Genomic DNA, 71,591 nt, shown 5'->3' on the forward strand with positions numbered 1-71,591 from the left:
GAGACCACCATCCTCACACAGCAACGCATGCACTGATTGATCTTTTTTGGGGACTAATTTACTTTGCTGCTGACAGCCACTGTGCTCTCACCCAAATTTTTATGAATTATCTGCATGTTTGCAAATCTTGAGATGTGCTAGATGGATGTCAGAATATACATCCTGTTTCTCTCTCTTTTTTTTCTCTTACCCCTTGTGTGGATCATGTGCCAGCTTCGTGTGCTCTCAATCTGAGTCATGGTCTCAGCGACTCTAAGTCATGAGCTTTCATTCTCTGCTTCTAAGGAATTTGGAAAAGCTACTGCAACTGAGCAATAATCTTTGCAATCATATATTTGTTTTCAATATCCTCTTCTATATCCTTCTTTGGTTCTTCTATCCTTCTTTCTTCTTCTTTTTCATGATGTGCTTTGGGTTGTGTTCCTGGTAGCAGAGATTCTTAACTATATGTTTCTGAATAAACGCTGAACCATCTTCATCTCATATGGTGTTTTGTTTTATTTGAAAGCATTTCTGATATGGGATTTACATACGTATCACATACCATAATTATTATCCAATTTGATTCTCAAAACAGATGGTCATCTATTATTACCTTCATTTTTTCACCTGAAAAAAATTTAATATGTGATGTTATGTAGCTAATAAAGGACAGATTCTGATCCAAGCTGAGTTCCTCTCTTTCTGGCCAAGGACACTTACATTTAATTCTCAATATAGTGGAATGACATTGGAAGTCAACACTAGCAAGACATGCACTTGAGTTTGTTTAACAATGAGAGCATTAATCACTTATATTTGCAGATAACATTTTTGTTCACACAAACTTAATTTCCAACTTAGTTTCCCGCACCTCAGTGAGCAACAGCTGCATAATATGGCAGCAGGGACTGCATTTAATGGCTGCCCTGAATGCAGGGATCTTTTTATCTCAGCCTCTGACCAGCCAATCATTCAATTCATCTGCATTGAAAAGATGCTTGAGAATTCACTATATCATCATGAGAGAGAGTCTCATCTGAAGTGACTCATTCTCAGTATCACGTAAATAAAATTCTTATATGGCCTCCGTCTCCTGACTACCTAATGACAAAGTAAATGAAACTAAGTTATTCCTTGTAAAATACAGACCATACCTTATGCCACATTAAAACAATTTGTCCCCTAATCGAAATGTTATGAGGAAAATTAAGTAAGGAATTAAGCTGGGAATTGAGAAAGTATGCAATGGGTATGTAAGACTTGACACAATCCGTAATCTCTGAACCAAGGAAGTGAATGAAATAACCTTCTGCATTTTGTAAGACCAATATGAGGCATTTAAAGAAACTGAAAACTCCCAGCACTTTGGGATGCCAAGGCAGGCAGATCACGAGGTCAGGAGATCAAGATCATCCTGGCTAACACGGTGAAACCTCGTCTCTACTAAAAAAAACCAAAAAATTAGCGGGGTGTGGTGACAGGAGCCTGTAGTCCCAACTACTCGGGAGGCTGAGACAGGAGAATGGTGTGAACCTGGGAGGCGGAGCTTGCAGTGAGCCGAGATGGTGCCACTGTACTCCAGCCTGGGTGACAGAGCGAGATTCTGTCTCAAAAGAAAAAAAAAAAGAAAAAAACAAGAAACTAAAAACTGTGTTTCCAGGGAAATCAGAAGAATGTAAGAAAGGAGCAAAGTAGAACTTGTGCATTCATAGAAGTCATGATAGACAGAGGTTGGTGCTTTTGGTCCTGAACTGATGCAAGTTAAGCATTCACTCATGGAAGGATTGATTGATACTGGCTCTGAGAGAAATATAAAGTTTGGGGACCTGGGTCACCTTCTTGGGACCTCCTACCACCATGGGAGTGGTGGAAATACCTCTGATGAGCTAGCAAAGTAGATTTCCATGACAGATGCCAACTTCTGAGACTGTGAATCTAGATGCTCTGAAGACTTGGCTAAGAGACAACGGCCGCTTACTGTGATCATTGTTCAGGGATGAAGTAAAGGAGATGAAAACTAGGACATTCTCTTTGACCAGCATCAGTTATGAAAGATGAATCAGTTCAGCACGTCTACTGTACAGTAATGTCACTATAGTTATAAACACTTTATCATATACCTGAAATTTGCCAAGAAGGTAGATCTTAAATGTTCACACCACAAAAATAAAAAGGAAATGGTAACTACGTGACCTAATAAATATGCTATTCACAATGAATATATATATCAGAGCTTCGCCTTTCATACCTGAAATAGACACAATTTTTATTTGTTAATTACACCTCAATACAGCTAGAAAAAGTATTTAGTTGATCTAGTTAATTATTACAAAAATATTCTTATCTTCAACATTAAAATTAGGAATTTTCTGAACAAAAAAACACTAATTCTGGGATGCCTGCTATCTGATGGGTATTGGCTAAGTGCTTTGTGTACATTATTATTAACTCTTTTTTTTTGGAGGGGGGAGCGGGATGTAGTCTTGCTCTGTTGCCCAGGCTGGAGTGCAGTGGTGTGATCTCGGCTCACTGCAAGCTCTGCCTCCAGGGTTCACGCCATTCTCCTGCCTCAGCCTCCTGAGTAGCTGGGACTACAGGCACCTGCCACCATGCCCAGCTAATTTTATGTATTTTTAGTAGAGACGGGGTTTCACCGTGTTAGCCAGGATGATCTCGATCTCCTGACCTTGTGATCTACCCACCTAGGCCTCCCAAAGTGCTTGGATTACAGGCGTGAGCCACCGCACCTGGCTATTACTAATTCTTTAACAAACTTTCAAAATAGGTATTAACGTTCCCTTTGTAGAGATGAGAAAATCGAGGCTGAGAGAGTTAGTGTATTGTCATAGATTAGTTTCTCCCAGAAGAGACTCTGAGGAAAATGTTCCAGTGAGACTAGTTTATTGGGAAGTGCAGATCACATTGGTAGGGACTGGGAAAGTGATACAGAAAACGGTACACTATTAAGTCAGTATCACAATGACTAACTAAAGCTTAAGTTAAGGGAAAACTATCAGAAATGATGAAAAACACACAGCTAGAATTATCCTACTTCAGGAATGAGGAAGCTAGTCTTTATACATCAGCTCTCCAGAATCATTGGTTGAGTGTTTTTCTCTGTGTTGCCTTCACAGGTGACATGACTTCTTACAGCAGCAATACAAGAGCCCTTAGGCACAGTGATGCAGAGTCTAACAGATGGAAATTAGTCCAAGCACACTACGATCTAATATATATGGATGCAGTCATGAAAACTTGTCTACAATCCACAATTAGCTCCACTCAGGTCAAATCTTTGCTACTTAAAATGCGGACGGATCGTTCCCAAAATAACAACATGTGACAGAAGACGATGAAAAGAAAAGAAAGAAAGAAAGAAAGAAAGAAAGAAGAAAGAAAGAAAGAAAGAAAGAAAGAAAGAAAGAAAGAAAGAAGAAAGAAAGAAAAGAAAGAAAGAAAGAAAGAAAGAAAGAAAGAAAGAAAGAAAGAAAGAAAGAAAGAAAGAAAGAAGGAAAGAAAGAAGGAAGAAGGAAGGAAGGAAGGAAGGAAGGAAGGAAGGAAGGAAGGAAGGAAGGAAGGAAGGAAGGAAAGGAAGGAAGGAAGGAAGGAAGGAAGGAAGGGGAGGGAGGGAAGGAAAGAAAGAAAGAAAGAAAGAAAGAAAGAAAGAAAGAAAGAAAGAAAAGGGAGGGAGGGAGAGAGAAAGGAAGGAAAGAGAAGAAGTAAAGGAAAAGAAAGGAGAGGAAGTAAGATGTAAAATGAATACCAGTGAAATAGCAACACTTACTGCTGCTGTAATACAGTGCACCTGAGATTCACAATCTCCATTCATTACCACCAGTTCTATTTTCCTTTCATCCCCTGGCTGGTAATTTTGGTCTAGGTAAATCATTACGAAGAATTCATTAGTTTCTGTGAACTTCCTTCCTGAAGGGTCTGAGCCTCTAGTTACTATACCATTGTCCACTGGGATTGCTCATTTGTGGTTATCATTGGGCATGGACACTCTATGAGATTCGCCAGTGTTATGGGTTAATTTGTGTCCACCAAAATTCATACACAAGTAGAAGCATTTGAAATGTTACATGTTAAGACAAAGTCATATTGGAAACAATTGGTCCTCTGATTAAATATGACTGATGTCTGCATAGAAAAGGGAAATTCAGAGACAGTATGCATACAGTAGAAAAATTATGTCAAACACACATGGAAATGATAGACATCAACAAGTCAAGGAGAGAAACGTGGAACAGACACTTCCCTCACAGCCTTCAGATGAAAACATTGCAAACACCTTAATTTTGGAACTGTGAAAAAATAAATTTAAGTCACTTGGTTTACAGTAATTTATCATGGCAGTGCTAGTAAGTTAATATACTTACTAAGTATCCTGAGCTATAAATACATTCTGCTACACTATATGGCTTAAGGATAATTACCCCTCACCAAATAGTAACTCCTTTCTCTGTCTGCTGCTCTGTTGACAGGAAGAGTACAAAATGACTAGGTGATAATGATTCCTTTTGATTATGACAAACAAATAGAGAAGCAAATACTATACTTTTTATTCACATGAAAACTTTAAAAAGCCAAAAGTTACCTACTGGATTACAACTTGATAGAGTGATTAGTTGTCCTTGAGAAAGAGTAAGAGGATATAATTGGGAGAGAATGGGATTAATTTCTATTTCTTAACCTGGTAATGGGGACATAGATGTATTTACAATATAATACTATATCAAGTTGGAAATTAATAATTTGCATTTTTCTCAAATGAATGGTATACCTAGAAAATGGTTTAAACATATTAGAACTCCATGATGAATCAGGTATCATCTCAACTCATCTAATTCTTCATTTTAAAAAATGGAGAGAAGAAATGACGCTTACTGTGCTAGTAATTAGGTTTAAGGCTAGAGCCACAGCACATGCTGGTTGGTCTGAATCTCAACCAGTTATGTGACAGAAAGTCCTACATTCTCATCCTGGTAATCACCACACTCACAGGTAAGTCAGAATGAATGGTCGCCCCGGGGCATACATTGCTTTATGCTCTCTAAATCCCAGTGGAATTCTCTGCATCCACTTGCTCTCAATCTGCTCTGCCACATGGAACACACTCTGCCAGATACTCTCTTCCCAAGTGACCTTCAAAGAGCTGAAAGGCACAGGTGGTCAGGGTTGCACAGAGAGATACCTATTAGTCTTCAATCAGAATTTGGTGGGTGAATAGTCTTGGGCCCAGGAATGGATTCATTTTGTCACCATAAATTTATCAACATCATACTTCTCCCCACAGGCACTTCTCAGACCACATTCAGCCAACCATGAGGCTGGGCAGAGAGAAGTATGTGAGTCTCCCATATTACCAGGACCTATCACATGACCAGATGATTGTCAGAGCAGGAATGATGCTGATGATGAGAGGAGCTTCCTTCTATCTGAAACGAAGTTTCTATGAGTAATTCACAATTAAGAAACAGATTAAACCTTACTTTCAACAGATTCCTAACTTTTAAGAAAGAACTTCCCCTTTGACAATCCCAAAAGGATTGTGGAAAACAATGTAAACAGCAACAAGGAAAAAGTCCTGGCTGATTGCGGAAACTTTGAGGCCAGGTGTATAAAAGGTCCAGATTGCAAGGGGTCATCACATTCTGGGAAATTACCCCTGAACAGAAGCCCACCTCCACCCCCTGACACCATGACCAACTGTTGCTCCTCTTGCTGTCAGCCTACGTGCTGCAGGACCACCTGCTGCAGGACCACCTGCTGGAAGCCCACCTGTGTGACCACCTGCAGCAGCACACCCTGCTGCCAGCCCTCCTGCTGTGTCCAGCTGCTGCCAGCCTTGCTGCCAGCCCCCAACTTGCTGTCAAACATTCCGTTGCCAGCCCACCTGTGTGACCAGCTGCTGCAAGCCCTCCTGCTGCAGCACACCCTGCTGCCAGCCCACCTGCTTTGGGTCCAGCTGCTGTGGCCAAACCAGCTGAGGGTCCAGCTGTGGCCAGATCAGCTCCTGTGCACCTGTCTACTGTAAGAAGAACCTGCTACCACCCCACATGTGTTCAGCCTGCCTGGTTGCCTGGGAAACCAGAGCTATGGATCCAGCTGGCAAGGCCAGCCCTGCTGCCGCCCCAGCCTGCTGTGAGACCCCACCTGCTGTGGACCACTTCCCCTACTCCAGCCCACCTGTGTGACCAACTGCTGCCAGCCTTCTGTTGCTTGATCAACCTCCTTAAGAGAACCACCCGCCCCACAAGAACTTCATCACTTGACTGATCTTTTGGGGACTAATTTACTTGCTGCTGATTAAACACTGTGCTCTCACCCAAATTTTTATGAATTATTCATGTGTCAGCACCTGGAACTGCTTGAGGTGTAGGGCAGAATACTTCATCCTGATTCTCTTTTACCTTCCACCTTGTGGATCATGTGCCAGCTTCGTGTGTTCTCAATTTGGAGTCATGGTCTCAGCTTTCACTTGAAAGTCAAGAGTTTCATTCTCTGCTTCTAAGGAATTTAGGTTTCTGCAACTGATCGATAAACTTTGCAATTATATTTTTGTTTTCAATATCGTCCTCATGGTTCTTGTATCCTTTTTTCTTTTTTCATGATAACTTTGAGTTATGTCCCTGGTAGCAGAAATTCTTTGCTATGTTTCTGAATAAAGTCTGAACCATCCTCATCTCATACGGTGTTTTGTTTTATTTAAAAATATTTCTGATATGGGATTTACACATATATCACATACGATAGGTATTACCCAATTTGATTCTCAAAACAGACAATCATCTGTTATTACCTTTTTTTTGAGTTGAGAACAATTTAATGTGTGATGTTATGTAACTATTAAAGGACAGATTCTGGTCCAAGGTGAGGTCCTCTTTTTCTGGCCGAGAGCATTTACATTTAACTCTCAATATAGTGAAATGACATTGGAAGTCAGCATTAGCAAGACTTGCACTTGAGTTTATTTAACAGTGAGAGAAATAATCTCTCATATTTGCAGATAACGTTTTTAACACACACAAAAAATTACCAGCATAATTTCCCACACCTCAATGAGGAACAGGTGCATGATATGGCAGCAGGAACTGCATTTAATGGCTGCCCTGAGTGCAGGGACTGTGTTTTCTCAGTCTCCAACCAGCCATTCATTCACTTTATCTGCAACAAAAAATGCTTGAGAATGTATTGTGGACTCATGAGAGGGAGTCTATCTGAAGAAACTTTTACTCAGTATCATGTAAATAAAATTTTTATGCAGCCTCTGTCTTCTGAATACCTATTGATGAAGTAAATGAAACTAAGTTATTCCTTGTAAAATACAGACCATACATTATGCCACATTAAGACAATTTTTCCACTACTTGAAATCTTATGAGGAAAATTAACTAAGAACAAAGCTGAGAGCTGAGAAACTGCACACTGGGCGTGTACGACTTGGCACAATCTGTAATCTCTGAGCCGAGGAGGGAATAAAACAACCTTCACATTTTGTGAGGCCAATATGAAGCATCTAAAGAAACAAAAAATTTTTGTTTCCAGGGAAATCAGAAGAAGGCAAGAAAGGAGCAAAGTAGAACTTGTGCCTTCATAGAAGTCATGATAGACAGAGGTTGGTGCTTCGGGTCCTGAACTGATGTAAGATAAGCATTCACTCACGTAAGGATTGATTGATACTGGCTCTGAGAGAAATTGAAAAGTCGGGGACCTGGGTCACCTTCTTGGGACCTCCTACCAGCATGGGAGCAGGAAACACTCCCATGCCAAATGTATTCTAAGGACAGATGCCAATCCCTTTGTGACTGTGAATCTAGATGCTCTGAAGACTTGGCTAAGAGATAACGGCCACTATCAGAGGATCATCGCTCAGGTGAAGTAGCGAGATGAAAATTAGACACTTCTCTGAATAGCACGCTATGAGATGAATGTCTGTACACCACCGCAGCGCAATGTGACTATAGTTAAAAACACTTTATCATATATCTGAAATTAACTGAGAAGTTAGATCTTAAATGTTCACACCACAAAAATTAAAAGGAAATGGTAACTACGTGACCTAGTAAATATGCTATTCACAATGAATATATATATCAGAGCATCACTTTGTATACCTGAAATATACACAATTTTCATTTGTCAATTATACCTCAGTACAGCTAGAAAAAATGTATTCAGTTGTTCTAGTTAATTATTTCAAAAATATTCTTATCTTCAACATGAAAATTAGGAATTTTCTGAACAAAAAAAAACACTTTACCCTGGGATGCCTGCTGCCCGACATGGTATTGGCTAAGTGCTTTGCATACATTATTATTAACTCTTTAACAATTTTTCAACATAAGTATTAATGTTCCCTTTGTAGAGATGAGAAATTTGAGGCTGAGAGAGTGAACGTATTGTCATAGATTAGTTGCTCAAAGAAGAGACTCGGAAGAAAAGATTCCAGTGAAAGTAGTTTACTGGGAAGTGCAGATCACACTGGTAGGGATTGGGGAAGTGATACAGAAAAGGATTCACTATTAAGTCAGTATCACAGTCACCAACTAAAGCTTAAACTAAAGGGAAAATTATCAGAAATGATGAAAACACACAGCTAGAATTATCCTTCTTCAGGAATGAGGAAGCTAGAGTCTTTATAAATCAGCTCTCCAGAATCACTGGTTGAGTTTCTTTTTCCTCTGTAAGTTATATTCACAGGTGGCATGACTTTCTTACAGCTGCAATGGCTAAGAGCCCTTAGGGCACAGAGATGCAGATTGGACAGATGGAATAATCCAAGCACATTAATATCCAAGATATATGGTGTAGTCATGAAATCTGTCTATGACCTACAATTAGTCTTAAATTTACCTAAAATATTTAAATACGATGGACAGCCAGAAGCTCTAGGAGAAGGAAGAAGAGAAAGAGAGGAAGTGAGGAAGGGAAGGGACAGAAGACGAGAAGAGGAGGAAAGACGAAAGAAAGAAAAACAGAACAACAGAGGGAAGGAAGGAAAATAAAGGAAGAAAGAAGAGAAAAAAGAAAGAAAGAAAGGAAAGACAGAAAGACAGAAAGACAGAAGAAAGAAAGAAAGAGAAAAGAAAAGAAAGAAAGAAAGAAAGAAAGAAAGAAAAGAAAAGAAAGAAAAGAAAGAAAGAAAGAAAGAAAGAAAGAAAAGAAAAAGACAGAAAAGAAAAGAAAGAAGGAAGAAAGAAAGAGAGAAAGAAAGAAAAAGATAAAGAAAAGTGAGATGTAAAATGAAGGCCAATGACATAAGCTATACCTACTGCTGCTGTAATACAGTGCACCTGAGATTCACAATCTCCATTAATTATGACCTCAGTTTATCTCCCTTCTCACCCCGGACAGTATCTTTCTTGGTCTACTTTAATTGTTGATAGAGTAGCTCAGAAACTCTCACCCTGAAGGGTCTGAGCTCACATTATGCTACCACTGTCCACTGTGATTGCTGTTCTTATTCGTGGTTATCACTGGGCATGGACACACTATGAGATTCTGCAGTGTTATGGGTTAATTCGCGGTTCACCAAAATTCATACATGGGGAATCATTTAAAATGTTATCCGACAAGACAAGTTCATATTGGAAACACTTAGGTCTCTGATTAAATATCACTGATATCTATACATGGGGGAAATTCAGACAGTATGATATACTAGAAAAATTATATGAAACACACATGGAAATGATAGACATCTGCAAGTTAAGGAGAAAGACCGGAAACAGATCCTTCCCTCGCAGCCTTCAGACGAAAACTACATTGCCAACACCTTAATTTCAGACTAATAGCCTTTGGGACCATGAAAAAATAAATTTAAGCCACTTGGTTTGCAGTAATTCATCATAGCAGTGCTAGTAAATCAATATACTAAGTAAATCTTCTGAGGTATAGATATATTCTCCTACACTGTATGGCTTGAGGATACCACACCACATCAAATAGTAACTCCCTTCTTGTGTGCTGCTCTGTTGACAGGGAAGAGGCCAAAATTACCAGGGTGATATGATTACTTTTGTTTATGACAAAGAAAGAAAGCAAATACCACACTTTTTACTCACATGAAAACTTTAAAAGCCAAAAGTTACCTACTGGATTGCTAACTTTAAAGATAGAGTGATTAGCTGTCTTTGGGAATGAGTAAGAGGATATAATTAGGAGAGAATGGGATTAATTTCTCTTCCCTAACCTGGTAATGGAGCCATAAATATATTTACAATATAATACTATATCAATTTGGAAATTAATACTTTACATTCTTCTCAAATGAATGATATACCTAGAAAATGTTTTAAACATGTTAGAACTCCCCGATGAATCAGGTATCATCTCAGCTCATCTAATTCCGTCATTAAAAAGAAACATGTAGAGAGAAGAAATGATGCTTACTTTGCTAGTCAATACTGTTTTAAGGCTAGAAGTATAGCTCATACCTCGTTGGCCTGGAATCTCAACCAAGTTAAGTGTGATAGAAAGTCCTCCATTATCATCCCGGTAATCGCCACACTCACAGACAAGTCAGAATGAATAGTCACGTCCAGGCTTAGATTGCTCGACGCTGTCAAAATCCCAGTGGATTTCCCTGCATCCACCTGCTCTCGATCTGCTCTGCCACATGGAACACACTCTGCCAGACACCCTCTTCCCAAGTGATGTTCAAAGAACTGAAAGACACAAGTGGTGTGGGTGGCACAGAGAGATGCCTGTTAGTCTTGAGTCAGAATTTGGCGGGTGAGTAGTCTTGGGCCCAGGCATGGATTCCTTTGTCACGTGCGATCAGCATCATGCTTCTCCCACAGACACTTCCCAGGCTGGCTACATACAGCCAACCATGAGGCTGGGCAGAGAACTTCCGAGCCTGATCACCAGGAACTATCATATGACCAGATGAGGTCAGAGCAGGAAAGATGCTGATGATGAAATGGGTTTCTTTATCTGAACCAAGTTTCTATGAGAGAGTATCCATACTAAGAAACAGATTAAACCTTAATCTGTTTAACCTTAAGGAAACAACTACCCTTTGAGAATCACAAATGCACTGTGGAAAACAATGTAAACAGCAGCAAGGAAAAGTCCTGATGATTGGTGGAAACTTTGGAGGCCAGGTGTAAAAGGGTCCAGGATTGCAGGTCACTGTTTCATTCTTGGGAAATCCTACGTAAGTTCGAATAGGAATTATCTCCTCACCACACCGAAGCACAACTGTTGCTCCCCTTGCTGTCAGCCTACGTGCTGCAGGGACCACCTGCTGCAGGACCACACCTGCTGGAAGCCCACCTGTGTGATCTCACCTGCAGCACACCCTGCTGCCAGCTCCTCCTGCTGTGTGTGTCCAGCTGCTGCCAGCCTTGCTGCCGCCCAATCCTGCTGTCAAAACACCTGCCAGCCCACCTGTGTGACCAGCTGCTGGTCAGTTTTCCTGCAAGGTAGCATATCAATCTCGCTGCCAGCTCACCTGTTGTGAGTCCAGCTGCTGTGGTCAAACCAGCTGCGGGTCTAGCCAGGCCAGACCAGCTCCCTGTGTACCTGTCTACTGCAGGAGGACCCAAGCACACCCCCACGCGGTGTCTGCCTGCCTGGTTGCTCAAAACCAGAGCTGTGGGATCTGCTGCTGCTGGGCTCCTGCTGCTGCCCAGAAGCTCTGCAGCACTCACCTGCTGCAGGACCACTTGCTTCCAGCCCACCTGTGTGACCAACTGCTGCCAGCCTTCTTGCTGCTGATCAAGTGCCAAGAGAACCACCGCCCTCACACAACAACTTTCTGCTCAACTGATTTATCTTTTGGGGGACTAATTTACTTTGCTGCTGACAGCCACCATGCTCTCACCCAAATTTTTATGAATTCTATGCGAGTATAAATCTTGGGAATCTGTTTCACGGATGGCAAAATAATTCATCCTGATTCTCCTTTTTCTTCCACCTTGTGGATCATGTGCCAGCTTCGTGTGCTCTCAATCTGGAGTCATGGTCTCAGCTGTGACTCTAAAGTCATGAGCTTCATTCTCTGCTTCTAAGGAATTTAGGCTTCTGCAACTGAGCAATAATCTTTGCAATCATATATTTGTTTTCAATATCCTCTTCTTGGTTCTTCTATCCTTCTTTCTTCTTTTCATGATAACTTTGGGTTGTGTTCCTGGTAGCAGAGATTCTTAACTATATGTTTCTGAATAAACGCTGAACCATCTTCATCTCATATGGTGTTTTGTTTTATTTGAAAGCATTTCTGATATGGGATTTACATACGTATCACATACCATAATTATTATCCAATTTGATTCTCAAAACAGATGGTCATCTATTATTACCTTCATTTTTCACCTGAAAAAAATTTAATATGTGATGTTATGTAGCTAATAAAGGACAGATTCTGATCCAAGCTGAGTTCCTCTCTTTCTGGCCAAGGACACTTACATTTAATTCTCAATATAGTGGAATGACATTGGAAGTCAACACTAGCAAGACATGCACTTGAGTTTGTTTAACAATGAGAGCATTAATCACTTATATTTGCAGATAACATTTTTGTTCACACAAACTTAATTTCCAACTTAGTTTCCCGCACCTCAGTGAGCAACAGCTGCATAATATGGCAGCAGGGACTGCATTTAATGGCTGCCCTGAATGCAGGGATCTTTTTATCTCAGCCTCTGACCAGCCAATCATTCAATTCATCTGCATTGAAAAGATGCTTGAGAATTCACTATATCATCATGAGAGAGAGTCTCATCTGAAGTGACTCATTCTCAGTATCACGTAAATAAAATTCTTATATGGCCTCCATCTCCTGACTACCTAATGACAAAGTAAATGAAACTAAGTTATTCCTTGTAAAATACAGACCATACCTTATGCCACATTAAAACAATTTGTCCCCTAATCGAAATGTTATGAGGAAAATTAAGTAAGGAATTAAGCTGGGAATTGAGAAAGTATGCAATGGGTATGTAAGACTTGACACAATCCGTAATCTCTGAACCAAGGAAGTGAATGAAATAACCTTCTGCATTTTGTAAGACCAATATGAGGCATTTAAAGAAACTGAAAACTCCCAGCACTTTGGGATGCCAAGGCAGGCAGATCACGAGGTCAGGAGATCAAGATCATCCTGGCTAACACGGTGAAACCTCGTCTCTACTAAAAAAAACCAAAAAATTAGCGGGGTGTGGTGACAGGAGCCTGTAGTCCCAACTACTCGGGAGGCTGAGACAGGAGAATGGTGTGAACCTGGGAGGCGGAGCTTGCAGTGAGCCGAGATGGTGCCACTGTACTCCAGCCTGGGTGACAGAGCGAGATTCTGTCTCAAAAGAAAAAAAAAAAGAAAAAAACAAGAAACTAAAAACTGTGTTTCCAGGGAAATCAGAAGAATGTAAGAAAGGAGCAAAGTAGAACTTGTGCATTCATAGAAGTCATGATAGACAGAGGTTGGTGCTTTTGGTCCTGAACTGATGCAAGTTAAGCATTCACTCATGGAAGGATTGATTGATATTGGCTCTGAGAGAAATATAAAGTTTGGGGACCTGGGTCACCTTCTTGGGACCTCCTACCACCATGGGAGTGGTGGAAATACCTCTGATGAGCTAGCAAAGTAGATTTCCATGACAGACGCCAACTTCTGAGACTGTGAATCTAGATGCTCTGAAGACTTGGCTAAGAGACAACGGCCGCTTACTGTGATCATTGTTCAGGGATGAAGTAAAGGAGATGAAAACTAGGACATTCTCTTTGACCAGCATCAGTTATGAAAGATGAATCAGTTCAGCACGTCTACTGTACAGTTATGTCACTATAGTTATAAACACTTTATCATATACCTGAAATTTGCCAAGAAGTTAGATCTTGAATGTTCACACCACAAAAATAAAAAGGAAATGGTAACTACATGGGCTAATACATATGTTATTCCCAATGAATATATATATTAGAGCTTCGCCTTTCATACCTGAAATAGACACAATTTTTATTTGTTAATTACACCTCAATACAGCTAGAAAAAGTATTTAGTTGATTTAGTTAATTATTTCAAAAATATTCTTCAACATTAAAATTAGAAATTTTCTGAACAAAAACACTAATTCTGGGCTGCCTACTATAGGATGGGTATTGGCTAAAGGCTTTGTGTACATTATTATTAATTCTTTTTTTTTGGAGGGGGGAGCGGGATGTAGTCTTGCTCTGTTGCCCAGGCTGGAGTGCAGTGGTGTGATCTCGGCTCACTGCAAGCTCTGCCTCCAGGGTTCACGCCATTCTCCTGCCTCAGCCTCCTGAGTAGCTGGGACTACAGGCACCTGCCACCATGCCCAGCTAATTTTATGTATTTTTAGTAGAGACGGGGTTTCACCGTGTTAGCCAGGATGATCTCGATCTCCTGACCTTGTGATCTACCCACCTAGGCCTCCCAAAGTGCTTGGATTACAGGCGTGAGCCACCGCACCTGGCTATTACTAATTCTTTAACAAACTTTCAAAATAGGTATTAACGTTCCCTTTGTAGAGATGAGAAAATCGAGGCTGAGAGAGTTAGTGTATTGTCATAGATAAGTTTCTCCCAGAAGAGACTCTGAAGAAAAGGTTCCAGGGAAACTAGTTTATTGGGAAATGCAGATTACACTGGTAGGAACTGGGGAAGTGATACAGAAGAGGGTTCACTATTAAGTCAGTATCACAATGACTAACTAAAGCTTAAGTTAAGGGAAAACTATCAGAAATGATGAAAACATACAGCTAGAATTATTCTTCAGGAATGCAGCTAGAGTCTTTATAAATCAGCCTCCAGAATCACTGGTTGAGTGCTTCCCTCTGCCACCTGCCAGGTGGCATGACTTCTACAGCTGCAGCAAGCAGACTCCTAGCACACAGAGATGCAGATTTTGACAGATGGGAATTAATCCAAGCACAACCAGAATATCCAAGATATATGGTGAAGCTCTCAAGAAAACTTGTTCACGATTCACAATTAGTCCACCTCAAGTCAAATATTTGCTACTTAACACGATGACAGAGCCAGAAGCCCCAGGAGAAGGAAGAAGAGGAAGAGAGGAAGCTGAAAAAGAGAAGGGAGAGAAGATAAGAGGAGAAGGAAAGAGAAAAGAAAGAAAAATGAATGAGGGAAGGAAGGAAAAGAAGGAAGAGAGAAAGAAGGAAAGAAAGAAAGAAGGCTGAAGGAATGAAGGAAAGAAAGAAAGAAAGAAAAAAGAAAGAAAAGAAAGAAAGAAAGAAAGAAAGAAAAAAAAGAAAGAAAGAAAGAAAGAAAGAAAGAAAGAAAGAAAGAAAGAAAGAAAGAAAGAAAAAAAAGAAAGAAAGAAAGAAAGAAAGAAAGAAAGAAAGAAAGAAAGAAAGAAAGAAAGAAAGAGAGAAAAGAGAGAGAGGGGAGGCGAATGGAGAAAGGAAGGAAGGGAGGAAAGAAGGAAGGGAGGAAAGAAAGAGAAAGAAAGGAAGGAAGGAAAGAAAGAAAGAAAGAAAGAAAGAAAGAAAGAAAGAAAGAAAGAAAGAAAGAAAGAAAGAAAGAAAGAAAGAAAGAAAAGAAGGAAGGAAAGGAAAAGAAAGGAGAGGAAGTGAGATATAAAATGAAGGCCAATTAAATAATCTACACTTACTTCTGCTATAATACAGTGCACCCGAGTTTCATAAACTCCATTAATTATCACCAGTTCTATTCTCCCTTCACCCCTGGCCAGCACTCTTGTTGGTCTAGATAACCGCCTGATAGAGTAGCTCAGAGCTTCCTTCTTGAAGGGTCTGAGCCTCTAGTTTCTAGCCACTGTTCACTGTGATTGTTATTTACCATTTGGTTATCGCTGGGCATGAACATACTATGAGATTCTGCAATGTTATGGGTTAATTTGTGTCCCTCAAAATTCAAATTCAAATAGAATCATTTAAAATGTTATCTGATAAGATAAGTTCACACTGGAAACAACTAGGCCTCTGATTAAATATGATTGTGTCTATTACAAGGGAGAAATTCGGAGACAGTATGCATATAGTAGAAAATTCCGACAAACACACATGGAAATGATAGACATCTACAAGTCAAGGAGAGAAACCTGGAACAGATACATCTCTCACAGCCTTCAGATGAAAACAATATTGCCAACACCTTGGTTTCAGAATAGAGGTCTTCATAACTTTGATAAATAAATTGAAGCCACTATTTTTCAGTAATTCATCAGGGCAGTGCTAGTAAATTAATATATTCAGTAAACCTCCTGAGCTATTGATATATTTTGCTAAACTATATGGCTTGAGGGTAATTATCCCTCCCCAAATAGTAACTCCTTTTTCTCTCTGCTGCTTTGCTTGTATGAAGAGTCCAAAATGACTAGGGGATAAACATTACTTTTGTTTATCCCAAATAAATGTCTTCAGGAATGAGGAAGCTAGAGTCTTTATAAATCAGCTCTCCAGAATCACTGGTTGAGTTTTTCCTCTGTGTTACATTCACAGGTGGCATGACTTTCTACAGCTGCAATACAAGAGCCCTTAGGCACAGAGATGCAGATTTTGACAGATGGAAATTAATCCAAGCACACTAATATCCAAGATATATGGGTGAAGTCATGAAAACTTGTCTACGATCTACAATTAGCTCCACTCAAGTCAAATATTGCTACTTAAATACGATGGACAGCCAGAAGCTCTAGGAGAAGGAAGAAGAGGAAGAGAGAAGTGGAGGAAGGGAAGGGACAGAAGACGAGAAGAGGAGGAAAGACGAAAGAAAGAAACAGAACAGAGGGAAGGAAGGAAAATAAAGGAAGAAAAGAAGAGAAAAGAAAGAAAGAAAGGAAAGACAGAAAGACAGAAAGAGGAAGAAAGAAAGAAAGAGAAAAGAAAAGAAAGAAAGAAAGAAAGAAAGAAAGAAAGAAAGAAAAGAAAGAAAGAAAGAAAGAAAGAAAGAGTAATAAAAGACAGAAAAGAAAGAAAGAAGGAAGAAAGAAGAGAAAGAAAGAAAAGATAAAGAAAAAGGATGTAAAATGAAGGCCAATGACATAAGCTATACCTACTGCTGCTGTAATACAGTGCACCTGAGATTCACAATCTCCATTAATTATCACCAGTTCTATTCTCCCTTCACCCCTGGACAGCATTCTTCTTGGTCTAATTAATTGCTGATAGAGTAGCTCAGAACTTCCTTCCTGAAGGGTCTGAGCCTCTCGTTACTATACCACTGTCCACTGTGATTGCTCTCATCTGTGGTTATCACTGGGCATGGACACACTATGAGATTCTGCAGTGTTATGGGTTAATTCGTGTCCACCAAAATTCATACACAAATAGAATCATTTAAAATGTTATCCGGACAAGACAAGTTCATATTGGAAACACTTAGGTCTCTGATTAAATATCACTGATATCTATACATGGGGGAAATTCAGACAGTATGATATACTAGAAAAATTATATGAAACACACATGGAAATGATAGACATCTGCAAGTTCAGGAGAAAGACCGGAAACAGATCCTTCCCCTCGCAGTCTTCAGACGAAAACAACATTGCCAACACCTTAATTTCAGACTAATAGCCTTTGGGACCATGAAAAAATAAATTTAGGCCACTTGGTTTGCAGTAATTCATCATAGCAGTGCTAGTAAATCAATATACTAAGTAAATCTTCTGAGGTATAGATATATTCTCCTACACTGTATGGCTTGAGGATAATTACCCGACATCAAATAGTAACTCCTTTCTCTTGTGTGCTGCTCTGCTGACAGGAAGAGGCCAAAATTACTAGGTGATAAGGATTACTTTTGTTTATGACAAAGAAATAGAGAAGTAAATACCACACTTTTACTCACATGAAGACTTTAAAAAGCCAAAAGTTACCTACTGGATTACAACTTGATAGAGAGATTAGCTGTCTTTGGGAATGAGTAAGAGGATATAATTAGGAGAGAATGGGATTAATTTCTCTTCCCTAACCTGGTAATGGAAATGAAATATATTTTACTAACATAATACTATATATCAATTTGAAATTACTTTACATTCTTTCTCAAAATGAATGATATACCTAGAAAATGTTTTAAACATGTTAGAACTCCCCGATGAATCAGGTATCATCTCAGCTCATCTAATTCCGTCATTAAAAAGAAATATGTAGAGAGAAGAAATGATGCTTACTTTGCTAGTCACTAGTTTTAAGGCTAGAAGCATAGCTCATACTCTGGCCTGAATCTCAACCAGTTATGTGATAGAAAGTCCTCCATTATCATCCCGGTAATCGACACACTCACAGACAAGTCAGAATGAATAGCCTGTGCCATGATTGCTCGACGCCGTCAAACTCATGGATTTCCCCTGCATCCACCTGCTCTCGATCTGCTCTGCCACATGGAACACACTCTGCCAGACACCCTCTTCCCAAGTGATGTTCAAAGAACTGAAAGACACAAGTGGTGTGGGTGGCACAGAGATGCCTGTTAGTCTTGGAGCCAACTCTGGTGGGTGAGTAGTTCAGCCCAGGCATGATTCCTTTGTCACGTAGTAGATCAGCACGTTTCTTCCCACAGACACTTCCCAGGCCACATACAGCCAACCATGAGGCTGGGCAGAGAGAACTTCCTGAGCCTCCTGGATCACCAGGAACTATCATATGACCAGACGATGGTCAGAGCAGGAAAGATGCTGATGATGAGATGGGTTTTATCTGAAACGTAAGTTTCTTGGTAATTCACACTAAGAAACAGATTAAACCTAATCTGTTTAACCTAAGGAAACAACTACCTTTGAGAATCACAAATGCACTGTGGAAAAACACGTAAACGGAAAAAGTCCTGATGATTGGTGGAAACTTTGGAGGCCAGGTGTATGCAGCACCACTGCAGCAGTCACATTCTGGGAAACTCACGCCTGAATAGAAGCCCACCTCCACTTGACACCATGACCAACTGTTGTTCCCTTGCTGTCAGGGGCTTCCACGGCTGCAGGACCACCCGCAGGACCACCTGCTGGAAGCCCACCTGTGTGACCACCTGCAGCAGCACACCCTGCTGCCAGCTCCTCCTGCTGTGGTGGTCCAGCTGTTGCCAGCCTTGTTGCCGCCTAACTTGTTGTCATCAAAACACCTGGTTGCCAGCCCACTCCAGTGTGACCAGCTGCTGTCAGTTCTTCCTGCTGCAGCACACCCTGCCAGCCCATCTGTTGTGAGTCCAGCTGTTGTGGTCAAACCAGCTAAGTGGGTCCAGCTGTGGCCAGACCAGCCCTGTGCACCTGTCTACTGCAGGAGGACTCCAGCAACACCCCACGCAGTCTGCCTGCCTGGTTGCCTAAAACCAGAGCTGTGGATCCCAGCTGCTGCCAGCTCCCGCTGCCGCCCCCAGCCTGCTGTGAGACCACCTGCTGCAGGGACCACGAGCCCCAGCCCACCTGTGTGACCAACTGCTGCCAGCCTTCTTGCTGCTGGATCGGCGCCAAGAGAACCACCGTCCTCACACAACAACTTTCTGCTCAACTGATTTATCTTTTGGGGGACTAATTTACTTTGCTGCTGACAGCCACCATGTTTCACCTAAATTTTTTATGTGAATTTATGCGTAGAGCACCTTGGGAATCTGTTTCACGGATGGCAAAATAATTCATCCTGATTCTCTTTTTCCTTCCAACTTGTGGATCATCTGCCAACTTCGTGTATTCTCAATTTGGAGTCATGGTCTCAGCTTTGACTCAATATTCAAGAGCTTCGTTCTCTGCTTCTAAGGAATTTAGCTCTCGCAACCTATCTGTCACCTAACGTATTTTTGTTTTCAATATCCTCCTCATGTTTCTTGTATCCTTCTTTCTTCTTTTCATGATAACTTTGGGTTATGTCCCCGGTAGCAGAAGTTCTTAGCTATATGATTCTGAATAAACTCTGAACTATCCTCATCTCATAAGGTGTTTTGTTTTATTTGAAAGAATTTCTGATATGGGATTTACACACATATCATATACCATAGATATTATCCAAGTTGATTCTCAAAGCAGATGGTCATGTATTGTTACCTTCATTTTTTCAGCTGAGAACAATTTAATGTGTGATGATATGTAGCTAATAAGTACAGATTCTGATCCAAGCTGAGGTCCTCTCTTTCTACCCAAGGACACTTACATTTAACTCTCAATATAGTAGAAATGACATTGGAAGTCAGCACTAGCAAGACATGCACTTGAGTTTCTTTAACAATGAGAGGATTAATAACTTATATTTGCAGATACATTTTTGTTCACACAAACTTAATTTCCTACTTAGTTTCCCACACCTCAGTGAGCAACAGTTGCATGATATGGCAGCAGGGACTGCATTTAATGGCTGCCCTGAATGCAGAGATCTTTTCATCTCAGCCTCTGACCTGCCATTCATTCCATTCATCTGCATAAAAAACTGCTTGAGAATTCATTGTGGACTCATAAGAGGGAGTCTCATTTGAATAAATGTATTCTTGGCATCATATAAATAAAATATTTTTATGGCCCCCTCTCCTGGATACCTATTGACAAATTAAATGAAACTAAGTTATTCCTTGTAAAATACAGACCATACATTATGCCACATTAAGACAATTTGTCCCCTACTTGAAATCTTATGAGGAAAATTAACTAAGAACAAAGCTGAGAACTGAGAAACTGCACACTGGGAGTGTACGACTTGGCAATAATCCATAATCTCTGAGCCGAGGAGGGAATAAAACAACCTTCACATTTTGTGAGGCCAATATGAAGCATCTAAAGAAACAAAAACTTTTGTTTCCAGGGAAATCAGAAGAAGTGCAAGAAAGGAGGCAGGTAGAACTTGTGCCTCATAGAAGTCAAGATAGACAGAGGTTGGTGCTTCAGGCCCTGAACTGATGTAAGATAAGTATTCACTCATGTGAGGATTGATTGATACTGGCTCTGAGAGAAATTGAAAAGTCGGGGACCTGGGTCACCTTCTTGGGGCCTCCTACCAGCATGGGAGTGGTGGAAATACCTCTGATGAGCTAACAATGTGGATTTCCATGACAGATGCCAACTTCTGAGACTGGCAATCTAGATGCTTCTGGAAGACTTGGCTAAGAGATAACGGCCACTTACTGTGATCATCGTTCAGGGATGAAGTAAAGGAGATTAAAACTAGGATATTCTCTTGACTAGCATCAGTTAGGAAAGATAAATAAGTTCATCAGTCTAATGTACAGTAATGTGACTATAGCTAAAAACACTTTATCATATATCTGAAATTAACTGAGTAGTTACATCTTAAATGTTCACACCACAAAAATAAAAAGGAAATGGTAACTAATAAATATGCTATTCACAATGAATATGTATACCAGAGCATCACCTTGTATTCCTGAAATATACAATTTTCATTTGTCAATTATACCTCAATACAGCTAGAAAAAATGTATTTAGTTGATCTAGTTAATTATTACAAAATATTCTTACCTTCAACGTTAAAATTAGGAATTTTCTGAACAAAAAACACTAATTCTGGGATGCCTGCTATATGGTGGGTATTGGCTAAATGTTTTGTGTACATTATTATTAACTCTTTAACAAACTTTCAAAATAGGTATTAATGTTCCCTTTGTAGAGATGAGAATCGGAAGTTGAGAGAGCGGCATCGATTGTCATAGATTATTTCTCTATAGGAAGGACTCAGGAAAAACGTCGAAGTGGGAAAGTAGTTTACTGGGAAGTGCAGATCACACTGGTAGGGATTGGGGAAGTGATACAGAAAAGGATTCACTATTAAGTCAGTATCAGAGTCAACCAACTAAAGCTTACGTTAAAGGGAAAATTATCAGAAATGATGAAAAACATACAGCTAGAATTATCCTTCTTCAGGAATGAGGAAGCTAGAGTCTTTATAAATCAGCTCTCCAGAATCACTGGTTGAGTGTTTTCCTCTGTGTTGCATTCATTAGGTGGCAAGGGATCTCTCTACAGCCAGCACAAGAGCCCCAGGGCACAGAGATTTTAGATCTTTGATGATGGGAATTAATCCAGCTACTTCACTTAACATCCAAGACATATGGTGAAGTCATGAACCTGTTCACGATTCACAATTAGTCTCAATCTTCTGTCAACATTCATACTTGAACACGATGGACAGCCAGGAAGCCCAGGAGAAGGAAGAAGAGGAAGAGGAAATTGAAAAGAAAGAAGGAGAAAGACAAGAGGAGAAGGAAAAGAAAGAAAGAAAAAAACAGAATGAGAGGAAGGGAAGGAAGGAAGGGAGAAAGAGAAAGAAGGAAAGAAAGAAAGAAGGAAGGAAGGAAGGAAGGAAAGAAAGAAAGAAAGAAAGAAAGAAAGAAAGAAAGAAAGAAAGAAAGAAAAAAAAAGAAAGAAAGAAAGAAAGAAAGAAAGAAAGAAAGAAAGAAAGAAAGAAAGAAAGAAAAAAGAAGAAAGAAAGAAAGAAAGAAAGAAAGAAAGAAAGAAAGAAAGAAAGAAAGAAAGAAAGAAAGAGAGAAAGAGAGAGAGGGGAGGCGAATGGAGAAAGGAAGGAAGGGAGGAAAGAAGCTGGGAGAAAAAGAAAGAAAGGAAGGAAGGAAAGAAAGAAAGAAAGAAAGAAAGAAAGAAAGAAAGAAAGAAAGAAAGAAAGAAAGAAAGAAAGAAAGAAAGAAAAGAAGAAGGAAAGGAAAAGAAAGGAGAGGAAGTGAGATATAAAATGAAGGCCAATTAAATAATCTACACTTACTTCTGCTATAATACAGTGCACCCGAGTTTCATAAAGTCCATTAATTATCACCAGTTCTATTCTCCTTCAACCCCTGGCCAGCACTCTTGTTGGTCTAGATAATCAGCTTCGGATAGAGTATAGCTCAGAGCTTCCTTCTTGAAGGGTCTGAGCCTCTAGTTTCTATACAATTGTCCACTGTGATTGCTATTTTTACTCATTTGTGGTTATCGCTGGGCATGAACATACTATGAGATTCTGCAATGTTATGGGTTAATTTGTGTCCCTCAAAATTCATATACAAATAGAATCATTTAAAATGCTATGTGACAAGACAAGGTCATATTGGAAACAATTAGACCTCTGATTAAATATGACTGATGTCTATATACAAAGGGAAAATTCGGAGACAGTATGCATATAGTAGAAAAATTCTGTCAAACACACATGGAAATGATAGACATCAACAAGTCAAGGAGAGAGACCTGGAACAGATACTTCCCTCACAGGCTTCAGATGAAAACAACATTGCCAACACCTTAATTTCAGACTAGAAGCCTTCAGAACTGTGAAAAAATAAATTAAAGCCACTTGGTTTGCAGTAATTTATCATGGCACTGATAGCAAGTTAATATACTCCGTAAATCTCCTGAGCTATAGATATATTCTCCTACACTATATGGCTTGAGGATAATTACTCCTCACCAAATAGTAACTCCTTTCTCTGTCTGCTGCTCTCCTGATATGAAGAGTCCAAAGTGACTATGCAATAAGGATTACTTTTGATTATGCCAAAGAAATAGAGAAGTAAATACTATAATTTTTATTTACACGAACATTTTTTAAAGCCAAAAGTTACCTACTGGATTAGAACGTAGCAGAGTGATTAGCTGTCTTTGGGAATGAGTAAGAGGATATAATTGGGAGAGAATGAGATTAATTTCTATTTCCTAACATAGATGTAACGGGGACATAGATGTATTTACAATTTAATACTGTATCAAGTTGGAAATTAATAATTTGCATTCCTCTGAAATGAATGGTGTATCTAGAAAATGTTTTAAACATGTTAGAACTCCATGATGAATCAGGTGTCATCTCAACTCATCTAATTACTTCATTAAATGGAAATAAAGGCTGTGCACGGTGGCTCACGCCTGTAATATCAGCACTTTGGGAGGCCGAGGCAGGCAGCTCACAATGTCAGGAGTTTGAAACCAGCCTGACAAATTTGGTGAAACCCTCTCTCCACTAAAAATAAAAAAATAAGCCAGGCATGGTGGCGGGAACCTGTAGTCCCAGCTACTCGGGAGGCTGAGGCAGGAGAATCCCTTGAACCCGGGAGGTGGAGGTTGCAGTGAGCCGAGTTCACACCACTGCACTTCAGCCTGGGCGACAGAGCAAAAATTGGTCGAGAGAGAGACAGAGAGAGAGAGAGAGAGAGGAGAGAAGAAAGAAAGAAAGAAAGAAAGAAAGAAAGAAAGAAAGAAAGAAAGAAAGAAAGAAAGAAAGAAAGAAAGAAAGAAAGAAAGAAAGAAAGAAAGATGGAAGGAAGGAAGGAAGGAGAGAAAGAAGAAATGACACTGAACGTGCTAGTAACCAGGGTTATGGCTAGAGCCATAGCTCGTGCTCGTTGGCCTGAATCTCAAGCAGTTATGTCACAGAAAGTTCTACACTCTCATCCTGGTAATCGCCACACTCGCAGACAAGTCAGAATGACTGGTCACTCAGGGCATAGATTGCTTGATGCTGTCTAAATTCCAGTGGATTTCTCTGCATCCACCTGCTCTCAATCTGCTCTGCCACATGGAACGCACTCTGCCAGACACCCTCTTCCCAAGTGACGTTCAAAGAACTGAAAGACACAGGTAGTGTGGGTTGCACAGAAAGATGCCTGTTAGTCTTGAATCAGAATTTGGTGGGTGAATAGTCTTGGGCCCAGGCATGGATTCATTTTGTCACCATAAATATATTAGCATCATGCTTCTCCTCACAGACACTTCCCAGTCTACATACAGCCAACTATGAGGCTGGGCAGAGAGAACTTCCTGAGCCTCCTGGATCACCAGGAACTATCATATGACCAGATGATGGTCAGAGCAGGAAAGATGCTGATGATGAAATGGGCTTCCTTTTATCTGAAACGAAGTTTCTAGAGTAATTCACAATTAAGAAACAGATTAAACCTTAATCTGTTTAACCTTTAAGGAAACAACTACCCTTTGAGATCACAAACGCACTGTGGAAAACAATGTAAACAGCAGCAAGGAAAAGTCCTGATGATTGGTGGAAACTTTGGAGGCCAGGTGTATAAAAGGTCCAGATTGCAAGGGGTCATCACATTCTGGGAAACTCACCTCTGAACAGAAGCCCACCCTCCACCCCCCTGGACACCATGACCAACCAACAGCTCCCCTTGCTGTCAGCCCATGCTGCAGGACCACCTGCTGCAGGACCACATCTGCTGGAAGCCTACACCTGTAGGGACCACCCGCAGCAGCATCACCCTGCTGCCAGCCCTCCTGCTGTGTGTCCAGCTGCTGCCAGCCTTGCTGCCCCCCACCTGTGTGACCAGCTGCTGCCAGCCTTCCTGCTGCAGCACACCCTGCTGCCAGCCCTCCTGCTGTGTGTCCAGCTGTTGCCAGCCTTGCTGCCACCCAATTTGCTGTCAAAACACCTGCTGCCAGCCCACCTGTGTGACCAGCTGCTGCCAGCCCACCTGCTGTGGGTCCAGCTGCTGTGGCCAAACCAGCTGTGGGTCCAGCTGTGGCCAGACCAGCTCCTGTGCACCTGTCTACTGCAGAAGAACCTGCTACCACCCCACATGTGTCTGCCTGCCTGGTTGCCTAAACCAGAGCTGTGGATCCAGCTGCTGCCAGCCCTGCTGCCGCCCAGCCTGCTGTGAGACCACCTGCTGCAGGACCACTTGCTTCCAGCCCACCTGTGTGTCCAGCTGCTGCCAGCCTTCTTGCTGCTGATCAACTCCCAAGAGAACTACCATCTTCTCACAACTTTCTGCTCAACTGACTTATCTTTTGGGGGACCAGTTTACTTTGCTGCTGACAGCCACCATGCTGTCGCCCACATTTTTATGAACTCTCTGCATGTTTAATATCTTGTGAATCAGCTTCAGGGATGGCAGAATACTTCATCTTGATTCTCTTTTTCTTACACCTTGTGGATCATGTGCCAGCTTTGTGTGTTCTCAATTTGGAGTCATGATCTCAACTTTGACTCTAAAGTCAAGAGCTTCATTCTCTTCACCTAAGAAACTTAAGTTTCTGCAAATGATTAAGAATCTTCACAACTATGTTTTCTTTTCAATATACTCATGATTCTTGTATCCTCCTTCCTTCTTTTAATGATCACTTTGGGCTATCTCCCAAGAACCAGGAATCTTACCCATATATTTCTTAATAAATAAATTCAGAACCATTCTTCATCACATATGGTGCTTTGTTTTATTTGAAAGCATTCCTGATATGGGATTTATGCATGTATCACCTACTATATGTATTACCCAATTTGATTCTCAAAACAGACAGTAGTGTATTATTGCCTCCATTTTCCAACTGGGAAAATTTTAATGTGTGATGTTATGTAGCTAACAGTGGACAGACTCTGATGCAAGATTGCATCTTCTCTTTCTGTCCAAAGACACTTACAATTAACTCTCAATAAAGTAGAAATGACATTGGGACTCAGCACTAGCAAGTTATGCACTTGAGTTTATTTAACAATGGAAAGAATAATCTCTAGTGTTTGGCAAGAGATAACATTTTGGTTCACAAAAGTCTTCCCAAATTAATTGCCCACCCATCAGTGAGCAACATGGTACAGCAGCAAGGGCTGCATTTAGCAGCTGTCCTGAATGTGGGGATCCTATTGGCCTATACCAGCCAATCATTCAATTCACCTGCATCAAATAAATTTTTTAACATTTTTGTAAGGTTCAGGGGTACGTGTGCCAGTTTATTTTATAGTTAAATTGTGTGTTGCAGGGTTTGGTGTACAGATTATTTTGTCACCCAGATAATAAGCATAATACCAGAGAGGCAGTTTTTTGATCCTCGTCCTCCTCCCACACTTCACCCACAGGTAAGTTCCAGTGTCTGTTGTTCCTGTCTTTGTGTGCATATGCATTCAATGTTTGGCTCCCACTCTTATGTGAGAACATGTGGTATTTGGTTTTCTGTTCCTGGGTTAGTTCCCTTGGGATAATGGCCTCCAGCTCCATCCGTGTTGCTGCAAAGGACATCATCTTGTTCTTTTTTCTTTTTTTTTTTTTTCTGTATAGTATTTTATGGTGTATATGTAGCACATTTTCTTTATCCAATCTACTTTTGATGCACATTTTAGTTGACTCTATGTCTTTGCTATTGTGAGTAGTGCTGCAATGAACATACGCATGCATGTGTCTTTATGGTAGGACAATTTATATTCATTTGGATATATACCCAGTGATTGAATTGCTGGGTCAAATATTAATTCTAAGTTCTTTGAGAGATCCCAAAACTGCTTTCCACAATGGTTAAACTAATGTACAATTCCACCAACATTGTGTAAGTGTTCCTTTTTCTACAAAACCTTGCCATCATCTTTTATTTTTTGACTTTAACAAGAGCCATTCTGATTGTGTCAGAGGGTATCTCATTGTGGTTTTAACTTGCATTTCTCTAACGATCAGTGACGTTGATCATTTGTTCATTCCCTTTTTGGCCGCTTGAATGTCTTCTTTTGAAAAGTGTCTGTTCATGTCCTTTGACCACTTTTTAATGAGATTGTTTGGGTTTTGCTTGTAAATTTGTTTAACTTCCTTACATATTCTGGATATTAGACCTTTGTTGGATAGATAGCTTGCAAATATTCTCTCCCAGTCTGTAGGTTGTCTGTTTACTCTGTTCATAGTTTCTTTTGCTGTGCAGAAGCTCTTTAGTTTAATTAGGTTCCGTTTGCCAATTTTTTCTCTTTTTGCAACTACTTTTGGTGACTTCATCATAAAATCCTTGCCTGGCCCTATGTGGGGAATGGTATTGCCTAGGGTGTCTTCAGGGTTTGTACAGCCTTAGGTTTTACATGTATGTCTTTGATCCATCTTGAGTTGATTTTTGTATATCATGTAAGGAAGGGGTCCAGTTTCAATCTTCTGCAAATAGCTAGGCAGTTATCTCAGCACCATTTATTAAATAAGGAGTCTTTTTCCCCATTGCCTGTTTTCATCAGCTTTGCTAAAGACCACATGTTGTAGGTGTGCAACGTTATTTCTGGGTTCTGTATTCTGTTCCACTGGTCTATGTGTCTGTTTTTGTACCAGTACCATGTGGTTTTGGTTATTGTAGCCTTGTAATGTAGTTTGAAGTCAGATAATGTGACGTCTTCAGCTTTGTTATTTTTGCTTATGATTGCCTTGGCCATTCAGACTCTTTTTTGGTTCCATATGAATTGTAAAACATTTTTTTCATCATGCTGGAAGGCTGTCATTGGTAGTTTGATAGGAGTAATATTGAATCTGTAAATTGTTTTAGGGAGTATGGCCACTTTAACAATATTGATTCTTTCTACCCATGAACATAAAGTGTGTTTCAATTTGTTTTTGTCATCTCTAATTTCTTTGAGCAGTGTTTTGCAATTCTTGTTGTAGGATTTTTCACCTCCCTGGTTGGCTGTATTCCTAGGTATTTTGTTGTTTTTTGTGGCTATTGTGAAAAGGATTACATTATTGATTTTGCTCTCAGCTTGGATGTTGTTGGTGTATAGGAATGCTACTGATTTTTCTACAATAATTTTGTATCCTGAAACTTTGCTGAAGTTGCTAATCAGATCAAGGAGCTTTTGGGTAGAGACTATGAGGTTTTCTGGGTGTAAAATCTTATTCACACACAGAGATAGTTTAACTTCCACTCTTCCTATCTAGATACCTTTAATTTCTTTCTCTTGCCATATTTCTCTGGCTAGGACTTCCATTACCATTTTGAATAGGACTGGTAAGATATGGCATGTTTGTCTCGTTCTGGTTTTCAAGAGGTTGCATCAAAAACTTTTCAGAATGCATCGTGTCCTCTTCTGAATAGATTAATTCCTTTGTATCACATAAATCAAATTCATATCTGGCCTCCTTCTCCTGAAATTTCATTGAAAGAGCAAAATGGAATTAAGTAATTCCACGTAAAACACAGACCATACATTATGCAACATTTAGACAATTTGACTTCCTGATAAAAATGCTGTCAGGAAAATTAAGTAAGGACAAAGTTTGGGATTGAGACACTATGCAACAGGCACATATGACTGCATAATCCATAATCTCTGAGCTATCTGATGGGTTAAAGCAATCTTCTATGTTTTATGAGGCCAAAATTAAACATCTAAAGGAAATAAAGATTTGTGTTTTCAGGGAAATCAGAAGAATGTAAGAAGGACTAAAAGTAGAAAAATGTGTGCATTCATCGAAGTCATGGTAGACAGATGGCTGGTGCTATTGGCCCCAAACTGATGATGCAACCCAAGTATTCACTAATGGAAGGACTGATTTACACTGGCTCTGAGAGAAATAGAAAAGTCTGGGGCCTAGGTTACCTTTGTGGGACCTCCTACCAGCATGGAAGTGCTAGAAATACCTCTGATGACCTAACAATGTAGACTTCCAGGACAGAGGCCAACTTCTGAGACTGTGTACCTAGAATGCTTTGAAGACTTGGCTAAGAGACAAAATCCATTAACTGTGATTCTTCTTGGGTGACAGGGTAAAGAAGATGAAGACCTAAAACATTCACTTTGGCCAACATCAGTTATGAAAGATGAATAAGTTCTGCAGACCTACTGTACAGTAGTGTGGTTATAGCTAAAAATACTTTATTTTATACCTGAAATGGCAAGTATGTGAGCTAATGAATATGTGAATTAGCCACACTGTGGTGAAAATCTCACTATATCTCACTATATATATATGTGTATATATATATATACACACATCACTTTGTATACCTTAAATACATACAATTTTTATTCATCAATTATACCTCAATAAAGTTTATAAAAACCATATCTAGCAGTACATCAAAAAGCTTATCCGCCATGATCAAATTGGCTTCATCCCTGGGATGTAAGGCTGGTTCAACATATGCAAATCAACAAACATAATCTATCACATAAACACAACCAATGATAAAAACCACATGATTATCTCAATAGATACAGAAAAGGCCTTCATTAAAATTCAACATCCTTCATGTTAAAAACTCTCAATAAACCAGGTATTGATGGAACATATCTCAAAATAATAAAAACTATTTATAACAAACCCATAGCCAATATTATACTGAACGGGCAAAAGCTTTAAGCATTCCCTTTGAAAATGGCACAAGACAAGGATGCCCTCTCTCACCACTCCTATTCAACATAGTATTGGAAGTTCTGGCCAGGGTAATCAGGCAAGAGAAAGAAATAAAGGGCATTCAGATAGGAAGAGAGGAAGTCAAATTGTCTTTGTTTGCAGATGACATGATTCTATATTTAGAAAACATCAGCATCTCAGCCTAAAAACTCCTTAAGCTGATAAGCAACTTCAGCAAAGTCTCAGGATACAAAATCAATGTGCAAAAATCACAAGTATTCCTATACACCAACAATAGACAAGCAGCGAGCTTGTCATGAGTGACCTCCCATTCACAATTGCAACAAAGAGAATAAAACACCTAGGAATACAACTTACAAGGGACATGAAGGACCTCTTCAAAGGAAACCACAAACCACTGCTCAAGGAAATAAGAGGGGACACAAACAAATTGAAAAACATCACATGCTCATGGATAGAAAGAATCAATATCATGAAAATGGCCATACCGCCCAAAGTAATTTATAGATTCAGTGCTATTCCCATCAAACTATCCTTGACTGTCTTTGCAAAATTTTTTTTAAAACTACTTTAAATTTCATATGGAACCAAAAAAGAGCCTAGACAATCCTAAACAAAAGAACAAAGCGGGAGGCATCATGCTACCTGACTTCAAACTATACTACAAGGCAACTGTAACCACAACAGCATGGTACTGGTATCAAAATAGATATATAGACCAATGGAACAGAACTGAGACCTCAGAAATAACACCACACATCTACAACCATCTGATCTTTGACAAATCTGACAAAAACAAGAAATGGGGAAAGGATTCCCTATTTAACAAATGGGGCTGGGAAAACTGGCTAGCCATATGCAGAAAACTGAAACTGGACCCCTTCCTTACACCTTATACAAAATTAACTCAAGATGGATTAAAGACTTAAATGTAAAACCCAAAATCACAAAAACCCTAGAAGAAAAACTAGGCAATACCATTCAGGACACAGGCATGGACAAAGACTTCATGACAATAATGCCAAAAACAATGGCAACAAAAGCCAAAATTGACAAATGGGATCTAATTAAACTAAATAGCTTCTGCACAGCAAAAGAAACTATCATCAAAAAGAGCATACAGCCTACAGAATGGGAGAGAACTTTTGCAATCTACCCATCTGACAAAGGTCTAATATCCAGAATCTACAAGGAACTTAAACAAGTTTACAAGAAAAACAAACAACCCCATCAAAAAGTGGGCAAAGGATATGAACAGATACTTCTCAAAAGAAGATTTTTATGTGGCCAACAAACATGAAAAAAAAAGTTCATCATCATTGATCATTAGAGAAATGCACATCAAAACCTCAATGAGATACCATCTCACGCCAGTCAGAATGGCGATTATTAAAAAGTCAGGAAACAATAGATGCTGATGAGGCTGTGGAGAAATAGGAACGCTTTTTACACTGTTGGTGGGATTGTAAATTAGTTCAACCACTGTGTAAGACAGTGTGGCAATTCCACAAGGATCTACAACCAGAAATACCATTTGACTCAGCAATCCCATTACTGGGTACATACTCAAAGGAATGTAAATGATTCTACTATAAAAGCACATGCACATATATGTTTACTGCAGCAGTATTTACATTAGCAAAGACTTGGAACCAACTCAAATGCCCATCGATGACAGACTGGATAAAGAAAATGTGGCACATATACACCATAGAATCCTATGCAGCCATAAAAATGAGTTCATGTCCTTTGCAGAGACATGGAAGAAGCTGGAAGCCATCATTCTCAGCAAAGTAACACAGGAGCGTAAAACCAAACACCGCATGATCTCACTCATAAGTGGGAGTTGATCAACGAGAACACATGGACACAGGGAGGGGAACATCACACACCAGGGCCTATCGGGGGGGCCGGAGGCAAGGGGAGTGAGAGCATTAGGACAAATACCTAATGCATGTAGGGTTTAAGACCTAGAGGACAGGTTGATAGGTGCAGCAAACAATCATGGCACATGTATACCTATTCAACAAGCCTGCACATTCTGCACATGTGTCCAGGAACTTAAAGTAAAAGAAAAAAAAAGTAGATCTAGTTAATTATTAGAAATATATTCTTATCATCAACATTAAAATTAGTTTAGGAATTTTCTGGAGAGAAAAGAACTAATGTTTTCAGTGGCCTATCACTTGACGGATATTGTGTAAATCTTTTATGTACATTATCATTAAGTATTGAAAAAGCTTTCAAAGTAGGCATTAGTGTTCCAATTGTAGAGATGAGGAAATTGAGGCTGAGAGAGGTAATGAAATGTCATAGTTTGGTTTTTCCCAGAAGATACTCTGAGAAAAAGATACCAATGAATATAGTGTACTCGGAAGGGCAGATCACACCAGAAGGGACTGTGGAAGTGATACAGAAAAGGTATACTATTAAGCCAGTACCACAGAGATCAACTGAAGCTTAAGCTAAAGGAAAATTTATCAGAAATGATGAAAAACACACAACTTTGAATTCTCAAACTTCAGGAGTGAAGAAGCTAGAGTCTTTATAAATCCACTCTTTAGTATTTTCAGTTGAGTATTTTTCTCCCTGTAGCATGCACAGGTGACATGACTTTTTGTAGTTGCAATACAAGAGCCCTAAGGCACAGAGGTGCAGATTCAGGCAGATGGAAATTGGTAAGAGCACACTAAGTTCCATGATATACAGGTATGGTAATGAAGACCTGTCTACAGTAACATTTGCTCCATTCAAGTCCAATCTTTCCTTCTTAAATGTAGTGGACTGCCATGAACTCCAGGAGAAAGAGGAGGAGGAGGAAGAGGAGGAACAGAAGGTGACAGAGGAGGAAAAAACTAAGAAAGATACGGGAAGAAGACAATATACACAGAGAGGAAGAAAGAGAGCAAGAGAGAGAAGGAAAGAGAGAGTGAAAAGGAGGGAGGGAGGGAAGGAAAGAAGGAAGGAAGGAAGGAAGGAAGGAAGGAAGGAAGGAAGGAAGGAAGGAAGGAAGGAAGGAAGGAAGGAAGGAAGGAGAGAAAGAAAGAAAGAGAAAGAAAGAAAGAAAGAAAGAAAGAAAGAAAGAAAGAGAAAGAAAGAAAGAAAGAAAGAAAAAAGAAAGAGAAAGAAAGAAAGGAAGGAAGGAAGGAAGGAAGGAAGAAAGAAAGAGAAAAGAAGAGAAGAAAAGAAGAAGAAAGAAACTGCTGCTGTAATAGGGTGCTTCTGAGATTCATAATCTCCATCAGTTTCCACCAGTTCTATATTCCCCTTCGCCACTAACCAGCACTCCTCTTGGTCTAGATAATTGCCTGATGAGGTAGCTCAGAACTTCCTGCCTGATGGGTCTTACCCTCTAGTTACTTACTATACCATTGTCCAACTGTGGTTGCTTTTGTTACTCATTTGTGTTTATCACTGGGCATGGATACACTCTGAGATATTCTGAGGTTATGGGTTGAATTGTGTCCTCAATAATTCATATTCAAATAGGGTCATTTAAAATGCAATATGGTAATATAAGGTCATATTGGAATAAATTGTGCCTCTGACTCAATACGACTGATGCCTGCATAAAAAGGGGAAATTGAGATCGGACGCATGTAGAGGGAAGATGATGTAAGACACACATGGAGAAGATAGACATCTACAGGTCAAGGAGAGAGATCTGGAACAGATACTTCCCTCACAGCCCTCAGATGAAAACAACATTGCCAACACCTTCATTTTAGCCTTCAGAACTGTGAGAAAATAAATTTCAGCCACTTGATTTGCCATAGTTTTTAATGGCAGTATAATACTTAAATACATATAGTAAATCTCTTGAGTTTCAGATATATTCTTCCTATACTCTATGGCTTCATGAAAATTATCCCTCATGAAATAGCAACTCCTTTATCTACCTGCTGGTCTGCTAACATGAAGGATCCAAAATGAAATGACCAGGTTATAATTGCTGCTTTTGATTATGCCAAAAACACATTGAAGCACATTCTATAATTTTTATTTACATAAAAGTCAAAGAAAGATCCAAAACTGACCTACAGGATTATAACTTGATAGAGTGACTAGCTACCTTTGGAGATGAGTAAAAAGATACAATTTGGGTGGAATGGAATTAATTTCTGTTTTGTAAACTGGTCATGGGGACTTAGATGTATTTACAATGTAATATTGTATCAAGCTGGAAATTAATAATTTGCATTCTTCTGAAATGAATGGTATAATTTAAAAAGTTTTAAACATAGTAGACCTCAAAGAGAAATCAGATATCATCTCAACTCATCTAATTCCCTCATTGAAAACAGAGAGAGAGAGAGAGAGAGAGAGAGACAGAGACAGAGAAATGGCAATGATTGTGCCAGTAACCTGGATTAGGGCTAGAGCCACAGCTCATACTGCTTTGCCTGGACCTAGAGCAGTTATGTCACAGTAATTCCCAGTCGCACATTCTCATGTTAGTAAGCCCCTCAGTCCCAGGCAAATCAGGATGAATGGTCGCCCCAGCAGGTACATTGCTTGATGCTTTGAGAATTCCAGTGAACTCCTCCTCTTTCTACCTGTTTGCTTTGGCTCTGCTCTGCCACATGGAATACATTGTGCTGAACACCCTCTTCCCAAGTGGCTTTTGTAGAACTGGAAGAGACAGGTAAAGTAGGTCGTACATAGAGAGATTCCTGTTAACCTTGAATCAAGCTTTGGTGGGTGAACAGTCTTGGTCCCAAGCATGGATTCAATTCACCACTGTGAATATATCAACATCATGCTTCTCCCCACAGACACTTCCCAGTCTACATAGAGCCAAAGGATGAGACTGGGCAGAGAGAACTTCCTGAGCCTCCCCAGTCACCAGGAACTATCACATGACCAGATGATGGTCAGAGCAGGAACCAAGCCGATGATGAGACTGCCTTCCTTTTATCTGAAACAAAGTTTCTATGAGTAATTCACAATTAAGAAACAGATTAAACCCTTACTTTCCAAAGATTCATAACATTTGGGAAATGACTTCCTCTTTGACAATGCCAAACTGACTATAGAAAACAATTGTAAACAGCAACAAAGAAAAACCCTGCAGATTGGTGGACACTTTGGAGGCCAGGTTTACAAAAGGTCCAGACTGCAAGGGGTCATCAAATTCTTGGAAACTCACCTCTGAACAGAAACTCACCTTCCACCCCTGACACCATGACCCACTGCTGCTCCTCTTGCTGTCAGCCTACGTGCTGCAGGACCACCTGTCACAGGACCACCTGCTGGAAGCCCACCACTGTGACCACCTGCAGCAGCACACCCTGCTGCCAGCCCTCCAGCTGTGTGTCCAGCTGCTGCCAGCCTTGCTGCCGCCCAACTTGCTGTCAAAACACCTGCTGTAGAACCACCTGCTGCCAGCCCATTTGTGTGACCACCTGCTGCCAGCCTTCCTGCTGCAGCACACCCTGCTGCCAGCCCACCTGCTGTGGGTCCAGCTACTGTGGCCAAACCAGCTGTGGCCAAACCAGCTCCTGTGCACCTGTCTACTGCAGGAGAACCTGCTACCACCCTACATGCATCTGCCTGTCTGGTTGCCTAAACCAGAGCTGTGGATCCAGCTGCTGCCAACCCTGCTGCCGCCCAGCCTGCTGTGTGTCCACCTGCTGCCAGCCTTCTTGTTGCTGAGCAGCACGGCAGAGGACCATCATCCTCACGCAACAATCTTCTGCCCAACTGACTTCTTTTCTTGTGAGATGGAGCCTTGCTGTGTCGCCCAGGATGGAGTGCTGTAGCACACTCTCGGCTCAATGCAGCCTCTGCATCCCAGGTTCAAGCGATTCTCCTGCCTCGGCCTCTTTAGTAGCTGGGATTACATGCCTGTGCCACCACGCCTGGCTAATTTTTTGTATTTTTAGTAGAGACAGAGCTTCACCATGTTGATCAGGGTGGTCTGGAACTCCTGACCTCAAGTGATCCACCTGCCTCAGCCTCCCAAAGTGCTGGGATTACAGGTATGAGCCACCACGCCCAGCCCCAACTCACTTATCTTTCAGAAGACAAATTTACTTTCAAACTTTACTGACACACAGTATGCTTTCACCAATTTTTTTTTTATTTCTTTGCACGTTTAAAATCTTGTGAATCAGCTTGAGGGAGGGCAGAATACTTCACCCTGATTCCTTTTTCCTTACACCTTGTGGATCATGTGCCAGCTTCATGTGTTCTCAGTGTGGAGTCATGGTCCCCATTTGACTCTAAAGTCAAGAGCTTCATTCTCTCCTTCTAAGAAACTTAGATTTCTGCAAATGATCAATAATCTTTACAATCATATTTTTGTTTTCAATTTTGTCCTCATGGTTCTTTTACCCTTCTTTCTTCTTTTCACGGTAACTTTGGGCTATGTCCCTAGTAGCAGGGATTCTTACCTATATGTTTCTGAATAAATTCTGAACCATCCTTCATCTCATATGGTGTTTTGTTTTATTTTACAGAATTGTTGATATGGGATTTACACGCATATTGCATGCTATATGTATTATCCAATTTGATTCTGAAAACAGACAGTCATGTATTATTACCTCAATTTTTCAGCTGAGAACAATTTAATGTGTGATTTTATGTAGCTAATAAAGGACAGACTCTGGTCCAAGGTGAGAGCTTCTCTTTCTGCCCAAGAACATTTACATTTAACTCTCAGTAAAGTAGAAATGATACTGGGACTCAGCAAGAGTAAGACATGCACTTAAGTTTATTTAACGTGGAAGGTATAATCTCTCATATTTGCAGATAACATTTCTGTTAACAAAGGTCTTCCCAAATTAGTTTTCCACACCTCAGTGAGCAATAGCTACATGGTATGACAACAGGGACTGCATTTAATAGCTGCCCTGAGTGAGGAGTCCTTTTTGTCTCAGCCGTTGACCAGCTATTCATTTAATTAATCTGCATCAGAAATTTTTGAGTATGCATTGTGTCCTCATGAGTGAGGATCTCATTTGGGGATTTTTTTCCTGGTATCACATAAATAATATTCTTATATGGCTTCCTTCTCCTGAATACCTGTTGACAAAGCAAAAAGAATTTAAGTTATTCCTTCTAAAATACGGACCATACCTTAAGCCACGTTAAGTCAAATTGTCCCTCGAATGAAAATGTTATTAGAAAAATTAAGTGAAACAAATTTGGGGATCGAGGGACTATGCAATGGGCATGTATGCCTTTGCACAAACCATAATCTCTGTGCCAACTAAAGGCATAAAACAACCTTCTGAGTTTTGTGAGGCAAATAGGAAGCATCTCAAGAGACCAAAAACCTGTGTTTCCAGAGAAATCAGAAGAATTTAAGAAGGAGGAAAAGTGGAAGAACTTTCTCATTCATGGAAGTCATGACAGATGGAAGACTGGTGCTTTTGTTCCTGAACTGATGATGCAACTGAAGTATTCAATCATGGAGGGGTTGATTGATACTGGCCCTGAGAGAATTAGAAAAGTTAGGGACCTGGGCCACCTTCTTGGGACCTCCTACCAGCATGGGAATGATAAAAACACCTCTGAGGAGCTAACGATGTAGGTTTCCAGGACAGACGCCAGCTTCTAAGGTGGTATATCTAGGATGCTCTGAAGACTCAGCTAAGAGGCAAAAGTTGTTGCATAATGGGGCAAAGAAGGTGAAGAACTATCACATTCTCTTTAACCAACATCAGTTATGCAAGATGAGTCAGTTCTGCAGATCTAGTGTACAGCAACATGACTATAGTTAACAAAAATGCTTTATTTTATACCTGAAGTTTGCTAAGAAGGTAGATCTGAAGTGTTCACACCACAAAAGTAAAAAGGAAATGGCAACTATGTGAGCTAAGGAATATATGATGATATCACAATAAATATACATATATCTCAAAACATCACGTTGTACACATTAAATATACACAATTTTATTTTTATTTATCAATTATGCCTCAATAAAGCTAGTAAAGAAAGAAGTGAGTTGATCTGGTTAATTATTATTCATGTATTCTTATCTTCAACATTAAAATTAGAAGTTCTCGGCCAGGCGCCGTGGCTCAAGCCTGTAATCCCAGCACTTTGGGAGGCCAAGACGGGCGGATCACGAGGTCAGGAGATCGAGACCATCCTGGCGAACACGGTGAAACCCCGTCTCTACTAAAAAATACAAAAAAACTAGCCGGGCGAGTTGGCGGGCACCTGTAGTCCCAGCTACTCGGGAGGCTGAGGCAGGAGAATGGCGTAAACCCGGGAGGCGGAGCTTGCAGTGAGCTGAGATCCGGCCACTGTACTCCAGCCTGGGCGACAGAGCCAGACTCCATCTCAAAAAAAAAAAAAAAAAAAAAGAAGTTCTCTGGACAAAAAAACGAAAACTAATATGTCCTAGGTTGCCTACCATTTAATGGTTATTGGTTAAATGCTTTATGAACATTATCATTAATTCTTCAAGAAACATTCAAAGTAGGTATTAATGTTCCCATTGTGGAGATGAGAAAATTGAGACTGAGAGAGGAAATGTAATATCAGAGTTTGGTTTTCCCATAACAAACTCCGAGAAAAATATTCCAGTGAAAGTAGTTTATTGAAAAGTGCAGATCACACCAGCAGGTATTGAAGAAGTGACACAGAAAAGGGTAGACTATTAAATTAGTGTCACGGTGACCAACTAAAGCTTAAACAGAACAAAACATTATCAGAAATAATGAAAAACAAACAAATTAGAATTATCCTACTTTAGGAATGAGGAAGCTAGAGTCTTCACAAATCAGCTCTCCGGAATCATTGGTTGAGTGTTTTTCTCTGTGTGGCATGCACAGGCGACATGACTTTCTGCAGTTACAATACAAGAGCCCGTAGGCACAGAGATGCAGATTCTGGCAAATGCACATTAGTCTGAGCACACTAAGATCCAAGATATAGGGATGGGATAAGGAAATCCTATCTACAACCTACCATTTGCTCCACACAGACTCAGTCTTTGCTTAGAGCTTCCACAAACTCTAGAAGAAGGAAGAGGAGGAGGAAAGGAAGAGGAGAAAGAGGACAAACGGAAAATGAGAGGAAGAAGAAAGACAGAAAAATGAAAGAAAGAGAGAGAAGAAAGGAGGGAAGGAAAGAAGAGGGGAAGGAAGAAAGGAGGGAAAGAGAGAAGGAAGGAAGAAGGAAAGGAGGGATGGAAGGAAGAAAGGAAGGAGGAAAGAAGAAAGAAAAAGAAGGAAAGAAAAGAAAGAAAGAAAGAGAAAGAAAGAAAGAAAGAAAGAAAGAAAGAAAGAAAGAAAGAAAGAAAGAAAGAAAGAAAGAAAGAAAGAAAGAAAGAAAGAAAGAAAGAAGGGAGGGAGGGAGGGAGGGAGGGAAGGAAGGAAGGAGGGAGGGAAGGAAGGAGGGAGGGAAGGAAGGAAGGAGAAATTAAAAAGCAAAGAAAGGAGGGGGAGAGATATGTAAAATGAAGGCCAATGGAACAAGCAACAGTTACTGCTGCTATAATAAGGTACACCTGACAGTCATAATCTCCATTAATTATCAAAAGTTCTATATTTCCTTCACCACTGTCTAGCACTTTTGTTGCTCTAGATAATTTCCTGAAGGAGTAACCCAGACGTTCCTGCCCAAAGGGTCTGAGCCGCTAGTTACTGTACCATTATCCACTGTGATTGCTGTTTTCACTCCTGTGTGGTTATCACTGAGCATGGACACACCACGAGATTCTCCAGTGTTATGGGTTGAATGTCTCCCCCAAAATTCATATTCAAATAAGGTCACTGAAATGTAATTAGTTAAGATCAAGTCATATTGGAATAAGTTAGGCCTCTGATTCAATAGGACTGGTGCCTGTATAGAATGGGGAAGTTCAGAGGCCCTGTGCATCTAGAAGGAAGATCATGTAAGAGACAGGTGGAGAAGACAGACATCTACAAGTCAAGGACAGACACCTGGAACAGATACTTCCCTAACAATCCTCAGGTAAAAACAACCTTGTCAACACCTTAAATTCAGGCTGCTACTCTTCAGAACTGTGGGAAAATAAATTTAAGCCACTTGGTTTGTAGTAGTTTATCATGGCAGTGCTAGTAAATTAACATATTCAGTAAATCTCCCGAGCTACGGATACATTCTCCTACATTCTATGCCTTCAGAATAATTACCCCTCACCAACTGTGTCCTCTGCCTTCTGCTTAGCTGACATAAAGAGTGCAAAATGACTAGGTGATAATTATTACTTGTGATTATGCAAAAGAAACAGAGAAACATATATTATAATTTTTATTCGCACAGAAGTAAAAAAGGAAAAGCCAAATTGACCTACAGGGTTACAACTTGACAGAGTGATGAGCGGTTTGGGGGATGAGTAACTGAAAGGGAATGGGATTAATTTCTATTTTGTAACCCGGTAATGGGAACATAGATGTATTTACAAAGTTATATCAAATTGGGAATTAATAATTTGCATTCTTCCAAAATGAATGGTGCACCTAAACAATGTTTTAATATGTTAGAACTCCAAGACGAATCAGATATCATCTCAACTCATCTAATTCCTTCATTAAAAAGAAATGGAGAAAGAGAGAAGAAATGGCACTGACTATGCTAGTACCAGAGTTAGGGCTAGAGCCACAATTCAGGCTGGTTTGACTAAATCTAAAGTAGTTATGTTACACAAAGTCCCACATTCTCCTCCTGGTAAGCCCATCACTCCCAGACAAATCAAGATGAATGGTCACCCCAGGGCAAAGATTGCCTGATGCTATCTAAATCCCACTGGACTTCTCCTTGTACCCACCTGCTTTGATTCTGCTCTGACACACAGAATGCACGTACCAATCACCCTCTTCCCAAGTGACTTTGAGGGAACTGAAAGACACAGGTGGTGTGGGTTGTACAGAGAGAGATGCCTGTTAGTCTTGAATCAGATTTTGGTGGCTGAACAGTCTTGAGCACAGGTATGGATTCATTCTGTCATTGTGAACATATCAGCATCGCACTTCTCCCCACAGACACTTACCAACCTAGGTATAGCCAAAGAAAGAGGCTAGGTAGAGAGAACTTCCTGAACCTCCCCAGTCACCAGGAACAAACACATAATGAGAAGATGGTCAGAGCAGAAACGATGCTGATGATGACACAGGCTTCCTTTTATCTGAAACAAAGTTTCTATGAGTAAACACAATTAAGAGACATATTAAACCCTTACTTTCAAAAGATTCATAATCTTTAGGAAACAACCTCCCCTTTGACAGTCCCAGACTGACTATAGAAAACAATGTAAACAGCAACAAGGAAAAGTCCTGCTGATTGGTGGAAACTTTGGAGGCCAGGTGTATAAAAGGTCCAGATTGCAAGGGGTCATCACATTCTGGGAAACTCACCTCTGAACAGAAACCCACCCTCCACCCCTGACACCATGACCAACTGTTGCTCCCCTTGCTGCCAGCCTACGTGCTGCAGGACCACCTGCTGGACGACCTCCTGCCAGCCTTCCTGCTGCAGCACACCCTGCTGCCAGCCCTCCTGCTGTGGGTCCAGCTGCTGTGGCCAAACCAACTGTGGGTCCAGCTGCTGCCAGCCCAGCTCCTGTGCACCTGTCTACTGCAGGAGAACCTGCTACCACCCCACGTGTGTCTGCCTGCCTGGTTGCCTAAACCAGAGCTGTGGCTCCAGCTGCTGCCAGCCCTGCTGCCGCCCAGCCTGCTGTGAGACCACCTGCTGCAGGACCACTTGCTTCCAGCCCACCTGTGTGACCAACTGCTGCCAGCCTTCTTGCTGCTGATCAGTTCCACAGAGGACCATCATCCCCATACAATAACCCTCTGGCAACAGATTTATCTTTTAGAGGACAAATTTACTTTCAAACTTCAATGACAACCAACAAAGTGAACTTAGGGTGAACTTTGCTCACCCTAATTTTTGTGACTTCTCTGCATGTTTAACACTTTGTGAATCAGCTTAAGCGAGGGTAGAGTACTTCATCCTGATTCTCTTTTTCTTTACACCTTGTGGATCATGTGCCACCTTTATGTATTTTCAATTTGGAGTCATGGTCTCAACTTGACTCTAAAGTCAAGAGCTTCATTCTGTTTCTCTAAGAAACTTAGGTTTTGCAACTGATCAATAGTCTTCACAGTCATGTTTTCATTTTCAATGTCCTCCCCCATGGTTCTTGTATCCTTATTCCTTTCATGATCATTTTGGGTTATCTCCCTAGAAACAGGGACTCTTACCTTTGTGTTTCTTAATAAACTCAAAACTGTCTTGCATCTCACATTTTTTTTTTTTACAGCACTCCTGATATGGGATTTACACACATATTGCATACCATACATGTTACCTAATTTGATTCTGAAAACAGACAGTCATGTTTTATTATTTCCACTTTCCAGCTGAGAAAATTTTAACGTGTGATGTTATTTAGCTAAAAATGGACAGACTCAGATTCAAGGTTGGGTCTTCTCTTTCTGTCCAAGAGCACTTACATGTAACTCTCATTAAAATAAAAATTACATTGGGACTCAGCATTAGCAAGACATGCACTTAAGGTGACTTAACAACGGAGGAATAATCTCCTGTATTTGCAGGTAACGTTTCCATTCTTATATGGCCTCCTTCTTCTTCTCCTGAATACATATTGACAAAACAAAAGGAACTTAAGTTATTCCTTATAAAATACAGATGCCATCTTTTGAGACTGTATATCTGGAATGCTCTGAAGATTCCAGAAAGAGAGAAAAGCCACTGATTGGGATAGTCACTGGGTGATGGGGTAAAGGGACAAAGAACAAGCACATTTTCATGACCAACATCAGTTATATAAGATGAATAAGTTCTGCAGATCTGGTGCACTCTAATGTGGATATAGTTTAAAATACTTTATTGTATACCTGAAATTTGCTGAGAAAGTGGATCTTAAGTGTTCACACCACAAAAATAAAAAGGAAATGGTAACTATGTGAGCTAATAAATATATGATTATTTCACAATGAATATCTATATCAAAACATAACCTTTTATATCTTAAATATACACAATTTTTATTTGTTAATTATACCTCAATAAAGCTAGTAAAGAAAGAATTTAGTTGATCTAGTTAGTTATTATAAATATATTCTTGTATTCAATATTAAAATTATTTTTTAAGTTTTCTGAACAAAAGAACTAATATGTTCCAGGTTGCCTACTACTTGATAGGTAGTGACTAAATGCTTTATGTTCACTAATATTTATTCTCTAGAAAATGTTCAAAGTAGGTATTAGTGTTACCATTGTAGAGATGAAGGAATTGAGACTGAGAGAGTTAATGTAATGTCATAGTGTGGTTTCTCCCAGAACAGATACTGAGAAAAATATTCCAGTGAAAGTATTTTATTGGGAAGAGCAGATCACACCATTAGGGATCAGGGAAGTGATACAGAAAAGGGTACACTATTGAGCCAGTAAGTATCACAGTGACCAACTAAAGCTTAAACCAAAGGGAAAACTATCAGAAATGATGGAAAACACATAAATTAGCAATCTCCATCTTCAGGAATACGAGAGCTAGAGTCTTGTAAATCAGCTCTCCAGAATCATTGGTTGAGTTGAGTGATATTCCTCTGTGTGGAATGCACAGGTGACATGGCTTTCTGTAATTGCAATACAAGAGCCCTTAGGCACAGAGATACAGATTCTGGCAAATGGAAACTGACTCAAGCACACTAAGATCCGAGAAATATGGACAGGATAATGAAAATGTTATCTATGATCTGTCATTCGCTCCACTCAGATCCAGTCTTTGCTTCTTAACTGTGATGGACAGCCAGAAATTCTAGGAGAAGGAGGGAGAGGAGGAGAGAAAGAAGAGAGACAGAAGGGTCTGAGCTGCTGGTTACTATACCATTGTCCACTGTGATTGCTGTTACTCATTTGTGGTTATCACTGGGCATGGACGCGCTCTGAGATACTCCAATAGTTGGATTGATTTGCTTCCCCAGAAATTCATAGCCAAATAAGGTCATTGAGAATGTAACTGGTTAAGTAAGGTCACATTGGAATAAACGGGTCCTCTTATTCAATATGACTGGTGTCTGTATGAAAAGGATGGTAGAATGGAAGGGAGGGAAGGTAAGAGGAAAGGAAGGCAGGAAGAAAGAAGGGAAGGAGGATATAAAATAAAGGCCAAATAAAACAAGATACAGTTACTGCTGTAGTAAGGAGAAGGGATGAAGGAACATCCAACAATCTAGATATTTTATGGAGACCTCAGAATCATTAATATTGAGTAGAAGGTTCTTAGGCATCCAGGTAAATCACCCTGATCTAGATTTTAACTGAGAAGGACTTGGAAAGCAAAGGTTAGTGATGATAAGCTTGCTGCAAAAGGATCATCTAAAAATTTGTGATAGCAAGGCAAGGAAATGCTTGCTTGGCTGGAACTGCATTCTGCAGAGCAGGAAGATAATTGTCATGTTTACAGGAACATGAATGTGATTTTCCTGCAAAGGGCACTGGAATAGAGGATGGAACTAAGAGTAGGGAAGCGCTTAGAAAAGCCATTCTGATTGCATAGTCACAGATGCTTCTAATGAGGAAAATGTTCAGGGGGTCTAGGGTGAGTACAGAAACTCTCCAAAAGCCCTTAAAAAGATTTTCCTAGAAATGGAACAGACCACCCCAGGTGTATGAATTTCCATTTACTACACACTTAAGCATTGGATCTGGCAACACATGGAAGGAAGTTTATCAGGATTCCTTCCATGCCTGAGATTCTTTGAGATCCTTAAACACTCTGTCTTGCCCCATCATTATTTGATTAGCTAATTGCTAACAGGTTGTTATTCTCTAAACTTCATAAGCATTCACATACATAATGCTTTAAAGAAAGCATACACGCTGTCATGATAATTGGCATTCCCTTGGAGATAAAAATAAATAAATAAAAAATAAGGACTGTCTCCCCAAAAGGCATGCAAGGTAGAATTCACAACCTTGATAAATGTATCTGGGTCTGGCCTTTAGCCTTGCAGACTCAGAGACCTGATTTTATTTACATTCTAAGGGTTAAGCCACCTCTTAGAGCAGACTCCTGTTAGCCAAGCCCATAAAGCAAGGATGTCTATTTATTAAATTACAGGAGAATTAAGTAACAGGAACTTCTAAATCACCACATGAGTAAGGAATCAGACAGGAAGTTATATAAAGTAAATGTTGAATGACACTTGACATGTTTATTTCACAACAGTTCTCACCAATGGAATGTGAAAATTCATAGTCCCTCTCCTGTGGGCAGTTGCTTGGTGGGGCACTGCCAACATTCGCCCCAGCACTTGTCTTAACCCTGATTTTCTGTGGTTCAACAATACCCTAATTTAAGTTTCACATTTTTACATCTTCAATTAGACTTGAATCAATTCCTCAGACTTTGAATATATCCATCTTTTTAACGTGGCACTACATAATTTGGTTTTGATCATTTTGAACATAGATTCCAAGTCTTAGATGATATCTGACTGATATCATGCACTGATACCAATGCATTCTCATTCACACCATTGCATGGTGAGCACCCATGATGAAATTCATGTTTAGTTTAGTTCATGTCTACCATCATATCTGTTGACTATTTGTAATATTTCTATTGCTTGGGCTTTGTTTATCTTTCTTATCTCACAAAGTCTTTAAAAAAAGATTACTCTGTGATACAGAATTGTCATCATAATGATAACGTAGAATTATCGCCAGAGTGTTGGGTTGACTCTAATGATTTTGCGTGTGTCTTTGTTCATCTGGTTATAATCTAACATCACCAACTTGTTATGAGTGACACACCACATACTTCTTCCTTCCCCCCTGCTGTGAGTTACAGTGGTGACTGGACTATAGTTAATTTATTATTCTTAGAATTTGAATTACACATAAAAGACAATCCCTAGGTTAGGCCCTCTAGTGCAATGTAATATTGTTATGGAAAGAACAGGGATTAATTTCAGAAAAACCAGCCTGTGTTTCCTCCATTCAAAGTAGGGAAAGCTCGGCTCTTTCATCACTGGAAACCTTCTCCTTAGAACCTCTTCTGACACATGGTTCAGATAACACAGCTTGGGGTTTTTCTTGTGGATATGCTGGAAACAAGAATGAATGTTATATTCTAAGATCAAAAGCTGGGATAAATTTAATTAAATTGTAGATTTGGAGGTAACTTATATCGAAAATACAGGAATAAAAAATCAGAAATAAAATTAAAATGATTCCCACTTAAATAAATATAGACATTATTCTAGAATATAAATCAAGAAAGCCTAAATTGCATAGATTGTATAAACTTGCTAAGGAAAGCATGCAAGCCTTATCCATCCTTCAATATCACTGTGTTCCACAGTGGTTGTGGCCTATCCCAGACCAGAAAACCTTCAGATCCTCTTCCTAAACAAAAGCATTCCTTATGCAAGATAAGGATGAGGTAGAAACCAAGCTCTTCAGCCCCAGTCAGATTCCTGCTTGGAACAAAGATTAAGACGGAAAGGGTCAAATTTCAACAATCTTCTACCCTTTAAGGTTGATTCCTAGCAAAATCAATCCAGTTCTTTCCAAGCAATCCCTTTTAAGTGACCAATAGTAATAAATATAGCAAAGCATAAGTATATTTGTAGCAGGATGGGCCGCAGACAAAACCTCTCAGACACCAAGTTGTAGAAGGAAAGGTTTTATTCAGCTGGGAGCATCGGCAGGCTACTGTCTCAAAATCAAAATCCGAGCTCCCTGAGCGCACAATTTCTGTCCCTTTTAAGGGCTCACAACAAAAATTAGCCAGGCATAGTGGTGGGAGCCTGTAGTCCCAGCTACTAGAGAAGCTGAAGCAGGAGAATCACTTGAAACCAGGAGCGGAGGTTGTAGTGAGCCAAGATCAAACCACCGCACTCCAGCCTGGGTGACAGAGCGAGACTCTCTCTCCAAAAAAACAAAACAAAAAAAACCTCACAGACACTCTCAGATAAATCAAAGAGGCTTCTAGGAAACTTAAGGGCATTGTCCTCAGCTATCACATCAGGGGCCCAAGTGTTTATCTCTAGATGATTTGTGGGAATAACTTTTGTCTAATAACTTCCAAGAAGATTCACAGGAGAACCACAAATTTTTTCTAAAAATTATGTATACAAACAAATTTCCAGCTTGAACAGAAGCACGTCTCACACAGTGGCAGACGAGAGAAGAGAGCTAGCGCAGGGAAACTCCCCTTTTTAAAACCATCAGATCTCGTGAGACTCATTCACTATCACGAGAACAGTGCAGGAAAGACCCATCCCCCTAATTCAATCACTCCCACTGGTTTCCTCCCATGACACATGGAAATTGTGGGAGTTACCATTCAAGATGAGATTTGGGTGAGGACACAGCCAAACCATGTTGTAAGGTTAGGCTGTAAAGGGACTGTGACTTCCACTTGAATGTCCTCTCTCTTGCTCTCTCTCTTTCTCTTCGCTTCCTCTGGGAGAATCCAGATGCTGTGCCATGAGGACAATCAGCCAGAGTACGAAGAAGCCCATAAGGCAAGGAACTGATATCTCTGGCTAACAATTGGTGCAAACCAGTGGCCTTCCAGTGCCTACATAAATGAGCTTGGCAGTGAATCCTTCCCTAGTTGAGCCATGAGATGACGGCAGCCCCAGCCAACGCCTCACCAACCATCTAATAAAAGACTCCAAGCTAGAGGTATCTAGCTAAGCCACACCTAGTTTTCTAACCCACAGAAACAGTGAGATAATAAACATTTGTTGTTTCAGCCACTAAGTTTTGAGATAACTGTTATGCAGCAATAGATAACTAATATAATAAAACAGGTCCATGTATCAAAATGCACAGTTCTTAAAAGGAATAATGAAATTTAAAAAGTAAATTGCATAATTTTACATCTCATATGTAAATTCTTAAATCTGCAATCCTTCATATTTGGTCTTGTTTAAATACTTTATAAATACGAGATGTTGTTTATATTTTTATATAAATTAACAGTTACTGGGAGGATATACAATAAAGTTATGATAGAAGTGATATCTGAGATGAAAAAAGGGAAATGAGACTGAAGAGGGGTACAAAGGGGACTTCAACTTTACAAGTCTAATGTTTCATTTCAATTAATATTTAAAGATCCAAAGCAGAAGTAAGAAAATGCCAATCTGGGAGGCAGGTTCTTGTAATATTTTTCTCAAAATTTTCTTGTGTTTTTAAAATTGTTCCCCTGGCCTGAACATAAGGGTAAAGAAAGATTTAGTTACATGTTCAGGCTTGGCAGAACATTGCTTATTAAAGGGGATTCAGATGTTTTATGGACAAGCTCTAGCAAACTTAAAAGGAGAAACTAAATGCTATGTCATTTAAACTGTTGCCAAGCGTGGTTAAAGATACAAAGCTTCTCAACCCATGTTTCACATCTGACATGTTTAGAATGTGAAGTTTGCATGTTGGCAGACGGCCAGTAAACACATTCACCTATAAGACTGAGAAATCTGTCATTGGAACAACAAAAACTGTGAGATAGACTTAGATGGATCAGAAAAAAAAAAAAAAACTATTATAAAATGAAATTCGAAGTTTCAGGTATCTTGAGAATCCTGGTATCAATAAACAAATTATTAAAGTTAATACAACTCCTTAAACAATGTCTGCATCCTCTTGTAAGAAACATTGTTGAAAAGTCTGTGCAATGTGAGATGAGGTGCCTCTGCTTCCCAGAGCCATATCCTTCCTCTAGCATGATGGAAATCTCCATGGAAGATGTGGGAGAGAGAATTTGAACAGGGTGTCCATCAAAATGTCATTTCTGGAAGACATTCTATCCACGGTAATTCCTTTCTGCTGTCAAGTTCCCTCTCTCTCCTTCCTTTTTTAAAAAATATTATTTTGGGACCTCAGTTATAAATAATTGAATTATTATCATCTGTGATTTTGGCATGGTCTCTCTCTTATTTATTTTTTATGTACTTATATATCAGTGAATTTACTTCTTCTTCTCCCTTTACTCCCTTCTTTTCCTATAGGCCTCTATGCTATTCTGTCTAATGTATATTCAATGCACATTAAATTTATTTAATTCATTTGTATATATCCTTATAAAGTATTTATTGTTTAGTACACATGTACTTTATATAAATAGCATTCTGGTTTGTCCTTAAGCAGAATTTTTAAAAACCCATCTATGCAACACTGTGTATATGTAATCTGCTGTTACTAATTTCTGCACAATACTCCATGAAGAGAATCACCAAGTTGCCTACCCACTTTCACAGTGGTGGACACCAACTTTCCTTTGACGTTCTTGCCACCACAGTGATGCTACAGTGAACATCCATATGTACACCTCTCTATGGACCTGTGTGAGAATTTTCTGGAAATACACACTCAGGTGCAGGATTGCTGGATCATGCAGCATCACTTACATAATTTACATAAATGGTTTCAGATTGTTCTTTAAAGTGACCAAATAAGCCAACAATCCCATTAGCAATGCAAATTGCTAATGTAAATTCCCACTCCCACCAACACTTGGCGTTATATAGCACATGAGTCAGAAAACTATGGCCCATTGATATGGGAGGGGGGCAGGGGGCAGGGGGCAGGGAGTGCTGGGAGAAGAAGGCTGGGTCCCTGGCGAGGACTCCACCCCAACTGTGCCCATGGACCTAGGGAACAGGAATTTCTGAATGAATGAGAACAGGCATTTCTGTTTTTGTGTCCAAATGTTGCATTTCCCAAAACCACCCTGGCCCACTACGCCCTCATCCTGTGCCTAGTGGGAAGAGACACAGGCAGCTGGACATCCAGAGAAACAAACCAGCGGAAGAGCACACCGACAGGCCGCGGCAGACGCCAGCAGGCCGGCAGGCCATCGACTGGGGAAACCACGGAGAGTTTGTCGGGGCGGGGTGGGAGGAGCCTGACTGAGCGGCCCAACTCCAGGGGAAACCACCTTCCCACTCCATCCCCCTTCTGGCTCCACCATCTGCTGAGAGCTACTTCCACTCAATAAAACCTTGCACTCATCCTCCAAGCCCATGTGTGATCCGATTCTTCCGGTACACCAAGGCAGGAAACCCTGGGATACAGAAAGCCCTCTGTCCTTGCAATAAGGTAGGGGATCTAATTGAGCTAACTAACACAACCCACCTATGGAGGGAGGCTAACCTGAAAGAGTACCCTGTACACACATCCACTGGGGCTTCAGCTGTAAACACTCACCCCTAGACGCTGCCGTGGGGTCAGAGCCCCACAGCCTGCCCATCTGCACGCTTCCCCTAGAAGTCTGAGCAGCGGGGCACGGGAGAAGCCAGTCATGCCCCCATTGCCATGCCCCCATTGCACGCCCTGCGAGGGGAACAAGGAAACTTTTCCCGTTTCACCATGAGCCAAATAGAACCCCAGCCCGTTTTTACAAAGTTTTATTAGAACCCAGCCACACTCATTTGCTTACATATTGTCTATAAATGTAATGATACAATGCAATGGTACAATGGCAACATTCAGTAGTTGCAACAGAGACCATGTGCCCCACAAAGCCTAAATTACGTACTCTCTGTCCCTTTACAGAATAAGTTTGCTAGGCTCTAATAGAGCACTCTATTTTTTGCAAATCTAATACCTGTAAAGTAATATGTAATTGTTATTTTAATTTTGAAATCTCTCAGAAATAATACTTTCGAGAATTCTTTCACAGGCTTTCTTAAGGATTCATCTTCTATGAAGTTCCATTCATGTCTCAAGAGAGATTTTGCACAGGGTGTCCACCAAAATGTCATTTCCGGGAGACATTCCATCCATGGCAATTCCTTTGTGATATCAAGTTCCCTCTCTCCCCTCTCCTGTCTTTGTTTCTAGTTTTCTTTTTGGACCTCAGATGCAAATAATTTAGTCAATCACATTTCTTATTTTATGGCATACTAAAAATTTTTCCTTCCAAATCTCTTTCCCATCGGTTCCAGAGTTGCAAGAGGCTTTAGTCTTAATCAGTTTGAGAATATTTAGAACCTCACAGAACACATCAACAGACTCACAAGATCATGTAAATAAATGAGCCCTCAGAGGTAACATAAACTAACTTCTTCATGTTGTGGATTAGGACATTGGTCTTACATAAGGTCATACAGTAAATAAGTGGCCAGGATGCAACTCAGTCCTTCTCCTTTGAGCCATGGTCTAGTGCTTTTTCCTCACCACCAACATAGAGGTCCTCCTCTGAGTTGCATTTGCAGGTAGGTCATAAGGCAAACACCCATACTCTTGTCCCTCAGTGACCAGTGAGATCACACTGTGAAGTTCCTAATTAGAAATAGAACTGTCCCCCACACCCTTTGATCAGTGCTTTTCTCAGTGGCAAGTTAGTTGAACCCAGCAGGCACCTAGCTAACTTGCAAGTCCTAGTCTCCCTGCAAAGGAATTGCCAACAGGGAAGTATCTTTATGTAATGGTGGTTCTCGTCTACCACATTCCTGATCACCTTTCCACAGGATACACTTTGACTTGAATGCTAAAGGTTAATACACTGATTATTTCTTTGCTTCTATACAAATAAACTTTCTAACTAGTGATTTAAAGAGAAGGGGTTGGGGGCCGGGCAAGGTGGCTAACGTCTGTAATCCCAACACTTTGGGATTTTTTTTCTCAAAAAAAAAAAAAAGAGAGAGAGAGAGAGAAGGGGTTGGGGATTGGGTGAGTCCTATATTCCATATAAATAATTATATAAATATATAATTTATTTTAATTAGGCCCATAACATTTCATCAAAAACTTCTTCCCTGGGATGGAGTAAAACATCATAAGAAAAACAAAGAAAAGATCACACTTACTAGTGCAAAAGGTATGGCTTTGGTATGTTGAGGCACCAGAATAGGAAAAGCTGCAAGTTTCTGGGGAAGTTATCTCTATACAGAGCCCACCCTCCACGCCTGACATCATGTCCCTCCCTTCCACTCAGGTCCCAGCTCAGCCTATGCACAGACAGTGTGGACCTTGATGTCTCATTATTCCAGGGCTCTTTTGGTTAGTTTTCCTTCATCTATAAGGATGTTTTTAGAAATCCCACACATACTGGCAAGACCTATTTAACTACTGAGAACCACAAACCACAGTGATTGAGAGGGTTGAAACAAGAGATGCTCAGCCAGTGAGCATCAGGTAAGTTTATGAGCAGATCCTAAGGTCCCTCCTCAGGCTGGGGAGAAGGCCTGATCTAGGAGAAAGTCAGGGCACTGGTCATAAAGACATAAGGACAGAAGCCCAATCATTTAAACTGGGACAGGAGTCATCCAAAAGGCAGGGGGACAGAAGGGGATGATATCAGCTGGGGCAGTTAGATGGGGAAGGCTAAAATGCTAAAATCAGTCTTTTAGTGCTCTTTACTCAGGTTTGGCTAGGCATGTTTTATAGGCAATTGTAAATTATGGAGCAAACAAATCAACTTAAGTGCAGCCATATAACTAAATTGAAATGTGGGGTGTGTGTGTGTGTGTGTGTGTGTGTGTGTGTGTGTCTGAGTGTGTGTGTGAGTGCATGTGTATGCATGTATGTATGTGTGCATGTGTGTGGATAGAAAAGGTACTGAAGGCAATAGCCATACATAGTTAGAAATAAAGGAAAATACCCATCAGAAGACTAGAACAGATCTAGCTTCTTGAACTGTTGAAATGATAAGCCCACCTGTATCTAGGGATTCAAGAAGCAGAATTACCAATGCTGACATTAGTCAATTCAACTATGGGTAGAAATTTTCCACCTAGACACTAGATGCTAGATTTTGTTCTTATGGCCATCCCCCCTTTTTTTGACCCAGAATCTTCTTTCATGACTGTGACCCTTGTGATTCTGAAACTGGGGATAGAACAACCACTAATAATCTCTCTACAGATCCAAAGTATACATCAGTGACAAAAAAAAAAAATGTGAACCATGAAGATTTGTGTTCTAGTTACTAAATTTTTGCTGCTCACCTACAAGTACACCCTTCATTGCCTGCTCTATGATAATACAGAGGGATCCTATGAATATTTCTCCTTGGCCAGCTGACACAATGTTAAGCTTTGTCAATAGAAAGGACTGGAAAGACACTGGGGGAAAGATGTATTCTCTCCCTGGCTTCTGTGTTCTTCACCAGGCACAAGCAGCACATGTGGATTCAGTGGTGACCAACTCTTGCAATGCACGTGGCTTTCCACAGAGCAAATTTCCAGCAAGTCCACCAGTGTGGCATCTCAGCAAACCTCACCACCATCCAGTGAGTCACAGCTGTGTTCTCTCCAACACAGTCTGGACTTCAGCCTGGGGGTGAGAGTGGGGAATTATCTTCCTATCTCAGACCTAGGAGCAGTAACAGATTTTAATATCTGCTATTCCTATATTTTTTAGTGTTCTCTTTACCTCCCACTAGCCAGTCCCCCTTTATCTCAATCCCCTGTAATAGTTAATAATTCTTTATATTAACCATCCCTGTACAAATTAACATATGGATTTTTCTCCCTCCTGATTAGACTCTGACTGATAAAGAATTGGTACTGGGAATGGTACCAGGAAGAAAGATTGATTTGGTCATACCCTTGGGCTTGAGCACAGTGCTGAGATTCTTGCCAGTGGGAAATGAAATGAAAATAATCCATATGGTGTAGCATCATGATTCATCAAGCCGTCACTTGTGATTAATTGTGGCGAGGTACCAATCAAGTCAAGTGTCATGACAGTCAAATGGCCACTTGACCCTCATGGCTGTAATGATGACTGTAAGGACTCAGGTGGTGCATCGTTTTGGGGCTTTTGAGTGCTGGCAGAAAGAAAATCTTGGGCCCAAGTCATTTAACCCTGAGTTCAAGTCACCATCTAGAGTTTCCATGACAACCCTAAAGGAATCACTTATTTCTTATAGCCACAGGGCCCAGATTTCTGAAAATCAAACACAACATTTATTTGTGTGAGATTAACTCTGAACCTCCCTTACAGTGGAAACAAGTAAACTGACCCTCCACTGTCTTGAGAAGAGTGGTGTGCTCTTATTGAAAATCCTGTGATAACCTCAGCTGGAGTGGCCTTGAAACAGGATGCTTGCTCTCCTTAGAATCCACCACAACCACCACTGTTGCCACGAGATTCATAACTAGAGTCAAATTTCAACATATTCTAAGTGGACAGGAGCATGCTACAACCCAGGAGAAACTTACTTACACACCAAAAGACTTGCAAGATTTTACTAATACATATCTGCAGAAACCTGCAAGAACGTGTACAAAAAATAGACTTTTAAAGGTCTAGACCAAGGAAGGAGGAATATAACACCAGATTGACCCAAATTTGTTGATGTGATGGCACTCACTAGAGATTTCAGATTTATCACATTTAACCATGCAACTGGAGGCGGCTAAAATAGCTTGTTTAATGGACTGAAACTTGAATTCAACAGTGATCTACATGTAATGAGGCTGAGATGCCAGAACTTCTCTAGCATGATGTGGAGGAGAGAGACCAAAGGCGCAGGGAAAGAGAACATTAGACTGCATTTACCATACGCAGTGTGCACCCCACAACTATGTTCCACATAAAAGCCTAGAAGACACCCCCTTCATTGAGAAATACATCAACAAGAGGAGTCCTTGAACAGCTTTGTGTTAGTTAACTCTTCACTGTAGGCCAGATGGTAGGGGCTGACCTCCTCCAAATGGACTCCCTGGTATCAGATGGGAGTAGGGAATCCCAGAGCAGCAGAGAAAAGTTAGCAGTACTTACCCACCCCAAAAGATAAGGTAGGCACATCTACTGGGAAGGACAGGAGGAACATACCAACCATCAAAGTACCTTGGCCTACGGGGCTCTTTGGCAGTGGCTCATTGATCATAGCGTCCCTAGAAACAAAATGTGTAGGTGGCCTATTAGAGCATAACTTGGTCTACTCAACAAACTTAGGGCCTGGTAGCCAAACATTGTGACTTGAGTTGTCGCAGTAGAGGGTCATGACCTTTCATGCAATTTTAGATCTAAATTATTTCACAGACACAGAACTCCTTGATTACAGGAGAGGCTGAATCCCCTGGAGGAAAGACCCTGTACCACTGCTGCAAGAAAACACTGTAAATCTTCCCCTAAGATTTCCCCAAAAGAAAATCAGCCTACCCATTTAAGTTCCCTTCAACTAATTGTTCTTAAAACTGTCTCTTAAAGTGTCAAAAAAGCAGCAAACAAACTGACAAAAAAATTCTAAAGAGTTTTTAATTTTATTTAAATTGGTAACTAGGTAAATTGATCGTTAAAATGAATCTTGGCCGAGCGTGGTGGTTCATGCCTGTAATCACAGCACTTTGGGAGGCCAAGGTGGGCAGATCACCTGAGATCAGGAGTTTGAGACCAGTCTGACCAACATGGAGAAATCCTGTCTCTACTAAAAAAAAAAAAAAAAAAAAAAAAAAATTCAAAAATTAGCTGGCGTGGTGGCACATGCCTGTAATCCAAGCTACTCGGGAGGCAGAGGCAGGAGAATTGCTTGAATCTGGGAGGTGGAGGTTGCAGTGAGCTGAGATCACGCCATTGCACTCCAGCCTGGGCAATAAGAGCAAAAACCCATCTCAAAAAAAAAAAAAAATTGAATTAACCCTAAGCAATTCTCCATGGCCAATACCTCATGTTTGTTTTCATCTGTGGCTTTCCAGAACCATTTTTGCTGTTGACTTCCTGTCTACTCACTGTGGGGAAAGTGAGCCCACTCAGCTCAAAAGAATCCTTGGTGCTGAAAATTTTGGAAGCCAGTGAACTGTTCGCCCTTACTCTCGTCCAGCGGGAGAATCCATAATCCTAGACACCAGCTACCCTTGCAGACCAATGCAGACCCACTGACTTAGATGACTCAAGCTCATTGTGCTCAAATGTGACCTGAGGGAAATCTACATAGGGGTGAGCGTAGGAATGAAAGCACTCCAAGAGTCTTATTTATCATACTTAACCAGTCACATTTTTATTAGCAGCTAGCAGCAAAGGGGTCTTCTGAAAGACCAGGCAGCATCAAGAAAGATAAACAAGAGAGGATTTGCTAAAGTGACATGATTTGACATCATCAGGAAATGCAAGCAGCAGTGTGGTAGTCCATGGTTGCTGAAAGGTTATTCTTGGTTAAGAAAGATCTCTTTGTGCCTGGACAAGTTACCTGGTCAGCACCTGGAAAGAATGTGGAGGTAGACTCACGGTAAAGTTAGAAAGCAGGCAGCATTTGTACTCGGTGGGAGGCAGGCACCCAGGGATGGCTATGCATTTATAGACAGTGGCAGACTCTCAGAGGAGGTGTGAAGAGTGTTCCATTAACAAAGTGTTGCCTTGCAGAAGCTGGACTCACAGCTGGATTGGCATGAAGTTGGCAAGCAATTGGAGGCACCACTGGGTGATGTGCCTAAACCAGTCACACAGCAAGCTGATTTGCAGCCACTCTGGTTATAGGAAGTGGGTCCATCACAGGTTGGTTGGCCAGAAATCACAGTGTCACAGGAAGCTGGTTTGCAACAGTCCTTTGCGGAACAAGGGACCTGGCAGTTAGCCACTGGCTGGTAGATGAAGCATGTGGAAGCAGCCGGTTGGCAGTGAAGTGGCTGGCAAAGGGAAGGCATGCAGCAAGTAGTATTGCAAGAACTGAACACACAAGTCGATGGCTGGCAGGAAACAGGCATATAGAGGGCTGATTGGCAAGGCTTGAAAATATAGCAGATGGGTTGATAATAAGTTGATTTACAGGGCTGGCCTTCACCACTGACGGGTTGACATGAACTTCCTTGGCACCAAGTTGGTTGGCATGGACTAACTGTACAGACGGTTGGTAGGCAAGAAGTTTCCGGACAGGAGGTCACTTCAGAGCAGGATGGCTGGCAGGATCCAGCATCACAGCAGACTGATTGGCCACAAGCTGCCTGACATGATCCAGACATGCAGACAGGTTCCTGGCAGGATTTTTGCTGGCAGGGACTGGCATTGCAGCACTTTTCCTGACAACAAGTAGATTCCGAGCAGGATGGCTGACATGAGCTAACCAGACAAGGAGGCTGACCAGTGCCAGACTGATAGCAGGCTGCGTGGGAGCACATAGGTTGGCAAACAAAACCCACACAAGACGTTGCTGGGATGCAGGTAGGTTGACACGAAGCAAGATCACAGCCACTTGGGGCACCAATGGATGGCTGACAGCTTTCTTGGCATGTGACCAGTTGCCACGTTCTGCTGTGGCAGGAACTAGGCAAACAGAGAGCATGCCGAAAGTCGCTTCTAATTGGGTATGTGGTGATGGTGGGCACAGCTGGAATGGCTGTGGTGTTTCCAGGACAACAGCTGTCTGCCATGGTGCTGGTGCTGACCTTTCTGGGAAGTCGCAAGCTCAGTATACGTGCATTTGAAAGACATCTGATACAGAGGGGCTTTTATAGTCCTTCACTAGGGGTGGTGGCACGACATGCAGCATCTTTCCTTGTTATTGTTTTTACTCACTTGCATGCAAACATCTGATTAACAGGCTTCAGGAGCCTGGGAGATGTTGTTCCAACTTTGAAAATGTGTCTGTTGAGTCGGGAGTTCTGCACTGCATTTGGATTTGTTGACACTGCGCCTGCTCTTGGATGAGCTGTCTCTTTTACAGGTTGCTCCCCAGCCTTACTGAAGCAGGCCTTTCCTGGCACTAACCTTTCATCAGGAGGCCTCTACCAAGCCAGAGCGGCCCTGCTCTTCCTCCAGGAACGCAGCTTTGCGCTGTTCAATCAGAAATGAAGCCTTGACCCAGTTTGGGGAGGGGGTGTCAAGACGGGAAATGGAAAATTAGTCCATGGAACCCAGGGACACTTAAGTGCCTCCATCTCTTTTTATTTTATTTTATTTTATTTTATTTTATTTTATTTTATTTTATTTTATTTTTTTTTTTGGGTTACATTTATTTATTTATTTATTTATTTATTTTTAATTTATTTATTATTATTATACTTTAAGTTGTAGGGTACATGTGCATAACATGCAGGTTTGTTACATATGTATACTTGTGCCATGTTGGTCTGCTGCACCCATCAACTCGTCATTTACATCAGGTATAACTCCCAATGCAATCCCTCCCCCCCTCCCCCCTCCCCATGATAGGCCCCGGTGTGTGATGTTCCCCTTCCTGAGTCCAAGTGATCTCATTGTTCAGTTCCCACCTATGAGTGAGAACATGCGGTGTTTGGTTTTCTGTTCTTGTGATAGTTTGCTAAGAATGATGGTTTCCAGCTGCATCCATGTCCCTACAAAGGATGCAAACTCATCCTTTTTTATGGCTGCATAGTATTCCATGGTGTATATGTGCCACATTTTCTTAATCCAATCTGTCACTGATGGACATTTGGGTTGATTCCAAGTCTTTGCTATTGTGAATAGTGCTGCAATAAACATACGTGTGCATGTGTCTTTATAGCAGCATAATTTATAATCCTTTGGGTATATCCCCAGTAATGGGATGGCTGGGTCATATGGTACATCTAGTTCTAGATCCTTGAGGAATCGCCATACTGTTTTCCATAATGGTTGAACTAGTTTACAATCCCACCAACAGTGTAAAAGTGTTCCTATTTCTCCACATCCCCTCCAGCACCTGTTGTTTCCTGACTTTTTAATGATCGCCATTCTAACTGGTGTGAGATGGTATCTCATTGTGGTTTTGATTTGCATTTCTCTGATGGCCAGTGATGATGAGCATTTTTTCATATGTCTGTTGTCTGTATGAATGTCTTCTTTTGAGAAATGTCTGTTCATATCCTTTGCCCACTTTTTGATGGGGTTGTTTGTTTTTTTCTTGTAAATTTGTTTGAGTTCTTTGTAAGTTCTGGATATTAGCCCTTTGTCAGATGAGTAGATTGCAAAAATTTTCTCCCATTCTGTAGGTTGCCTGTTCACTCTGATGGTAGTTTCTTTTGCTGCTCCACCTCTTTTTAAAACCTTCCCATTTAGCATTCCTGAAACTTGTTTACTGTACTATTACTAATGATAACAATAGAAATGACTTTCATTTATTGCATAGTTACTAGACCAAGCCCTTGACTGCATTTTTCATTGGATCCTCACAATGACTTTAGTAAGTATAATTGTCATCACTATGTTAGAAGTGGCAAAAAAAAAAAAAAGTAACAAATACAGAAGAAACCAAGTTTAAAACGAAGTTAATATTAAAATGTAAAACTTCATTGGCCTTTTTAGGAAGCCTAAAATCTCCCCCAAATTGGTTCCTCTCAATATTTTTTTAGAACAGAAAAGAAAAAACCGGAAGAAGTGGCAAAACTAACTTACAGATTTTAAATCATGTTCCCAAAATTTTGCAAATGATAAGGCATAGAAACAAAATTCAAACCTAGCTTTGTCTGACTGCCAAACCCCTGATGTTAACCACCTATTAGACCCCCTGATTCTGGGGAGGCAGGGAGAGGGCGACACTGATATAGTGGCTGCAGGCTGACACTCCTATGGCAGCAGGCCGGCTCGTGGGCAGGTTGCCCAGGCCCCATCCTGGGGATCCTCCGCCCATTCCAGTGACTGTAATCAGCAACTAGACCACACTGGTGTGAGTACTTACCTCTGCTTATCAATACACTCAAACACAGTCTTTTAATTTTGGAAAATTTAAAAACTGCCAAATATTTCATCAAGAAGGATCAAACCCACCGCAGGGCATCAACAGCATATGAATTCTATACAAATAAAAACACAACAGCCAGAAGTGATAATAAAAAAAAAATCACTGAAAAGTGGTGTTAACGTTAAACCAATCACTTCCAAGAGGAATTCGTGAGGGACTTTCTTGGCCCTTCTGCTTTTCCTCTGGGCTTGTCCTGGCTCCGCATCATTAGCCAGGTCCAGTGTTCTACACCTGCCAACGTCCTGGCCTGGTTCATACTGGAGCGCATGACGGGGTGGAAAGATCACGGTGTGGGGAGCCAGATGGGGCTGGCCTTGATTTCTGGGTCTGCCACTAACTCAGTCTGTTGGATGTGTTAGCTATTTACCTAAGTCTTCAAAGTACGGCGATTTCATCAACTGCATTGCCGTGTCTCAGATTCGTTTTTTATGGGTGTTTGTTTGTTTTGGTTGCTTCACAAATTATTGAAAATACTGGAAACGCTGGAGGGTACTTTGCAAACCCCCAGCTACAAAACGCCTTCTCCTTGGCACCCTCCTCACTCTCATTTTAAAAAGAAGAGAAACGTTTTTGATCAGAACAATGTCTGGAAAACCTTCTCCCCTGTCATTGAAACGCCTTTTTCCCCACAACTGGTTTCTATGTCACACCATGGATCACTTCTTTTGCCCTCCTTCTTGTCTCTATTCATGTTGGCATCTTTCAATCTGCAGGAATCCATGCACTGTGTTTTATTGCTGAATATTTACACCCCAAAGCTCTTCATCTTCCCAAAGGAAGTATTTAATACTTTCAGTCTTACCAAATATGTCAATCAAAATGGGAACATGAGTATAATTGAAAAATCACATCAACTTCAGTCCAATATCCTATACCACTTTTATAGTTTTAAAGCAATCCATTCTACATCCATTTTTCTCTAAGTGATTCTGCTCTTGTTTTCTTTCCTCCTAAAGGAAGCTCTCAATCGCAAGAACAGCTGTCTTGCTGTAGTTCAAGGCACTAAAAACACTCAGTGTATCAACAAAGACACCTTGTGACCACATTGAGACATATGATGATCCACACAGAACCTAGGCTTTGGAAAGAATTGGGTTTTAGTCATTTGCATGTTACTTATTAGCCATGACAATCGTGAATTTTATCACTCCCTTCATATATGTGTGTGTGTGTATATATATATGTTTGTGTATGTGCGTATGTGTATAAAGGCATGTATACTCATACATATGTGTGCCTGCGGTTTTTGAACAATACACTCACGTATGTTTGAGTGTGTGTATATATATACACACATTATATTAATATACATAAATATATACACACACGTATGGTTTTCCGGAGCTTGTTTATATCAATCAACATTATGTTGTTAAGATTCACCCATGCTATTGCATGTCACCATGTCCAGTCATTTTCACAGTATGATATCCCATTGTGTGAATATACTACAATTTACTTGTCCATGGATGGGCACTTGGATTGTTTGTCCTTCAAATTCTGCATCTTATGTACAGGGAATAGGAGAGAATACATATTACTTCACAGAATTGCTGTAATCCGTATGAAATACTTAGTCCAGTACTTGGTACAGAGGTTCAAAACCCTAGCCAACTCCTCTCTCTCTCTCTCTCTCTCTCTCTCTCTCTGTTTTTTTGTTTTTGTTTTTTTAGACAGTCTGTCTCTGTCACCCAGGTTGGAGTGCAATGGTGCGATCTTGGCTCACTGCAACCTCCTCCTCCCGGGTTCAAGCAATTCTCCTGCCTCAATCTCCTAGTAACTGGGACTACAGGTGTGCGCCTCCACGACCAACTAATTTTTGTATTTTTAGTAGAGATGGGGTTTCACCATGTTGGCCAGGCTGGTTTTGAACTCCTGACCTCAGATGATTCGCCCACCTGGGCCTCCCAAAGTGCTGGGATTATAGGCATTAGCCACAGCATCCGGCTGGCCAGCTCCCCTCTTGACTCTGGAAGGAGACAATGATAAATCCCAATGGCTTGATGAGACAGTAACTCCAACATCAATGTGGTAAGTTTTGCTTCTGACTTTCTCCCTCTGCCATAGTCTGACCCAGTGATTCTCAAACAGGGGTGATTTTTGCACTCCCAGGCAATGTTTGGCAATGTCTGGAGACATTTGTGATCATCACCCTCAAGGGATGCTACTAGAATCTGGTTCATAGAGGCCAGCGATGCTGCTTAACATCCTACAATTCACAGGACAGCCATTACAACAAAGAATCACCCAGCCCAAAATGTCAATAACGCTGGAGTTGAGAAGCCCTGGTCGACCCTCACACTGTGCTCTTGATGACTCAACCTGCACCTTGAGGACAAGGAATAGGCCTCCATTCTGTGCACTAAGTATAGGGAGTTACTGCTTTGAAGAGACTCTGTCCTTCGAGATTGTAAGATATGGAATTTATCCTATGAGTATCTTGGAGGAACTAGGAGAACATAAACAAAACTCTCACACAAGAAATCCAAGTTACCCAACCTTCTCTGCTGTAAGTATGATCTCTGATCTCCACTTATTTTTCTTCCACTGTGGATCCAAAAACAATTGGCTTCCTTTCCTCCCCAGCCTCTCTATATCCAGAACCATGTTCTTCCATTGAGTTCTCCACACCAAGGCCAGAGGAATGTTCCAAAACCCAGTGCTCTTCCTGTCACCTCCCTGCATGCAGCCCCTTGATGCCTTCATGTCAGTCCTGCAACAAACCCAAACACCTCTGTCTAGCATGCAAGGCCCAACATAGACAGATCACTGTCTACAATCTGACCTCGTGGCTCATTCCTCAAAGAACAACTCTGCCCACGCCTCACCTAATGAACAATTTGCTCTCAAGCCCCATTCACTTGTACATGTCTCCTTTGCCTAGAAAACTTTTCCTTTCCTGTTTGTAGCTGGTTGATTCATGCTCGTACTGAAAGACTCGATGCCAGTATCACATTCTCCAATAATTCTTTCCTTGTTCCCCCACCACGCTCTGCTGAGTTCATGTTGCTCTGTGCTTATCTCTGAGTACTTGGCACAAAGGAATGTCATAATTGTCTTGCTGCCCACCAGAGAGTGAGCTTCTTGAGAGCAAAGACTGAGACTTCTGTTTATCCTTAGAGCTAAACACAATCCCTGGCACCTAGCTGCTATCTAATAATGCCTGAGGGATGGGTGGGTGGATGGATGGTTGAATGAAGCTGCTGTTGAAGAAGAAGCAAGTCACTGATGAGACTATGGCATTAATGGAAGAGCAAGGAGAACAGCAAGTCGCTTCAGCTTAACCACCTTTATTGGACAGTTACATGTTTTACTTGATTGGAGAAGTCCCTAAGGAACACAAGCATGCATAGCAAGGAAGCACATACGTGGTGACAGAAAAGACTACGTGCAGGAAAGAGACCTGAGATGATGTGGCAAAGCAGTTCTTCTCAGCTTAATTGCAGCAGAAGACAAGAACCTGGAATGTCTCCCTCTCACTGTCCAGAAGGCCTTCGTTTCAGTGATAAGGATACTGACATTTCTGATGAGTTCTTTGAGGTGTAAGCAGATGGTGAGTAACAATGCAGAAAGAAAGAGCTCCTAGCTAAGTCATAATGAGCTTTGGGGAGGACCGTGTAGTTTTGTCTCTAGCTGGTGGCTTGCTTTGCAAGAATTGGGGGACTGAAGCCAGTTTAGCAGTTGGCAGGCTTGCTGGCAGCAGGCTGAGCTGCTGCAGCCTCACGGTTGGTTGGGCTGATGGGTTTGGCCTCAGTGGGCTGGCAGGGACCCTCTTCTGAGACATCCGCCTTGCAGGGTGTTGAGTCAACACAATCCACTTGGCTGGAAGTGGATTTTTTGCAATCCCGTTTGCAAGAGTCAGACTCAGTGCAAGACGGGCGGAAGCAGACTGGGCGGTAAGAGTAGGAAGTGACACAGGCTGGGCGGCGCAGGATGGAGTAGCATGGGCGGTAACAGGAGGGACGGTAGGAGATGGATGTCACATATGGCTGCCTATAGGTGAAGAGTCCAGAGCAGATTGGGCGGCAGATCGGACGGGAGACCGGGCGGTAGGAAACCGTAGCACTGCAAGGCTGTTTGCTGGAACTGGGTATGTAGAAAGTCCTAGGACAAGTTGGTCGGCAGATGGCAGATGCAGAAGACCCTGGACGGCAGGAAAGAGGTCGGCAGGAGGTAGACGGGCAGGAAACTGGCTCAGGGCAGACAGAACGACAGCGCTTGACTACATAGCAAGTAGGTTGGCATGGACTGGGCACACAGACAGCTGGTGAGCAGGGGCTGGGCTCAGAGCAGATGGGTTGGCAGATACTGGAGACACAACAAGAAGGCTCTTGGCAAGTGCTGGGGACACAAGATGGCTCGCACGGGCTCTGAACACAGCAGACAGGGCGGAGGCAAACTGGCTCACAGACCAGAGCCACACAGGTGGCTGGCTGGCAGATGCTAGACTCTGAGCAAGATGGCTCACAAGGGCTGGGGTCACAGCAGACAGCCTGGCAGCCACTGGTCACAGAGCAGGTAGGTGTCGGGCACACCGGCTGACAGCAGGCAGGCTCACAGACCACAGGTTGGCAGGAACTAGGCAGGGTGCAGACAGCTGAACAGCAGCTGGGCTCACAGACAACTGGCTGGCAGCAGCTGGATTTGCAGAGGACAGGCTGGCAGGAAGTGGGCACACAGAGGACTGGTTGGCAGGAAGTGGCCTCAGCACATACAGGTTGGCAGCAGCTGCTCACGGAGCAAGAAGGCTCACAAATAGCAGGCTCACAGCACACAGGTTGAACACAGCTGCTCACGGAGCAAGAAGGCTCACAAATGGTGGCCTCGAAGCACACAGGTTGGCAGCAGCTGCTCACGGAGCAAGAAGGCTCACAAATAGCAGGCTCACAGCACACAGGTTGAGCACAGCTGCTCACGGAGCAAGAAGGCTCACAGGTGGTGGCCTCACAGCACACGGGTTGGCAGCAGCTGCTCACGGAGCAAGAAGGCTCACAAATGGCAGGCTCACAGCACAGGGGTTGGGCACAGCTGTTCACAGGACAGGAGGGCTGACAGCACTGTGGTCCGCAGCTGGATGATCCGCAGCTATCTTGACAAGTCACCAGCTGCCATGTCTGGCTCTGGCAGGAACTGGGCAGGCAGATGGGGCCTCCACAGCTCACCTCGGTGGAGCAGAGAGAGATGGCTGGCACGGAGCAGCATTTCCTAGAACAGCAACTACCAGACATGGTGGAGGTGGCCGTGCTTCCTTGTGCTGAGTGCTGAGAGGTCGCTGCCTGACTGTGACAGCTCCCTGACGCCCTCACTTTTATATCCCCTCACTGGTGTGTTCTGTTTGGGACTCCTGCATCTTTTCCTCATTGTTGTTTGGGCCAGTTTGCAGAGGAACATCTTATTATACCACCGTTTGTTGATCTGGAAGCTGTTTATCTACCCATAAAGAAGCTGTTTATTTATTGATGTGCTAAATTTGGAATCCTCAGAGCTACAGGTAGTCTTGGAAGAAGCACCCTCACCTCCAAACTGGATGATCTATGTTTCTGAGCATTGTGAACAGGGAAAGAAGAATGAAACTTATAATTTATCCACCTTCTAGTCTTCCATACAAGGCCCTGGGTTGGGTTCAGAGGATGCCACAGGAATAAGACCTATTCACCCATTCTCTTGAATCTTGTTGTCTAGTGGGCAGATAAGCATGTAGACAAACTCACTGCAATACAATGATAAGTTCAACAATAGACATACAGAGATTAATTGAGAGAAGAGGTGATGAATTCAGTTGGGAGAAGAACAACTGGACTGGATTTTAAATGACTGCACCTCACAGCAATGATCTTACTTAAAACCACCAGCAATCCCACGAGGCAGAGATTTTTCTCCACCATGAGAAATGAATAAATGGGCCAGGAACCATGGCTCATGCCTGTAATCCCAACACTTTGGGAGGCCGAGGCAGGCGGATCACCTGAGGTCAGGAGTTTGAGACCAGATTGGCCAACAAGGCGAAACCCCATCTCCACTAAAAATACAAAAATTAGCCAGGCATGGTGGTGCACAACTCTAATCCCAAATGTTTGGGAGGCTGAGGCAGGAGAATCACTTGAACCTGGGAGGTAGAGGTTGCAGTGAGCCAAGATCAAGCCACTGCACTCCTGCCTGGGTGACACAGATAGACTCTGTCTCAAAAAAAAAAAAAAAAAGAAAAGAAAAGAAAAGAAAAGAAAAGAAAGAAAGAAAGAAAGAAAGAAAGAAAGAAAGAAAGAAAGAAAGAAAGAAAGAAAGAAAGAAAGAAAGAAAGAAAGAAAGAAAAGAGAAAGAAAAAGAAATGAAGAAATGGGGAGGGTCAGAAAGTTTCAGTCACTTGCTGAAGATCACACACAGCCTGTCCCTGATCTAAGGCTGCTGTCCCTCCTTCTCACCAACCTGTCTAGACCTACCTTTCTCAGAAGACTTCGTCAAAGTCACATACCGTCGGCTCAGCCCACCGCCATCCTCCATGCTATCCCATAAGCATAGAACATTGGCTTGACCTGTCCCTGGAAAGCATGTGACCCAGCCTTTCTGCTCCTCCTCAAGCATTCATTAGACCTCCAGGGTCTTCCTTGCTTTTAACGATTTTGACAGTTCCTTTAAAAAAAAAAAAAAAAGTCTCCAAGACCCAAAGGGTAAAGAGTGAAAACAGGAGACTTCTCAGGTGTGTCTCTCAAAGACTTTGTAAACAAGAGACTCGTCTTTGCTACTCTTGAGACAGATGAAGGGAGAAATGAATCGTAGGTTTCTGAACACCAGGACTTAACATCTTGCTCAGTGAAGGGCCTAGTTTTCCTCCACCATGCGTTTTCATCAACACAAAAGGCAGGCTCTTGCTTGGAAAAGCTGAGGCATTCTGCCGTCCATTGTGCCATCCATTCATCCCTCCCTTCATTTATTAATTCATGCAATCATTGACTCAGTTTCTCTTTTATTTCCGCACTCAATTCAGCCAACACTGGGTTCTGTGTGATGGATACAAAAAGAGTGAGTTGCAATTCTGGCCACAAGGTGCCTAAGTTTAGAAGAGAGATAGACACATCTATAAGCAAGTATGGTACAGACTGCAAGTGTTGTGAAAGAGGGATGCAGGGGGTGGATGCAGCAGAGAGAGATAGCTGGCATGGAGAGGCATTTCCTAGAACAGCATCTGCCAGACATGGTAGAGGTGGCCATGCTTCCTGTGAGTGCTGAGAGGTCACTGCCTGACTGTGACAGCTCCCTGAGACCCTCCCTTTGGAGGCACCCAGGAGAAATATTGACATGGTTTTTGGAGGCTGGGCATGGTGGCTCACACCTGTAATCCCAACACTTTGAGAGGCTGAGGTGAGTGGATCACTTCAGGTCAGGAGTTCGAGACAAGCCTGGCCAACATGGAGAAACCCCGTCCCTACTAAAAATACAAAAATTACCTGGGCATGCTGGCATGTGCCTGTAATTGCAGCTACACTTGGGAGGCTGAGGCAGGAGAATTGCTTGAACCCGGGAGGCAGAGGTTGCAGTGCACCAAGATGGCACCACTGCACTCCACCCTGGGCGACAGAGCAAGACTCTGTCCCAAAGAAAAAGAAAAAAAAAAAGACATGGTTTTTGGGGAATTAGAGAAGCCTTTGCAAGTAAAATGAAGGCTCAAAGAGAGTGGACAGGGCTGGGCGCGGTGGCTCACGCCTGTAATCCCAGGACTTTGGGAGGCCGAGGCGGGTGGATCACGAGGTCAGGAGATCGAGACCACGGTGAAACCCCGTCTCTACTAAAAATACAAAAAATTAGCCAGGCGCGGTGGTGGGTGCTTGTAGTCCCAGCTACTCAGGAGGCTGAGGCAGGAGAATGGCGTGAACCCAGTAGGCAGAGCTTGCAGTGAGCCGAGATCACACCACTGCACTCCAGCCTGGGCGACACAGCGAGACTCTGTCTCAAAAAAATAACAATAAAAATAAAGAGAGTGGACAAAAAGGGGGTCATAAAGGCAGGAAAATGATAAGATGTGGAAATCAAAGACATAGAGCACATTACTCTTGGCAAGCAGCAAATGATTCAACATAGCCAGGATGAAAAGCAGAGGGGATAGGAGGGAAAAGCAGTGGGGCTAGAGGGGTTACTAGGCACCCAATCATGAAAGGTCTTGTGGACCATGATTAAGAAGTTGTGTTTTTTTAATGATAATAAGGGTTTAAGCAGGGGAGTAACTTGATTGGGGTTGCCCTTTCAGAAAGATGTGTGCCCTCTCTCTGGAGGTGGAGAAGGGAGGGTGAGGGCAAGTCTGAAGGCAGGCAGACCATTAGGGGTCTGTGGCAGTTACTCAGAAGTTTCATGGCAACAACCTGAACTGGGCAGGTTCGGAGACCTGAGAGATGGGTCGTGGTGGCTGAAAATGGAAGATTAGGAACAGGGAGTGTCATTCTTTTAAATGTGGCTCTCAAGCAGTGGGCAAAGAGGACTTTTGGACAGGCCTGCGGAGGGAAAGGCAGAGCAGCCGCTGAGACCCTTCTCTTTTCCATTCACTTCTCTTCCTCAGCTAAACCAGCGGTGAATGGAAGTCCGCCCCACAAACAAATTTCTCATAAACTCTCTCAGCCCAGAAACCCATCCATTTTGCTGCAATGTCGTCTGTTCGAAGAATCCTTCCCTGCTAAATGAAAAGGAAGTCATTCAACGATGTAGCCCATTTCTACTTTATTCTTCTTTACAGCTCTTATCACCCCCTTGACCTCATATAAGCACCATGAGGGCAAGGACCTTGTCTACACACAGATGTATACCCAGCACCCAGAGCAGCAGCTGATACATTGGAGGCACACAATTAGTATTTATTAAACAAATAAATGAGAACCTCTGTGGATAGCTAAGAAGGGCAAGCCTGTATCAGTAATTCAAAAATCGCTACCTCCGCTCATGCATCCAGGAGGCATGACCATGAGCAACAGGATAATCAGCTGCTCTGAATCACAGCTACTCAATGCAGACTCTCTGGGCTCTGGACAGGTGCTTCCCATTGGCAGCTTCTGCTCTGGTTGTGGCTTTGTCTTGGGGGTTAAAGAACCAGTTCCTAGGAGGCCAATTCCAGCCAGAATGAAAATGGCTCAAATAGTAGAGTCTGAAACTGAGCCAGGGCAGAGTCAAATCTCAGGTTCTCTCCAAAAGAAGACACTAATAATACTGCTGGGTTCGTAAATGAAAGAAAAAAAATGAAAACACAATGACCTGCCACTGTATACCTGTTGGAACGGCTAGAAATAAAAAGGCTGATAATATTAAGTGTTAGCAAGGACATAGACACTGGAACTCTCAGACATTGCTGGCTGGAATACAAAATGCTGTGGCCACTTTGCAAAACAACTGGGCAGTTTCATATAAGGTTAAGCAATCACTTACCATTTAAACAGCCATCCAATTGCTACATATTTATCCAAAATAAAACATATGTTCACCAAAAAAAAAAAAAAAAATTCTACGAGAATGCTCATAGCAGCTTTATTCATAATAGCCAGAAACGCAAAAGAATCCAAATGCCCACAAGTAGGTGAATATATTTTTAATGTAGTTTATCTATACAATGGGATACTATTCAGTAGAAAAAAATGAATTATTGATACCTGCAACAATGAATAGATACAAAACATGTTAGGCAAAACGAAAAAGAGTTCACACTGCATTATTTCTTTTATATGAAATTCTAGACATGGTGAAATCTATAGTAACATAAAGAACAGGTTGATGGTTGCCAGGGTCTGGGGATAGGGGAGGAACTGACTATAAGGGCAAACTGGGGAATTTTGGGGGTGATGGAAAGTTCCATAAATATCTTGAGTGCAGTGGTGGTTACATAAGTATGTACAAATGTCAGATCACATCATACTGTTCAGTAAAAATGGGAACTTTTTATTATATGTAAATTATATTTCAATAAAGTTGACCATAAAAAAAGAAACAAACAAAATTTTTTAAAGAAAAAGGTAAAAGCAACATAATCCCAGTTTTTATCATAAATATGCTTAGAAAAGAGTCTGGAAAGCTTATCAGTAATAAACCGAGTGGTGAGCCTTCAGAATACTATTGTTCTTTATATATTTTTGTATTTCTTCATTTTTCAAAGATCATTGCTATGCTTCTAATCAGAAAACAATTTTTCTTTGTCAAATGAAACATCACTTTGTAGGCATAAAAGTAAACGTTATTTTTCCAGGGCAAGAGCAAAATTAGTTGTATTCTACACACAGCTTAAGATCACTTTCAACAAGAGGTTGAACCAACTCTCTTTTGAGTTTTAAGCTCCCAGGTGGACCCACACACCTCGGCTGGGCCCTGCCTAGCAGAGGTGTACTCACTCCCTGCTCCCTAGGACTCAGGCAGAAGAAACGTAGCTGGTTCCAGGTAAGACAACCTAGCACGGAAAAGTGAGACTGGGCCAAGTGGAGGAAGAGACTGTGCTGCGCAGAACATCCTCAGAAACTGTGAATTCACAAGCTTTGCCATTAGAAATCCTTTCCATTCAGAACCAATCTTGTTTTACCAACGCCTCCTCTCCGACTTTGCCAGAAAGTTCTGATCAAGCCTGAAGCCCTCCTGCAGAGCCATCCTAGGAGAACTGTAGTGCAGAAGAAAGCCATGCCCTTCAATCACCATTACATGTGGCCAGCATCAGCATTTGCCCAGGAGGTTTTAAAAACGCAGGTCCCGGGGATCTCTAGGCCCTAGAGCTAATGGGTAAAATCTCCAGTGATAAAACCCAAGGATCTATATTTTTAAAAGCTTTTCAGGTGAATCTCATGCAGCACACGGAAGCTTCCGTCTAGATCTACGGTTCTCAAACTTCAGTGCATAAGAATTATCTAAGGTTCTTGTTAAAAATACAGATTCCCAGGCCACGGTTGGGTGGATTCTGATTCTGTATGTCTTAGGGAGGGCCTCAGAATCTCCAGTTTTAACAAGCTCCCAGGTAATTCCGATGCAGGTGATCCAAAAACCACATTTCAAAAACCCTAAGGCAGATGCCAGAGTGAATTTTTCTAACCCAGTCCTCAGCAGGGAGATCAAGGAAGAGGCAAGAGAACTAATCAGGTTATGCCAGCATGCTCAAATTTATTAAGAGGATCACAAAGAAGGTAGACTTTTTTTTGCATCTCAGAAGCAGCAGAAAGCCAGGGCGAAGGATCAGTCCCAAAGACACCTTGAAGAAGAGGATGTCTTATAGTACAAGACATCGAACTTCACGTGAATCCATAAGTATTGGGGATTCACCCTTGAGCTTGGGGTCACTTTGTTGTGACCCAGTTTTAATGTTGCATCAGAGTACGGCTCTTGTTCTCAGTGCCTTGAAATACCAGAGCAGGCGTTGGAGAACAAGCTCTCCTCTGCAAATCAGAGAAAGGCAAGACACTGTCTTGGGGGCATGGAAGGTTCTGTACACGAGGGGCTGTCCCCCTGGAGCAGATGGAGGCTTTCGGTGGGACTGCATCAGTGGCGGAGGGAGAGGTCTTCATTTTGTGTCGCATACAGGTGTGGGCTGGCAGCACACAGGCCCACAGCACCCGGAGCCGCAGCAACTGGACCCACAGCAACTGGATCCACAGCAGCCACCCCCGCAGCCCCCGCAGCCTCCGCAGCCTCCGCAGCCACCCCCGCAGCCAGATCCACAGCAGGATGATCCGCAGCAGCCGCCCCCGCAGCCAGAGCCCCCGCAGCCACAGCAGGAGCCGCAGCAGCCACAGCAGGCCGGCTGACAGCAGCACTCTTCACAGCAGTTTTGCTCCTGGGTGCAGCAGGTGAAGCAGTCCCCCGGGCAGCACCCCATGGTCCCGGCCTGTCAGCTCGCAGGTCAGTAACGCAGCCGGAGTTCCCCACGACTGACCGTGGCCAGCCAGTTGGACGGCAGCTTTTATATCCCCTCACCCAGGCACGAGGGACGGGATGTTTTATTTGTTATTATTTGTGCAAGTTGCCATAAGACCGGCTCATTAACTGGCTGTTTGTTTTCCGGTCCTGAGTACCTCAA

General features: G+C 41.6%; 6 protein-coding genes and 2 pseudogenes across 7 annotated transcripts in view; 5 read left to right on the forward strand and 3 right to left on the reverse strand.

The window, feature by feature from the left end:
- The first annotated feature begins 5,635 nt into the window (after window positions 1-5,635).
- On the forward strand, window positions 5,636-6,208 carry LOC101007762 (annotated as a pseudogene).
- Window positions 6,209-10,285: 4,077 nt separating this feature from the next.
- On the forward strand, window positions 10,286-12,176 carry LOC101008113 (annotated as a pseudogene). The gene is made up of 2 exons (XR_004179252.1): window positions 10,286-10,310; window positions 11,094-12,176. The product of XR_004179252.1 is annotated as a keratin-associated protein 9-8-like (transcript).
- A 6,689-nt stretch (window positions 12,177-18,865) lies between these two features.
- LOC101012687 (keratin-associated protein 9-2) lies at window positions 18,866-26,593 on the forward strand. The gene is given in 10 exon segments (XM_031657084.1): window positions 18,866-19,090; window positions 19,092-19,157; window positions 19,160-19,184; window positions 19,187-19,254; window positions 19,256-19,273; window positions 19,275-19,384; window positions 25,030-25,050; window positions 25,052-25,176; window positions 25,179-25,380; window positions 25,480-26,593. Coding segments are annotated over 10 exon segments (981 nt in total). The 3' UTR covers window positions 25,601-26,593.
- Window positions 26,594-35,076: 8,483 nt separating this feature from the next.
- On the forward strand, window positions 35,077-35,754 carry LOC103878844 (keratin-associated protein 9-2). Its single transcript, XM_021928333.2, has one exon. The coding sequence runs from the start codon at window positions 35,161-35,163 to the stop codon at window positions 35,629-35,631; it is 471 nt and encodes a 156-aa protein (XP_021784025.2). The 5' UTR covers window positions 35,077-35,160; the 3' UTR covers window positions 35,632-35,754.
- Window positions 35,755-40,050: 4,296 nt separating this feature from the next.
- On the forward strand, window positions 40,051-46,748 carry LOC101011625 (keratin-associated protein 9-7-like). Its single transcript, XM_021928329.2, has one exon. The coding sequence runs from the start codon at window positions 41,351-41,353 to the stop codon at window positions 41,714-41,716; it is 366 nt and encodes a 121-aa protein (XP_021784021.2). The 5' UTR covers window positions 40,051-41,350; the 3' UTR covers window positions 41,717-46,748.
- Window positions 46,749-55,497: 8,749 nt separating this feature from the next.
- KRTAP29-1 (keratin associated like protein 29-1) lies at window positions 55,498-57,784 on the reverse strand. The gene has a single exon (XM_009190612.3). It carries the CDS (start codon window positions 57,258-57,260, stop codon window positions 56,235-56,237), a length of 1,026 nt encoding a protein of 341 aa, XP_009188876.2. The 5' UTR covers window positions 57,261-57,784; the 3' UTR covers window positions 55,498-56,234.
- Window positions 57,785-61,422: 3,638 nt separating this feature from the next.
- LOC101014136 (keratin-associated protein 16-1) lies at window positions 61,423-64,818 on the reverse strand. The gene has a single exon (XM_003913033.5). It carries the CDS (start codon window positions 64,795-64,797, stop codon window positions 63,244-63,246), a length of 1,554 nt encoding a protein of 517 aa, XP_003913082.1. The 5' UTR covers window positions 64,798-64,818; the 3' UTR covers window positions 61,423-63,243.
- A 5,840-nt stretch (window positions 64,819-70,658) lies between these two features.
- The window catches only part of LOC103878839 (keratin-associated protein 17-1), a 2,613-nt gene continuing 1,680 nt past the window's right edge, over window positions 70,659-71,591 (reverse strand). The window contains exon 1 of the mRNA XM_009190613.4: window positions 70,659-71,591. This exon is cut by the window's right edge and continues 1,680 nt beyond it. Within this exon, the coding sequence (XP_009188877.1) occupies window positions 71,076-71,390 (315 nt within the window). The 5' untranslated portion in view covers window positions 71,391-71,591 and the 3' untranslated portion in view covers window positions 70,659-71,075.

The sequence above is a fragment of the Papio anubis genome, chromosome 17, assembly GCF_008728515.1.
Source record: "Papio anubis isolate 15944 chromosome 17, Panubis1.0, whole genome shotgun sequence".
Classification (NCBI taxonomy): domain Eukaryota; kingdom Metazoa; phylum Chordata; class Mammalia; order Primates; family Cercopithecidae; genus Papio; species Papio anubis.

Excerpts from the sequence above, each read along its gene's own strand:
- LOC103878844 (XM_021928333.2), top strand. The coding sequence starts at position 35,161 with ATGACCCACTGCTGCTCCTCTTGCTGTCAGCCTACGTGCTGCAGGACC.
- LOC101011625 (XM_021928329.2), top strand. The coding sequence starts at position 41,351 with ATGACCAACTGTTGCTCCCCTTGCTGCCAGCCTACGTGCTGCAGGACC.
- KRTAP29-1 (XM_009190612.3), bottom strand. The coding sequence starts at position 57,260 with ATGGCAGACAGCTGTTGTCCTGGAAACACCACAGCCATTCCAGCTGTG.
- LOC101014136 (XM_003913033.5), bottom strand. The coding sequence starts at position 64,797 with ATGTCTGGTAGTTGCTGTTCTAGGAAATGCTGCTCCGTGCCAGCCATC.